General features: G+C 41.1%; 1 protein-coding gene across 1 annotated transcript; it reads left to right on the top strand.

The window, feature by feature from the left end:
* Window positions 1–3,482: 3,482 nt before the first annotated feature.
* LOC308142303 (CD109 antigen-like) lies at window positions 3,483–37,114 on the top strand. Its single transcript, XM_080512651.1, has 37 exons — window positions 3,483–3,742; window positions 4,228–4,362; window positions 5,808–6,401; window positions 7,935–7,987; window positions 13,932–14,446; window positions 15,442–15,535; window positions 15,656–15,722; window positions 16,059–16,119; window positions 16,356–16,452; window positions 17,443–17,559; window positions 17,643–17,702; window positions 17,788–17,873; window positions 20,698–20,824; window positions 21,698–21,931; window positions 23,392–23,448; window positions 23,530–23,721; window positions 24,009–24,110; window positions 24,755–24,817; window positions 25,355–25,525; window positions 25,607–25,762; window positions 27,307–27,376; window positions 27,511–27,604; window positions 27,685–27,802; window positions 27,924–28,037; window positions 29,491–29,709; window positions 29,798–29,939; window positions 31,273–31,449; window positions 32,332–32,413; window positions 32,942–33,173; window positions 33,282–33,477; window positions 33,811–34,001; window positions 34,478–34,633; window positions 34,719–34,784; window positions 35,369–35,502; window positions 35,605–35,761; window positions 36,551–36,653; window positions 36,789–37,114. Exons 2-37 carry the CDS (start codon window positions 4,323–4,325, stop codon window positions 36,986–36,988), a joined length of 5,337 nt encoding a protein of 1,778 aa, XP_080368777.1. The 5' UTR covers window positions 3,483–3,742; window positions 4,228–4,322; the 3' UTR covers window positions 36,989–37,114.
* The last annotated feature ends 23,834 nt before the right edge of the window (window positions 37,115–60,948 follow it).

The raw sequence follows: 60,948 nt of genomic DNA, 5'->3' as shown, positions 1-60,948 counted from the left end.
TTCCTGAACAGTTTCGGGACCAGGAGATGCTTCAACAACTGTCACCCTTCTGTCAGAGCAGGTCGGGGCCTCCGCAGTGTGTTGCTGCCGTCGAATCGGACAGAACTGAGCAAGCAACTACAGAAGCAGAACCGGTGGTGGTGGTGGTGGCGGCACAGGGTGCAGACGAGGAGGGCAAGGATGTGAGAGAGGGTGGAATGCCTCATTCAACTGCATAAGAAAGACTTTCTCTTGGAAACTACAGCAATCTTCATATGTGCTTTTATTCACTAAGTTTGTAATGTTTGTTTTTTATGCACAAATAAACGTTAAACACACTGACTTTTTGCTCCTAATTGTCTAAGTTTTCAGAAAAGGCACTGCTTAAGGTCTTAAGAATATCCAAAAATGGTCACTGATCTAACCTTTTATAAATATAACATACATCAGTGAATGCCATTTTAGTCTTTATGCCAACTTCAGTATTATCCAGAAGCAAGTGTTTCTTGAATTACTTTTATAATTGACCCTATTATTATCACTTGGTAAAGCATCGGAGGTGAAATTTATGCAGCTGAACACACTAGACTCTGATTATCACCATGCACAATCAAATTTGAAATGAAATTAACTTTTGCGTTTGCACTGATCCTATGGTATTTAATAACAACAGTGACTGTGTGACCTTGTTATTTTCTATAGCAGGCTTCCCCAATTCTGGGCCTCAAGGTCTGGTGTCTTGCAGGTTTTCGCTCAGTCCCAGCTTCAGAACACCTCAATCTGATGTTGACCTCATTGTCAAGCTTGTAAACAAGCCAAGTAACGAGGTCTATATTGCATTCAGGTGTGTTGCAACTGGGAGAAACCTAAAACATGCAGGACACCGGACCTCAAGGCCCGCAATTGGGGAAGCCTGTTCTATACCATCACGTCACATTGTTGAAGAGCTGACGCTAGTGGTTTTAGACGAAAATGGCTGAATCTTTAAACTCTTGTAAATATGCAACATTTTTCTAAGTATTAAAAAACTTATTTTAAGCATTCAGTGCCACAAAATTCAGAAGAATGTCCATTTTAATGTTGTTACAGTGCTAAAAAGTTTAAATCAAAAAAGTCATATTCCCATGTCCATGTTGAGCGAGTGTTAAATGAACACATTTATATGAGGTATAGCAAAGTGTCATTAGTGAGAAAAGGCAACTATTAGGCTGTTCTGTAGATGCTGGGTCAGACTGGATTCGGAGGGCCTGCACAAGCATTACTCTGTAGAAATGTTTCATTGAAGGTCAAACGATACCCCTTATTTGTCCACAATAATTTCTCTACTTGTTAAATCTCCCTGCTTCACTCTCCTGGATATAGCTTTGTGCTAACTTCCTTTACATTGCTAATTCACTGGGAACCAAAACATGTGTTTTCATCACATGCAATCCTGCACTACTTATTTATAAAATACACAGTTTTAACTGCATATTTTACATCTATTCCAGCAAACTTTGGTGTGGACTGCCCCCCAGCTGCTCTTTGAAATATGACAGCTTCATGCTCACTTAAATGCACAAACTCAAACATCTCAAGCTCAATCTAAGTAAGTTTTCTTTTTCTGCATTTGATCTCAGGAGAGATTTTTGTTCTGATAGGAAATTACAGATAAAAGATGCTGTGTGAAGCTTTTTGTGAGATTTTTTTTCAACAACTAACAAATAGAGAAATAAATAAACATTTACACAGTATGGCAGCTTCTACAACCTATTATTTAGTCTAATGATGAGTATGTGTTAGTACAGTTTGATCCATGCAGCTGATCAGTTCAGTGTTTACAGAGCAAATAGGAAAAGGCTAATTGAACAGCAAAGCAGATAGGAATAAATTTGTTGGCAACGTGCAGTGTATATGATAGAAGAGCAACCGGGTTAACTGACTGATTTTAAATGTCTTAACATCCTCAAGCATCACTGAAGCCCTTGGTAGAGTTTCCCTTTGGTTTGCTGACGAATAATGTGCCAGATGAGTGGAATAAATTTGGTGTTTGTCCCAATTTAATCTTCAGTTTAGTTGAACTCCATATAAAAATGAAAAGTGGGTGAAATCTTCAGACTTTACAAGATTAACTGACTAAGAAGAATAAAATGTAGAAACAGAGGAGACATGGAGAAAAAAAGAACACCTTTAATAATGCAAAATATTCTACATAACCACATGCAAAATGTTCAAATGTTGTACAAGAGAAGAAAATCTACAGAATTTGAGAGCAAAATCCTCCTGCAGCTTCTCTGTTTGTGTGACTGACAGTCTCATGGGTGTGTTGTAGAGAGCTTGGTCTTCTTGTCTTCCTGCATGGGAAGAATGTCTGTGATCCAGTATTGGAAGAGAGAAACGACTGCAGCAGTTTCCTCTAAAACACAAAGAGACCAAATGAAACAGTTCAGTTCCAGCTGGAGACACAACAGCACAGGAACGCTGGCTGTTTCCACCAGAAGAGACGCACACACTGTTGTATTTTTGGTACAATGCATCAAATCTACTCCTCGTTCATCCAAACACAAACTTTCTCTCACTTGTTCCTGAAAAGCTTGAATTCAATTTAACGGGTGCTGGAGGTAAAAGACGCAGCAAAAAGAAGAGCGGTGAAACTATTGATATTTGTGAGAGGAAATACAAATATGCTGAAAGAAAACTTTGCTCCAGACCTGCGTCTGCAGTCAACTGATTGCTGCTGCAACGGCAGATGAATTGAGAGAAGCTTTACTGGGTTTATTAGAAAAGCTTTGAAAGCATGCATGCATATGGATTAGCTCCGGCACAGCACTAAATTACTGTTATGTCAAGGTACAAACAATGGAGGTTAATTAAAACCCTCAATGATTTAAAAAATTCTCACATTGTGCTGATTCATGACTGTTAAAACCTTGGTCTTATTGATATTGTGACGTACAAAAATGATCCAATACAATGAAGGAAATAGAAAAAGGAATATTGATACTACCACTCTTCAATAATTTCCTTTGAAAAAAGAAACATATGACAACACATATTACACGTATAACAGTGTCAGTTGATAATTTCACCATGTACACTTTAGAAACTTCTCTGATTGGGGCTTCATTTATCTTAAGACTTCTGGATACGTGTAAAAGTAGAAGTGGAATAACCTCAATCTGATAGTTTTTTTTTTATATATATATTTTTCATGTTTGTTCTCAATTCAAGGGGAAACGTTTCAGTCAGGTGCAGTGATGCAATATCTTAAGATACACTCACAATGTATTGCACACATATTTAACCATGTATTCTCTAATTGTCTTTAATTTGACATGCTTAGTTTGGAAAATAAGGAATACCATTCGAAGTAAAGAGTTACAAAGGAAAGAAAGGTCCACCCAGAGGCGGTGTGGGACAGTAGATCAGTGGGTCAGAGGGGCGCGTGGCAACAGGTTGTCCATGACGCGGCCTCACTGTGCGCTGCGCCCCCCAGTGGACACATCCGGGCCGGACATCGGTACCATCGGTCAGAGTTGGTCTCTGTTTGCTATTGTCCTGCAGATTCAAGCCAAAAATCTTCCTCTCATGGAGAACGAAACAATCGCCAGGACGGAGCGGTGATCGATGCGGGAGCTGCGTGTGCGTTTGTGCGCGCGCGATCCGCACCGAGTGAAGGAGGACGCGCTGAGGAAAGCAACGCGTGGAGACGGAGAGCTCACTCAACCTGAAGATCGGGGACTTTATTCACCGACTTCACACGGTTTGGGTGAACTTGTTTCCGGTAAATACATGCGCAGGCTCGTAGGGGACGTTAAGTCAGTGGGCGACAGTTTGTTTTTACGCAATTTTGGACTTTACTCGTGCGTGAAAGTTTTATTGGGCGTCCAAGGCGCGGTTTTTAAGTATTAAGATTAATGATCTGGCACTTGACTAACACTCTACTTCTTCCAGGTTCAGCTTGGCTTGGATTTCTCTCACTACATGTTGATCCGAGTTCATTTCGGTGCTTGTATTTTTACGCGCACGGTGGACTTGTCACCAGCTTTGGTTGCCTCATAGTTTCAGAAGTTTGTCCTGCTGCTGCTCTTTGCCTCAACGTGCGCAGGCATTGATTTCCCTACCATTCAAATGAGCAGCATGGCTCCCTTCAGGCAATCTGCCATCGCTTTCAGTTGAACTCACTGGATTGCTTTTCAGATTGGTAAGAAGTGCAGGGTTTTTAGCCATCATCTCATTGGATGCCTTGTTTCCTCTGTATCTGTGTAGGTTATCTGCACAGTGTCTCTGATCTGGGCTGACAGTAAGCCCAGCAAGCACCTGTAGGGCCACTACCTCTCTGGTCTTAACCCTGGGACTGCAGTATGGGTAACTTTTCCAGCAAGGATGGCCATGGACCCACAGGTAGGTCAAAAAACTGACACACCTTTAAGCCTACAGGTTCTTATTTTAACAAGCTAATCACTCACATTTCAAATGTTTCCTCCCCTCTCCTCTGTTCTCTAATCAAATGTTTGGCATTGTGTGCAGAAGGCTGGCTCCGTCTGTTGGCCTCCTGCTCTGTTTTATTATTTTTTATTTTTTATTTTGGAGGATAATGCCAGCCTACCCTAAAGATTAGATTCATGTAGTAAAAAAATAAGAGGAGAGCTCGAGGAAGAGTGCGCAAACTGATGAGGGATTGGATGAGGCATAATCAGGACATTGGGACACAGAAAAGGGAGAAGCAAGTAGAAAGGGTGTGTGTGTGGCAGCAGGGATCTTGGCAGCCGTCCTGTGTGTTGTTCAGCGAGTGGTCATTCTCCTCGCGTCCCCGTGTGATTCGTTTTGGCCCCGCCGGGCCAGCTGTGATGAATCGGCAGAATTCCCCAGCTCAGCACAAGGGCAACGGATTAATCATACACCGCCTAATGCTGCCACACACACACACACACACACACACACACACACACACACACACACACACACACACACACACACACACACACACACACACACACACACACACACACACACACACACACACACACACACACACACACACACACACACACACACACACACACACACACACACACACACACACACACACACACACACACACACACACACTCATTTAGTCAAGCTGCCACCGATGCACATGGTTGAAGGAGCACACTAAGGTTTGGAATGAAGAAATAAAAAGCACCGGTGGTATGAGAGCGTTATTAGACAATCCTGTCATTCTTTCTGGGTGATCCGGCCTCGAAGCAGGTGGTACATGCATAACATTGCAAACTGTTCACCAACCCCTTTTAAGTTAAGCAACCCTTTCATCCAAAAACGCACTGTTTTTGGATGAAGTGACTCTTTTGTCCAAACAAGGCAAAGGAGCAATGAAAAGGAGGAGACGCTGGTTCCCATAGCTCTTGAAGTCAGTCTGGGTGGCATGCTGTGAGGAGCAGAGCCCACAAGTGGAAATCACTCATGCTTTTGTGTCAGGTCTAAAAGTTTATTGGTGGCCTCCTGCTACAAATATGTCTCTGCATGGGAAGTGTTCTGTGTGTGTGTGTGTTGCTGAATTGGAGAATGGGTGTCGTTGAGGATGAGCAGGCCAAGAGGAATGTCTCCATTAAAGCTTCGGTCTACAGGGACATGGCCTGGATGTTTTGCTGGTCAGTGAGGGTGGTGTTGTTTCAGCCACATCATTGAATGGTGCTGTCAGTCTCCACATGCCAGACGGGTGACTACTGAGCCGAAGTCTGTCTCCATTACATCTGTTCCTTCTGTTCTGTCGTTGCAGGGATAAAATAGTTTAAAAGGCAGCCAGTTTTCTTTGTTGAAAGTTTTTTGTTACATTCCTCTTCTAGGGGTTCATGCAGAGAGTTTCCACACCCCTCCGACGAGCCCCCAGAGTATTGAGGATGGGTTTGTGCCCATTGTTCCCCAGTTTCACTCGTCCCCCGGAGCTCCGATTTCATCCCCACCTCCGGTGCCAGCATCCACATCCAGTGGGAGGAAGTCACACCACGGCACCCCAACCACTCTCACCCCGCCTCCCAACTGGAGGCCTCCTCCACCTGTCGGCTCAAACACCCCTGTGGTCGGTCCCGGACTGAGTCCGGTGCACAACAAGCCTGGAAGTACATTGGCAGCCAGAGGGCATCCGTCTTCAGGGAGGAATGGAGGGCCTCCTACCTCCACCCCAAGGACTCCAACCTCCCAGGAGAAAAGTGTGGCTGTCAGCCCTTTGAAGACTCCCTCGTGTCCGTGCAGCGCCTCACCTGTGACGGGGAGCTCTCTGAAGCATAACTGGAGAGAGAGGGACAGTGGTCTGTCTCAGTCTCTGCCACCGGGGCAGGAAAGTAAAGACGGCCACAGTGAGGAGCTGGAGAAGCTGGTGGAGGAGTGGAGGACGGCGCTGGACATCACTGCCTGTGAAGACGGCAACATAAACACAACAGGCAAGTCTGACATGCATATATCATACTGGTACTGTTGCAGTTTTCTCTACATTCACTCGTGCAACTAGTGAAGGAATCATACCTTTTTCCTGTGAAGTCAGACAAACAAATAATAGAAGAATGTAAGAAGTGGTGGTTCTAACTACAAATGTATGAAAATATACATTTTTAGAACTGAATGTTTCCAGATTTCTGAATTAAAATGACAATATGAGTTACAGTGAATTCATTATATGCTGTATGGACATAAGTATCTATTCACCTCTGTTATTTACTGAATTTGGTTGTTTCAAGCCCCATTTATACGTTTCAAGAGAAAATACATTTAGAAAATGTTTTGTTTCAGAAACATTTTGTGTTTACATTGCAATGTTTTGAAAATAATGTCTGTAATGTCTGTCACACAAACGGCAGAAACGATGTAGTTGGCATGCTAGGCCACAAGGCACGCACCCCTGCAGGGAACGATAAGCTACAAACATTTTACAAGTTCCAGGAGAATATGGACTGGTAATCATGACACTCTTTATGGCGCCATTGTTGTTATTGTCCATCGACTCACACATGTGCAGAAGAACTATTTACCATGGCTGTAGTGCACATGTGCAGTAGCAGCTTCAATAAAAGTCACATCTTTGCCCGGTTTCCCTGGAAATGAAGTTGGAAAAGTTTTCGAAATGTTGCCTTTTTATTGACTCTGAGCACCGTTGGTAGTGTCAATGGATCTCCAAACCACAATTGAAGTTTTTTGTTTTCACTTGAAAACACTGTCGTGCAAACAGAGCCTCAATCAGACCTCTTGCCACCGGTGTAGAAATCCAAGCACATGACTAGTCATGTTGAACAATGCCATCCTTCAAATGTCGTAGAAAGTTTTTGGAAGGCCCTTTTCTCGTCCAACATATCTTCTCCTCCATTAGTGCCAGACATCATAAATGCTCTGTTGAGTCCAAATGTCAACATATTGCGACAGAAAAAACTCTTGTATCTTGTATAAAACTTCACAAGAGTGAATGCTGGAGTGTAACTCAATAAAATCAATTTATTTGAATACAATTTAAAAACATTCCCTGTTGCTATAATGACCAGGCTTCTGGATTCTTTTTTTCTATATCATGTCAAAGCCTTTAAATAGCTCACCTCTGATGACTTTCATTGTCTTTAACAAAGTCATTAGGAAATCCTATATTTGCTGAATTTTCTATTTTAAGACTGTACAATTTTAGAATCCTGTGAGTTGGCAATCTAATTTTATGTGGAATCTCTAAATTCATTTGGCTTTTCTTGTCTGTTGTGCTGGGAGAATAGATTGAAGCACCGTGAAGGAGATACGTCGAACATTCCAGCCAATTGAACCTTGTATTTACCCCACTATACAACTGTTTGCAGAGTTTTTATTCCAAAAAGTTTCCATTTCATTGGGGGCCTCACATTTCCCTCTTTTTAAGAAGGGCAAGTCTGTTTCCCTGACATTTTTTTTGTGTGTTTGATATGCATGTGCTATCTGCTGACATTTCTGTATCCTTCCCTCAGAGATACTGAAGCATCTACTCACTGAAGTGAAAAGTTTGAAGAGTACTTTGGAGGTGAGACATTCTTTTCTCAATCGCTACTCGGATTGTTTCTAAATTTCAATTTCAAGTTCTGTTCTGCATTAAATTTTTACTGCAGTACACACTTGTTTCTTTCCTCGCTAAAACAGCGGAAAGAGGATTCATATGTAAACAGGAAGTCATGTAGAGGTCAATGTCGTATGTCTGACCCTCCAGTCAGGAGATAACACCGTAACTCCCCCTCCGGATCACAATAGGCCCCAGTATGCCCCCCCCCCCCACCCCTGCTCGGCCCCCTGGGAGCTGCAGCTACGTTAATGAAGGTTTTCCTGTCCTCTGCCTCTCCTCAGAGGCCCGAAAGAGGAATATTATTAAGAACATCTTCCGTCTAACAAGATAAAGGTGATGCAAATGGTCTCTTTTTAAAAGTGCACTGTGTGCGAGATGCAAACGTCAACATGAGAAATGTCATCGCGATATATAGAAAAAAGGTTGCACTTTAAACGGGTGAAGTCAATTTTCTTTTTGGACATAAGGGAAAAGATGCTTTTCCTCAAGATCGTTTCTGCCATTTCAAGCTGAGCTATTCTTCACTCCCAAAATGAATTCAAACAAACCGAGGCAAGATGAGAATAAAATACAATTCTCCGAGAATTCTCCACTCCAATTGCTCCGGCTCTCTTGGCTCTTTTGGGAATGGTGATATTCTGCGGTAATTTCCTGTCAGACGTTCGTTCCAATTCCTGACACTCCCTTATGAGGATTGTAGCTAGGAGCTCCCAGTTTCCTCCAGATCTGTCACAGATTACAGCTGCTGGAGTATAATGTATATTGTCACTTCTTCTTCTCCATGTTTTGGATCTTTTTTACTCTTTTGCCACTTATCGTGCACTAATTATATACACAAGTTTTAATCTAATGCTTCAGAATATTGTAAATTCAAATGGCATCTTAATTTCAGCACTCCCCTTGCCTTTATTTCCTTCAACTTTCCCACAACCCTATTGGGGGACCAAGAAACACAAGCCTTTATGTGGACCGGCTAAGCCTCACAGAATCTGTGGTGTAGCATTGAGAAGGAGCCGTGTTATGGAAATGGTGGCAATCCAACACTGTGTTTACAAGGGCCCTCTGTAGGGAGATCTACGCTAGCGAGGCTCGACTTTATGAACCCGCTCGTTCTGCTCTCGCAGTCCTGGGATCTTTTTCTGGTGGAGAGTCGGAGCAGAGGAGCGCTGTGCGGAGGAGGGGGTTCACATTCGGCTGTTCGGGAGACAAGAACTTGTTTTGTTTCGGCCGTGCGGTGAGGTAGCGGGGGCTGAGGCTGGCCTTGACTGACTGGCCATGTGTTTTAGTGTGCGAGCGGCACGTGAGACTGAAGACTCAGAAACGCGGAGAGAAGAATTGAAAGTCTTGGCTTGGGAGAGTGGCCTCCACCCTCCCTCCTGTCAATTCTCCCCTCTTTCCCTCGCTGTGCCTCTTTGCTTCTTCTTTCTTCATCAGTGAGCAGACCACTCCTCCCTGAGCACAAGCTCTCAAACAATCACACAAAAAACTTTTGCTGCAGTGGTACTTCAACTCAGTAGTTCTCAACCTGGGGTCCGGGACACTCTTGAGGGGACGCCAGGAGTCTCAGTGGGGGTCCAAAGCTTTACATGCTCAGGTTATCTCAATTAGATAATTTTGTTGGAAGAAAACCCCAATAAGACACATTTTAGGTCTCGTTTATGTTTCAAGTAAAAATTCAGTCTTTTCATTTTTTAATCAAACATTTTTAAGCGATTTTTAATCCCCCCCCCCCCCCCCCAACAATCACAGACTACAAGCTCCAGTCGAGCTGCATAAGCTACATGACTCTCACAGCAGGAAAAGTGCGGCCAAAGATCCATAGAACTGGAATTATATAGAGGTTTATGAGCAGGAATCTACTTCTAAATTTCTATGTGCTTTTTCTATTTCTAATTTCTTCTTCTGCGTTTTAGATGTTTGGTAAGTCAAAGCGCCTCTAAAGGCCTGGCATGTGTACTACATGTCCTGAAGCCTCGTGTTGAGCCGTGTTCATAGTGACGTGTGGATGGAATTTCTTTTGGAGAAGGCTGGGGAGAAAAAGGATCTGTTTTTTTTTTGTTTTTTTTTCCGTTGTGTGGATATACCCTTAAAAAACTGATGATAATAATGTGGACATCTTTGAATTTAAAGCCAACTGGCTGTATTGCATCCATCATGTATGCATATTTTCATTTGACTTATCATTGATTTACCTTCTTAAAGCTAAACAGGTACGACCAAAGGGACTACCTGTTAGACCCATATGTTGTTGTGACATGAGAAACTGCTTTTACCTTCCTTATTTGAAGACTTCTTCATTTGTATGTTTGAGACTGGGTGTGTCGAGCAGATTCTGGATTTGTTGTAATAGTTTGGCAAAGCATTGATCCCTTTGAGGGTCTGCACTTTCTTAGTCTGCTGTTTTGGAAAGCGTGCTCTGACTTATCCTCTTTTTCCTGTCTTTCTCTGTCCTCCCACTTCTATTCATCTGTCCCTGTGACCAAATGTGATTCCACCTGTTGATTGACCTTTATCCATTTAATCAAAGCCGCCATAATTCTTCCAGTCACATTCGGACAGAAAACCCTTTCCTGTATGTTCTCTTCATCTGTCTTCATTACAACTTTCCCGGCTTTCTCTGTCCTTCAAGCATGCTCATTTCCAATGAACTGCAGTCAAAGACGCATGAATGCCCAATGTGCACTGAAACACTTCGGGTGTGATCCATTGTACCATCTGTTTGTGCTTATGTGCACCACCAGTCTTCAGTTAACCAAGAAAAAGGAAAACGTTACATTCATGAATGGATAGTGGTTGTATGTGGGTGACTAGTTTGATTTTTGTTCTCTCCTCGGGAGATTTGGTTGTTGAATCTCCGGTTTGGAATCAGTTCCAGGTGAGGGCTGCCGGAGATTTCCGGTAATGATCTTTCGGTTCTCCCTGTTCTTTTTGTCCACGCTAGGCTGCTCCAACAAACCAGGGCCTGCTTCTGGAGGCCATGGTGAGCGGTCGCATGTAGAATGAAGATTTAATGCATTCGCGAGGATTGGGGGGGCGGTAGTGCAGCGCGAGGGCTACTGTGTGTTGAATTTGTAGTGCACAGGAAATGTGTTACTTGGAAACCTTTTCTTTGGTCATTGTAGACAGTTTGGCTCGTCTTAGTTATTTCCCTGTGTGTCATTTGCCAGGAATTGCTTTCACTCTGCGCCGTATGTGTAAAGAGTCTTTCACTACACTGCTTTCCAACCTCAAAAGCCTTTCTTAGATGCAATCTAGAAGGAAACATGTTGGCCACCAACGTTCTGAAACAACTGAATATCTGCCGCAGGCTTTGGAACGCTGAAGAAAGGAACCATTACAGAATTGACATGATTCCATAAGTATCAGCTAGAAAAGACCGGGTGTGGAGGTGAAGTAAGGACAGATGGGTTACACACACACACACACACACACACACACACACACACACACACACACACACACACACACACACACACACACACACACACACACACACACACACACACACACACACACACACACACACACACACACACACACACACACACACACACACACACACACACACACACACACACACACACACACACACACACATGACTCATGAGCGACTCAGATGTGCATCAAAAGAATAGACAACAGTGTGCAAGGTTGTCAAGACTGAATACCACATCTGGTCTTGCACTGTGGGGCACTGGGTCAGGTCTTGAGGGAGAGAGTCTGTGTGTGTGTGTGCAAAGACCGACAATACACACCCTTATCTCAGTGTGAGTTAAGAAGCGCTCCTTCCCGTTTCCTGAAACAGACATGCTCCAGTTGGTGTGTCCACATTCAGATAACTCTATGACAATCATGTCAGGGTGGAAGCATAGGCTTCAGCTCGCAGAGCGCATATAGATGCACGTGAGAAAACTGAACAGTGTAGAAGTGAAAGAACAGGGAGGTGTGTGTGTGAGGGAGAAGGGAATATGATGTGTGTGTGTGTGTGTGTGTGTGTGTGTGTGTGTGTGTGTGTGTGTGTGTGTGTGTGTGTGTGTGTGTGTGTGTGTGTGTGTGTGTGTGTGTGTGTGTGTGTGTGTGTGTGTGTGTGTGTGTGTGTGTGTGTGTGTGTGTGTGTGTGTGTGTGTGTGTGTGTGTGTGTGTGTGTGCATCCAGTGTAATCTGGTCCAGCTGTGGTCTTAAGTCACTGGTCAGATGAGGGAGAGACTTGGCTCAGACACTGCCGCTGCCTCCTCCTCCTCCTCCACATCTCCATCCATTCTTCATCTTATTATCAACCTCCTCGCCCCCTCCCCTTTCTCTGCACTCTATCTCACTTTACTACTTTGCATTTTTACCACAGTCCCCACACGGCCTTGCATTTGTTCAACCACTTTCTGTTGTCCTGTCGGTCTTCTGTTTCATCCCCCCCCTTATTTTCTTCAGTTTTAATGGTAATGTTCAGCATTTGTAAATCGTCTGGTATTGTTTAACCCTTGGCTCCTACAGTTTGGAGCTCCTTCTTTCATGATTAGGGTGGGGCTTGTTGTATGTATGAGACTGGAAAACTGAAAACTTATTCTGTGTCAGATATTTTCAAGGCAGATGTTGTTCTGTTTGTTGAGGTTTTGAACAGTCTTTATCTCTATCCAGGGGGCAGCATGAGGAATGGTTGAGACCGAGGGTGGGAGGGCTACTTTTAGGCCCCGTTAAACAAAGTTACATTGTTTTTGTGTTTTCATTTAAGAAAGGTTTTGCATTTACACAGCAACGTTTTAAAAACAATGTCTGTTTGCACAGAAATGGCAGAAACTCTTAAAGTGATATAGTTAACATGCCAGGCCATAAGTGAGTGCTATTTGTTAGCGTAATGAAAACACACGTGTACACAGAGAACGATACGCTATCAACATTAACAATGGCGAGCACAAGAAGATTCGTATGGACAGTCAAAGTTGTATTACTATTTTTTATATATATATATATATATATATATATATATATATATATATATATATAAAAATAAAATAAAGAATTCAGCCTGTGGCAAGCAGATACATTTCAGGTTTAAATACACAGATTTTATTGGCTCAGATAGTAGAATGTGTCGTCTTCAATCTCAAGGTTCTTCGCCAGTGCCCTTGAGCAAGACACTAAACTATAAAATCTCAAGGAGTTGCAAATTTAATTATTCAGTCATTTGGAGCTACAAAGGTAGCTTATCAATTACTCCACTCATCCAATTGCCTTCGAAGCTCACCTTTTCCAGGTTGGAGTCACAGGGCCTGGAGCCGATCCCATCAGACATGGATGGAAATGCATTGTGCAGCATAAGACGGGCCACCAGTCCATCACAGAGACTGCGACACACACACACACACACACACACACTCCCCCAAACTTTTAAGACCTCAATAATGTGTTCTGAGCGCTCAAACAGGACAAAATGCAAACTCCACTCACAGAGATCAACACTTTAAAGTGGACCTGGGACTCCTTGCAATTATAAAAACAAAGACTTTAAACGATTAATGAGTTGTATGTGCTTTTACAACACCTTGCCTTGGCTGTTGGCATACAGCAGAACAAAGGTGGGAAAGCATAGGTTGACTTTTATTTCCCATTTTTAAGCCCCAACTACTTGAGTTTCACGTCTCCTTTTTTAGTTATCTAACTGAAACAACACAATTCTCTAGAATTATGTGCATAGTGTCAACAGCTCCTGACTCAGTCTTGCAGATAAAAATATCAAGAAATTGAAAGATTGATGCATTTTGTGCTTTTTTTTAGTGCATGGCTTCTCTTAGTTGACCTACTTGCTGTAAAACTGACAGATTTACTTGAAAATCGCAGGAAGTCTTTCACAGTCAGTTTAGATTGGTTGCAATAATTGGTGTGTAATTTAAAATACCTGTGGTTTGTTTTTAAGACGGAGCGTGGCGAATGGCTGCAGTTCCAGGCTGACCTCCAGGTAGCGGTGTCGGTGGCAGACCGCCTCAGAGCCGAGGCTGAAGAGGAGCTGACGGCTCTCCGGACGGCCCACAGAGACACTGAGAGGGAGCTGGCGGCGGCACAGCAGAGACAGAAGGACGCCGACGTGCAGCTGGTCACCTTAAGAGGGGAGCTGAACGAGAGCAGGCAGAGACTGGCGGCCCTCAGCCAGGCGCAGGACAAAAATGAAAGCCAGCGTCCTCGTCAGGAACCCCTCAACTCGGACGGCGGCGAAGGAAACCAGAGGGGCAGAGTGGTGTACAGACTTGGACGGGAAGTGGTGGAAAGTCGAAGTCCGAACGATCTGATGAAGAACGTTGTCGGCCAGGAGGAGAGGACAGACTGTAAAGGCGTGACTAAGCGCTACCTGAGAAATGTGACCAATGAGGAGAGGAGTGGAGAGGGGGGGCGACTCGGCGAGACGCGAAGGATGATAACCACAGAGAGGTCAAGGTGAGAGTAACCGCTTGACCTTGTATCTTCCTAGATATGAAATAATCAGTGACATGTATGGTACTGTATGACGTATATCCACAACACCGTCGGCTCCTGTCAGGAAGAGATGATTTGTTTTTTTTACTTTGCTCCTTTGCAATGATTGTCTCCGATTTATTCCTTTTTTTGAAGCACAACTTTCTGAAAATGCCCGGGCTCCGTCTCTTGTGTAGACCGCGGAAACACTGCCAGCACGCATGCGCTCCACGGTTGGAGTAAATGGTTCTTCTGCACCAGTCCATGTTCTCCTGAGAATTATCTGTAATAACAATCCAACTTCGTCTGTCCATACGAATTTCTGTTTACTCGCCATTGTTAATGTTTACAGCGTGTTGTTCTTTGCACGTGTGTGCGTTTGGTTTCATTACAAAAACAAACGGCACCCACTCGGGGCCCTACTTGAGAATACATCCTATTCAGCATTTCTGCCATGTGCAAATTTCTCTTCTGAAATGAAAAATGCAAATTGAACATTGTCATGTAAGCAGGGTCTAAATGTGTTCCTTTTTTCCCAATGGAACATACCCTATTTCACTATAGTCAACTCTCAAATACTCAAAATCACTTAAGCATTGAAGAAAAATGACCCAAAATGACAGTCAGCAACCACAGTGACTCAACCAAGCCACAATACGACCACTGTGTGCCGAGCCTGGTGTGTTGGTGATCAGACAATGTGAGTAAATTGGTGCAACTAACAACTTTACATATTTCACATTGCAACAAATTTCTTCATTCTGCCACAGCACAAAAAAAAAAAAAAATTTACAAACTCGACCAAATATGGTTTTGAATGTGGTTGTGGTTTCTTTTCACGAGCGGCCTCCCAAGGCCACTTGAGGACATTTTGAAAGGTTTTAATTCATTGCAGAGTGAAACGGCTGTCCTCCGCAGAATGCCATGTAAAACATTTGGTTTAGCTTATTGAGTCTTTTCTTTTTAATATGCTGCAGAAGCCTTTCCAGATTACCTGCTTCCTCAGACTCCATCACCCTGCAGAATGGACAGGGGTCCCACACGGCTGCAACGGCTGGGCCGACAAACAAGGTGAGCGATCGTCTACAGGACGAGTTCCCAGGACGACAACGTGGTCGATTCAGGAAGTTTGCATATTGGTGGGATTGCTGTTTCATACAATTCATGTCAAATTTCTGTTTGTGTTTCTAGAATGCGGGGCAAACACGAGTGCAGAGAACTCTGGACTGGCAAGATAGTCGGGTAAACAATGAGATTGGTGAGTTTTTATGGATTTGGTTATTTTTTTAATGCACAAGTTTTAAATCAGTTTTTACGTCAAAATTTCTAATTTAGTTTTAAAGATGAACAAGCAAGAGAGTTTTATCTGAAGTTTCTGATTGGAATGTTTCAATAAATTGAAACGCACAGCAAAAGTGTTTGTGGAAGACTCATGACACCATCTTGTGGTGAAGTGTGGGATTGCACTCAGTGGAGAAGTTGTTCATACTCAAACAGCAATACATGTTTGAATCCCTCCCCCCCCCCCAAAAAAAAATACAACTGGCATTTTGAACGTTTAGCTGTAGGTAATGCATTTTGCTCGTCTTTGCAGAAAAACGGGAGGAGTCTCTAAACAAGTACAACTCTGCTCTCACTGAGCTGCTGCCAACCAAGTGAGTCCACACAGAACCACACACTGACATCAAGTCCAGTTTATTTGCAGCATATTTTAAAATCTAATTACTTGTTTTAACATAAGTTCACTTCTCTGGCAAAATCATGAAGGTCAGAGGCTGAAAAACCTTTTGTAATTATATGAATCAACTCTGGTAACTTTCTCTGCCCTCTCTTCTTCAGATTTCTGCTTCTAATAACGGCTCATGCTATATTTGTGTCCACCCGTCGTCAGGTCTCAGGACGGATTCAACCTGTTGCTGCGTCGCCACGGGGGATCGAAGAGAAACTCGCTGCTGCGCTGGTGTCAGAACCGAACGCAAGGCTACAAGGTGATTGGACTCTTTATGGACCAAGAAAATGAGGCTGCAGTCTTATTAAAAAAAAAAAAAACCCTAAAAGAAAAAAAACTGGAGTGTTTCATTAACAATGTTTTTTCCCCACTCAAATTCCTAATTCCAAAAAGAAATTGCAATAAAAAGGATTTTTAGGATTTTTTTTTCCTTTTTCCTTGAGATTAAGTAAGACGTGCCAAATTGGCGACTATAATTTGCACCTGAGAAAAGTTGCATTTGTCAACAACTATGTCATGAAGAGTAAGAAACATTTTGCAACTGATGTGTAATGCATATGTTTTTTAATGCAGAGATGTCAAATTATTGATAATTCTCCAACAACTGTTGGAGAACTATTATTCAGATAAATATTTATTTGATCACATTCTTAGTGGATGTAAAAAGTGTCACTTATTAGATTAGATAAACATTTATTTATCCCACAAGTGAGAAATTATAACATTTCATAGTCTGGAAAATACAGCACTGCATTAAAACAAACATGTCAGTATTATTTACAATGAAATAGTTAAATTAAAGTCTAATTCTTACAACACTTGCAGGCTTGTATAGAAGATTTGCACGAATTCCACTTAAAAATCCTTCAACAAGCAACATCCTGCCCAAGTCAGTCGCTTTATTTGTCCGTGAAGAGCAATTAAAAGCACATTGAGCTGAAAAAGAAAAATATAACTAACCAGCATGTAATAAAGTGTATGTGAATATTTTCATACACTAATAAAATGACTTACTCTAACATGTGTATAAATGTGGAAGATAAAGCAAGAGAAGAAATCTCTTGTCCAGTACATTTTAGTTCAGGGGCCACATACAGCCCAACATCTGGAGTGGGCTGGATCAGCAAAGTCTCTCCTATCACAGCCACCAGCAGACCACAAAATATATACAACTATGTGCAGGAAGCTGGACTACAAGCTGTGATGCACGAGCAAGATAAAAGCACCTTCTGCTTCTCTCTCCCTGCAGAATATTGACATTACCAACTTCAGCAGCAGCTGGGTGGATGGCCTCGCCTTCTGTGCCGTCTACCACACCTACCTTCCCTCGCACATCCCCTACAGCACGCTCGGCCCAGACAACAAGGTCGGAGTCCTGCACAGTGTCCGTCTGTCTGACGGAGAGCATCAGGCCATTTAGAAATAACGGCTTTGTTCTTTTCTCTGTAGAAGGAGAATCTCGGTCTGGCGTTCAAAACAGGAGAGGATGTTGGGATCACACCGGCTCTGGTAAGGCGAGTCTCGGTGGCTTTAACAAAGAGAAGAAATCGACTCGGTTTGCTTACGACTTTGCCTTGTGATCTTTGTGTAACAGACGGTGGAGGAGATGCTGAGAGTCGGAGGTCCCGACTGGCAACGGGTGCTGAGCTACGTGGAGAGCATGTACCGTCACTTTGAGATGTGAGCGCTGGAGGTACAGACAAACGGTCCCACACAGGACGCCCAAGGACTCTTTCAAAGCATTCAACACTGCATTCAAAATCTCTGGCTTCACATTAAAAGAGTAAGAACATTTTAAATGCCCACATAACCAAGTAGTACAACACAATGTGATCAGTCCCATTAATATCTTTTCTTTCAAGGGTTTTAAAATGGAATTTTACATTCTTACAATTACAATAAGACCCCTTCATTGAATAGATTTCCTACACACCCCATCAGCCTACAGTATATACATAAAAACAGATCTAAAAAAACAAACGTAACAAGCCGATTCATCTTAATTGACCATAACCCTAAAACACATTTGGAATTTTTGTCCCCGACCTGCACGTGAACTGACGAGTTTGTTTTTTGTTTAATTCTTGATAACTTTGACATGCAAGTCATTAAAATTGTTGTATCTCAAATGATTAGAATATTTCATCCAATTAGATGTTATGCTGTTTTACTTTTATATGTTTACTGTCTAAAAACACATGAACTTTACCATGATATTAAAATTTTCTGAGATGCACCTGTGTCTTAAAAAAAAAAAAAAAAAAAAGTTATTGACCACTGTGAGTTTGTCGTAAAAGTATCCAGGAGAATGTATGTTACTGTAAGTGTCTCCACACTGGTACTTCACATGCAGAACGTACTGTATTGCACGCGTGTATTGAAATATGGAAGCTTTTAAGTGTGATTTTTTTTGTTTTTTGTCCCTCCTTTTCTTTTTGTAAGAATTCTGCACGTCTGTGATCTTTCTCAGCACTCTGTAAATATGCACTCCCCTACCCCCCAGCACTTTTTTGGATGTCTGAATGTGATTGTGTACAGTTGCATCATTTTTGTCATCTTGAAAAGCCTTGGAAGTCGCACAGCGACAGAAATGTCTTGATCGTTTGTCCAAGATCAAGTTTCTGTTTTGGAATAACACTTTTTGTGCTTTCCCGTGGGTGAACGTGGCGACTGTGTGGCTCGATCCGAATCTCAAACCGCCTCTCCCGTGTTTTCACAAGTGTTGCAGTGCTGTTCTGGTGCTCAAGGATGTGCGTGACGAGAGTTTATAAAAAGAAAGCAAATACAAAGCCTCCACAAGGCTGCACATCCATGTTATCACATCTGCATCATTGAAAACACAGCTGGTATAAAATAAATAAATAAATAACAAATGTGTTGCCAAAGTTGTAAATGCCAAATGTACGATATGTGTATATGTAACTAATGTGGAAAATTGAATTATGCCAAAGCAATAAACAGTTAATGTGAAATATGTAGTGTTGTGTAATCACTTTAAATTCTTTCTCAAAAAAATGTACTGAACAGCTGCAGCAGAGACAATAATGAACATCTATGTTGGCTCAGAGCCAAATCTTCATACCCTATATTGGCTGGGCAAAGTTTAATCAAGGTTACACTGCCACCTGCTGGTAACTAGGAGGTAATGCAAACTGCCATGAAATATAGAGATACGACTGCATTTTTATATTTTTTCTGACTTGAGCAAAGACACTATTTGACATTTTTTTTAAATGTTAGACACTAAATACAGATTCCCAATGTTGCCATCTGAGTACATTGTACTGGTTCCAACACACTTGAGTACGATGGTGAGTTTCAGGAAGCATGCAAGTATAGGTTTGGTGTGAAGAACATACTATTTCTTTTTTTTCATACACAGAAAAGTTTTTATTGTTTCAGTAGACTGTCCCACTAAAATTAACCTGAATTGTATGTGACCCCTGAACTAAAGCTTTGATTTAAAATCACAAGTCACTACTGGTATATGAGTAACAGGAAACTGGGAAACTATCTGTAAATTTGGGAACAATATACTCAACATTATTCCACACAATGGCATATTTACATCTACATTGAAATTGTTATTAGTAATAAACAAGCATTGTTCCAGTTTCTTTGAATAAAGTCTGAATATTCTTTTTGAGAGTATGTTTTTTTCGACATTGATAATGTTGCCATTACAAGCATTATTTTAACTGTTTTGACTCATGTTATTTATCTAGCATATTTAAATGTGAATTCTGTTCCCCAACTGGGAAGTTTGTAATGTCAAATCTGCATGCAAGCTTTTTGGTTTACATTTTTGTGGAAAATAAGTTTATTCTGGAAAATCCTGCTTTATATTCATGAATGTTTACACAGTGTGATTATTATAGGTTTTATTGTTATTAGTTGAACGCCTGCCCTAATCTCACTCCAAACTACAGTCTGTAGTTTATCATGTAGATAAAACAATACGATATCAAACAGCAGCCTTTAGTTTGTGAGCTTCTCGTAGATTTTGTGTCACATAACACGTGTATTTGTCTCAGCATGCACATGATGACACCGGACTGTCTTTCCCTGGGTTTGGGACACAACTGGGAGTAGTCTGATCCTGAATAGACAGATGAGACATCTTCCCCAGGGCATGGGCATTAAGAGTGCTTGAACACCCGACTCCTCTTTATTCACTGTGTGCGACAAACGATCTACGTGCTGTAATCTGTTCAGGTGTGTGTTTGAACATGTGAGCTTTGTGGTGTCGGGGACAAGAGGTGGACTCGTATGAAGCAGCGTCGCTCAGTTTGAGCTCTGCAACTAAAAGTCGCGTGTGACTGAGCCGAGGGAAACATGAACAGCTTCTGGACTCTGGTGGCATCTTTGGAGGTTGTGTGTTTTGTTGTGCTTGGATCCACAGAAGGTTCATCCATGTAAGAGTTGCAGTTTGTTTTTTTTTGTTTTCCATAATTTTACAGATTCTTTTGGACTGATCATTCACATCACCGTTCTCTGCTTCCAGTCCCACCTTGTTTCTGATCTCGGCTCCAGAGGTGCTGCATGCTGGCACACCCACTTCACTGGCTGTCACCGTTTTCACCGACTTCCCAGGGAAAGTGACAGCTGAAGTGGACCATCAGAGCTCCAGAGTATCCCAAACACAGGACTTCCAAGGAGGTGAAACCACAGTTATTCGGATATTTCAGGATATTTGAGTGTGAGCGAATGAGCGTCCTCCAACTCTCATGACACGCATGTTTTGTCCCATTCTTTGTTCGCAAGACTCCTTTGTGTTTCTCATAGAATTTCTCAATATGGATTTGTTCACAGCTGTAAGTCTTCTTGTCAGGTTGATGCTGCTAATTGGAGGAATATTTCTATACAGTCTGCAACATTAAACAAAAAATCTATTACTAATTCAATTTAGAAATATCAAAAGACAGCTGGTTTTACATGAACGAAATGGAGTCAGAATAAGAATAGACTAATTAATCTTACCCCCTTTGCATCTTTGTCAATCACTTATTTCATTAAAGTTAGTTTCTGAACTGAATGTCTCTTACATAATGCAGAAATCAGATCATGCACCAGAGTGTTTTCATGACATCGCATTCATACAACCAAACATCACGTTTATAGATCAGAACCCTCATCATCATCATTTAAGATTTTTAGTTTTGCACTAAAGCTTTTTGTTTTTGTTTTTTTGTATTTTTCAATTCTATTGGTCTCCAATACATCTGCAACAAATCTATTTAGAAAAAGGTCTCATCGTTTAAACCTTCTTCTCGAAAACTGAGTGAAAAACATCCTGGTTGAAAACGGCGTCCCCCTGCACCCTTAGGGTAGGCCAGTCTCACACTTTGAAAACTCATACAAGGTTTTAATTTGACATCAACATGATTATGTCTTCCAGGTTTGACCAGTGTTCTTACACTTTCTCCTGTGAGTATGTCAACCATCTGGAACTTTGATAATCAATGAGATGGAGAACTGATTGTGTTTGTATAATCTCTCTCCAGCTTCCGGGCTTCGTACCACAGAATTCCCCCCTCACTCTGACGGTGAGGGGCTACAGAGGAGAGGCTCTCATTTTCAACAACACCACCACCCTCCGCTTCTACCTGAGGAACGTCTCGTGCTTCATCCAAACCGACCGGACGCACTATGACCCGGGCGACACCGTCTTAGTCAGAATCATGTCCGTTCGGCTGGACAATCATCCATACGAAGGCAGAGTGGACATCTCAGCACAGGTAGATTTCTGCTTTCTGCGAAGCAACAAAGGAGAATCATGTGTTGGTATTAAAGCCTTGTGTGGTTGGAAGGTTGACTTCCTTTTTCTACACGTAGGATCCCAGTGGGAATGTGGCTGAAAGGTGGGAGGCCACAGCAAGTCGGGGGGTTGTGCAGCGGAGACTCCGTTTATCTGAAGTGGCTCCTCTTGGACGGTGGACCATCACAACCACAGTGAACGTAGGGTTGCAAAGAGAGCACCATTTATTGTTCAGTTTAGACTTGTGCTTGACGTCAATAACATCTTCTCATCCTTTTCTTATAGGGTGTGAGTGATGAGGAAGCCTTCACTGTGGGACATTGTGGTAACACATTCTGATTTATTTCAACATTGTGTGAATTCACGTTAGCTCAATATATGGCTCTTCGGGAGGCGTTATAGCTTTAAATCGACACACACACACACACACACCATGACACACGTTACTGTCTTTACATAAGTTCGCTGTTCGTTGTGTATATACGTTTCCTACAAACATCCATCAATCGTCCCACTTTTAGTGTTTATATAGCTTTCATTCCATTGCACTGAATGTGCTTAAAACTGGTACCAAGAAAGTGACTTTCTCTATAGGAAACATATTAACCCTATTTAGATCTATGACAAAATTCTCTGCACACATCCTGCTGAAAGAAAATCTGCAGTAACCTTAATCATTCCCTGTCTTTTCTTTGAGATTTTATTTGTATTATACTTTGTTTTTGGTCACATTTTAAATAATAGCTTCATCAGTAGTGACTTTGTGTTTCCGAACGTAACATTGTAGTCAGATTAAAATGAATGTGGTCGTATTATCTTCCTGTACATCGCTGTGGCAGAGCATCCTCAGTTTGAAGTCCTGATCAAGACCGCCTCACAGATCCTCATCGGAGACGGGATTATTGGATCAGTGAGAGCAGTGTGAGTGAAAAGAATCTATTCACAATCTTTCACATGTTGAGTAAAGACACAGCAGCACTATGTTCGTTTTCTCCAGTCATCCGAGTGGGAGGCCTGTGCACGGGACGTTAGTTGTGTCTGTGACTTCAGACCCTCCCGTGACCTCTAAAGTGTCTCCGTTCCCGCTGACACAAACCAAAGAGGTTTGTTTCATTGTCTCTGTAGCTCACCTATTGCAGGTATAAATAAAGGACGAGGAATACAAAGAACTATTTAACCTCGTCTTTCAGATTTATGGTTCAGTGCAGTTTTCTTTCGGCGAGGAAGAACTTGGGAGCATACCCCGCCGTGAGACTGTGCACATCACGGCCCGTGTTACCGACAGCTCCACAGGTTTGTTTTCCTTTATCTCCTCCAACCGAATTGTTCATGAATTACATTTCATCTGCAGCATCAACTTCAAGAAAAGTTTTTGTTGTCGCTTCAGGAGTGAAATTGAACAAAACGGTTGAAGTCCAGCGTGTGCCGAACACATTTCAGCTCAAGTTCCACAATTATCCCTCCACGCTGAAGCCCTCTTTACACTTCTCTGCAAATGTAAGTGAATTATCACTATTTTAATTGTCCATTTTGTTTGAGAGAGTGACTTTCCTGGCCTGCTGTGTTTGTTTTCCTCAGCTCAGTGTCTCTCGATATGACCGAAGGCCTCTCACCTCCACGGACCTGATGCACACGGTTGCAATTGAAATCAGCCAAACTACATCTGTGATCACAGATGAGCCTGAAACGCTGACATTTCCAGTACCCAAGGATGGGGTTGTCCAAATTAAGTTTCGATTACAAGATCAAGTCGTGGCTCTTTATATTCGGGTGAGTATTTCTGAGTCAAGGTGTCCGAGAGGATGTTCCTCCGGGGAAACAAGTATGCAGCGGTTTCATTGGGTGTAAGATGAGTAGTTTCAGTTGCAGTCAGACTCCACACCTCTACCATTAAGAAAAATAACCCCGGGATGTATTGAATTCTTTGAATTCTCACAGAAAAACACCCCACAGAAATTGAGGCCATCTTTTACAAAGCCTTAGAAGGTATTTTAGATATTATTTTACACCTTTAAGACAACATTATTATACTGACCTTATCTTGTGTTTATATTCAGGCCAGATTCCAGTCCAGTGAGGAGACGCTGACCGTCTACACCAACGACTCTCCAAGTGGCTCGTATATTCAAATTTCACCAGTCAACAATTTACCTGCACTGGTAATACTATGTGTTAAAACAATATAAACATAGATGAGGGATGTCAAACTCATTATACTTCAGGGGCCACATGCAGCATAATCTGATCTTAAGTGTGCTTGACCTGTAAATAATAGTGTTATAAAATAACTCAAACTCTAAATCTGTCTTTGTTTTACTGCAACAAAGCATTAATATATCATAAAGAAGTTCACATCTGTCCTTTAACAACACACGACAAGCCAGAAATGTGAATAAAAAAACCTGAAGTTGCTTTACACTATACAAATCACAATGGAGTTTTATGACATTATTTACATCTTCAACGGCATAAAAGGTAGCTGGAATATGATGATGACAATAAAATGGTTGTCCAATTTGAGAAATCATTTAATGTAGACACATTTCGGTATCTGTGTAGTAATGCTGATCACCTGAACTGATTCACAACATTTTACAAAAACTAAAAGGAAAGAAAATACACACTCCTGGTGATCCAATAAATATATTGCAGTTAATGTCATAACATCTCATATCTGGAACATGGTATTTTACGGACCCGATTGCAATCTCTGCGGGTCGAATGTTTGACACCCCTGACATAGCTCCAACCATCTAAGTTATAAAGGCTAATCCATCATTTAATCCTTCTTTTTGCTTTTCAGATTGGTTTCCCTTTTCCTGTAGTTGTGGAAAGCACCTTTGAAATAACAAAGCTGCACTTTGTTGTAAGTATATCCAGCATTTGTGAAATGCGAATAGAGATGAATGTGCTATTTGTAGCCAAGGTTAAAACAAGTTGCAAATCCTCACATCACTAGTTAAGTAGTGTCGTGAATCTTTATTATTTCAGGTCCATCATTTCATTAATAAAAATTCAAAAAGCACAACTCACACAAAGTGATCTGCTTTACTTTAAGTATAAGCCATCATTGCTGAATACACACAGTATAAAATAACAATAAAACTTTTGTGGCCAATATGTTTATTCTTTTAGCTGAACACAAAAAAAATCGACTTTTATTTACAGTGAAATAGCAAGTGTCGTTTTAATTTGCTTCACTATTTGCAAAAGAAATCTGCTTTGAATATAGATGTTTTATGTAATAAGTTGCCTGCTGTTGGCAATGTAATAAAATCTGGTTAGAAAGCATCACTCGAGAGCTTCAGGGAAAAATCTGTTATTGTATCAGAAGTTGTGCACTTTTTGAGCTTTTTAACCAAACTTCCTGTTTCATGTCTAATAATCAGTGCTTCTCTTGTAGGTGAGCTCCAAAGGTGGAGTTGTTACTGCCGGGACCAGAAACTCTTCCTCTTTCTCTCTGACACCTGCTCTGTCCTGGTCCCCTGAAGCTTGTGTCACGGTCTACTGCGTCCTCCCAGATGGAGAAGTTACCAGTGACACAGTGCAAATACCCATCAATCAACACAGCTCCGTACGATCTTTTTATAACAATACACTTCTTGAATGATTACTATCATCATTCTCTGATTCCTTTTGCGTTTGTTTTCCTCAGTTATCTCTAAGCTGGAGCAGTGACAGGGCACAACCAGGCCGACAGGTCTCCCTCACCCTGACTGCCCTTGAATCCAGCTCCTGGGTGGGAGTCGTCGTGATGGGCTCACATGACGACTCGTCTCCGCAGTCGGATCTGGACTTCAAAATGAAGGCGGTATGACAATGCGTTACATCTGTCAAAGCTTAAAGGTCAACTAGTTTCTGCAGTTCAAAGCCACAGTGATTGTCATTAATATTGTATCTGGGTTCCCAGAAGCTACACTCTTCTGTAACGTCCTGAATAATTGATGTTTATGTCCACGGACAAAAGAGCAAAATTTAATCTGTGAAATTTAAACGTCTGTGAACCTCTCGCAGAACCTAACCTTTTGGACCGCCGTCAGATTTGCTTCATTTCTCCTTTGTACATTTCACAGTTTGATTACAAAGACGCCTTGGCAGTCAATGACACACTCTTCCCAATTAGATAATGTGTGGTCACTGAACCGGCTGGTCTGGATGTAACGTATCTGTGTGCTTTGTTACAAACGCACTCCTGTTTCTGAGAGCTGGTAACTCTAGTGGGTTCGGAGCAGGACCTCGGGGTCGCTGAAGACTGGAAGATGGAGGAAACAAAGCTTCATCACTTTTGTACAACTGGCAGTTTTCATTGTTTGTGGTAGAAAGGATTAGGAGTGAGAAAATCACTGGTGACTTTCAAGCTGCTTCACATCACCTGGAGCAGACCTGATCTCCATTTCCTGTGCTGTGACCAAACTCACATTCTCCAACAAAGTACATGTAAAAGTGCAGAACAGGCGAACCTGGGTTCTGAGAGTAGCGGGTGCAAATCCCCCAGTGGATTGGCCATCATTGGCTCAGAGAGCATGACCTTTGACCCCCATCTGCTCACTGGCTGTTGTACTGTGGCAACCCAATGTTCTAAGAAATAGGATGTGTTAAATTAATAGAAATAGTCCAAATAATTTCCCAAGAGGGATCTATAAAGTATATAAAACCCAAATACAGAAGCTACCGAATGCAAAGGTAATACATTTTAGGAAAAAATAAGCTGAAACATAAAGGCAAGGCAGCTTGATCTGAATAACACCTTTCAGCAAATATACAATTCAAAGTGCTTTAACTTAACAAACATGTCCAGTTGACAATGAAAAATGTGGATAAGAATGAGAAAAAATGGATCAGAAAAAGATTCAGGTACAAAAAAAAACATGGGAAAATACAGATAAGAACAAGAAAAAGACAGATAACAACCATAAAAATGAGTTGAAAAAAGCTCTACATTCAAAACTACATGTTCAAAGTAAAGGCCTTCTATTGCGCCCAATTTTAAGTCGGCTATAAATACCCCCATTGGGTTTAAATCAATATCTAAGAGATCCATTCATGTTGCTTGTGGTGTTTTTTTCCAACTGTATCACAAATTACATTTCGTCCACTTGATATCTTCTTACAACTGTTTAGGTTTTTTCCCTGTGGTTATGTGTCTTTCATCATATCATCATTAAAAGTAAAGTAAGAAAAAGTAATGAGTCAGTTTGACAAATGTAAGGGTGGAAAGTACACATTTGAAAAGAATGAACATGAGAAATGGTACAGGAAAGAAGTACAGGAAAGAAATACTTGTACGTCCCAGCTCTGCGTGACTCAATATATGGTGATACTGTATTATCTTTTCAATGTTTTGTCACAATGCAGGGATGTGATATGAAGCTGCTGACAAATACAAGACTGAGTCAAAATAAGCAGCCTGATGGACCAGAGAATGGTAAACAATCTGAGTAGCCCTCTTGTGGCCATTTTAGCATTTTTTTTTTTTTTTGCATAATCTTTTAGATCAAAAAAATAATCAACAGCCTGACCCTATTTTTCTTTTTCTTTTTCTTTTCTTTTTTTCTCCAGAGATTTCGGAAGAAAATGTCTTGACGGTGCAGAAGTACTGGAGCTCCTGGATGAATGCTGCTGGGCCATTTCTGTGGTTAGACACTGACACGAGGTGAGGCCTGAGAGGCGAGGGTGATGGAAATCCGTGGAGGAATTCTGCAATCGCTCACAGTTTCTTTTTCCATCTCATAGTGGTGAGACGTGGACAAGCGAGGATATAAAAGTGCCCGATGGGGTCACTTCTCTGAGGGCTTTAGCTCTGGAGATGTCAGAAAACCTGGGTCTGCTTTTCACACCCGTTCCACAAAAGGTTACCAAACGTGCTCCCCGACATTCCTCTGACCTTTGTTTCGCCCCTCACACTTTTGTCAATTTGATAATCAGAAGCAGACGCTCTGAACTTTTAATACACATATTTATCTCAATGACAGCTGGACATATCCAAGGATTTCTCCTTGTCCCTGGACGTCCCACCATACCTCATTAGAGGAGAGGAGATTGTGCTGGAAGTGAACGTCATCAACCATTTGGAGCAGGACATTGATGTATGTTCAAGTCCTGTTACGTATTCAATCCTGGTGTTTATCAGTGTTGGCAGTAGATGTCTTTAAAGGGATTCAGGGGAGGCCCAGAGATTTAAAATGAAAAAAACAAAACGTATAAAGAATCGTTTATGTAAATATTTCTTTTTAAAGATTTACAGCATTTTCTCTCCTCTGTTGGTGAGAATCTCAGACTGTGAGTCAGGACTGACCTTTTGATGCTCTTCATGCAGTCTGAAGCTGTGTAAACAAGCAACATTAGCTTATGTTAGATCAAGTGTTTAGTCTGTGGGAAGAAAATAACACCAGGGTCATTTCATGTGAAGTCAGGAGAGGCTTCCTATTGCACCATCTTTAGATTTACAATCTGTATAAATAATGCTTATGTACCATTTGCACTTTGGCCCTGCATTCATTTTATAAATTCTTCAGCGAATCCGAATTGGTTGAATGTGCAGTTATGGTTCAGTTTAAAAAACCTTGTATGTTAGAAACCTGAAAATGTTCCTGTATCCAGACTAAGAATATAATTACAAAGTTTTGCGGAACTTTGCAAGGAGGATGTTTCATGTAACCCAACAATAAGCGACTTCCTTCACCCAATTGGTCTCATCTACTTTTTTCTTGATCACTGTCTCTCATCAGCAAAACCTACTGTCATCAAGTACCAGTCAATCAGAGATAGCCAATGACTTCCCTGATCTAAGTTATCAATTAATAATACCTTATCAATAAGCAAAATTCTGTCCTATCTGACCAGTAAAAAGAGTGAAGGCACAATATGTTGGTGACATTCGGAGTAGAAAGAACAATTCTGTCGGTAACAATGCCCAACGTTCAGTAGAAACAGAGAGTAGGGCATGTTCCTTAGTCAGTTCAATAAAAACCTTTTCTCATACTATTTTACACAATTTAAAGACGTGTGTATGGTAATGTATCCAACTTAGGGTTGTGTGGTTCGAGAGTGCAAGAGTTTAATGTTGTTTGTTTGAACAAAATCTATACATGGAACAGATTGATGTCCACATAGAACTTGTCAGGCCTGAAGGCCGCCGAGAGGCTCCAATCTGGGCAAACCACCAAGCAAATTGAAAACATATCAAAGGAAACTTTTTTTTTTTAATGAGATGATATGTACGTGGCCCCTGAACGAAAATGTGTTTGACTTTTCAATATGCATCAATATGACTGCAAACTCAAGTAGAGGTCTTGACAAATTACACTCTTTTTGTTGGGTAGTTTTACATGATTCGTATGAAATATCAGTCAAATCTCATAATATAAAAGATACAATTCTTGTTAAAATGTGAAATAGACAAGTAAAATATGTTTGTTGTTGCAGAATTCTTGAGACAATCAGATCCAAGAGATTCACCAACAGTATATGTATTTATAGGGTTAAGACTAAACTTCTATCACTTTGTTGTTCTCACCATGCTGTTTTTGATTCCCACAGATCATTGTGCTGATAGCACAAAGTGAGACTTTCGAGTTTGTTTTGTCAAGCAGAAGCAGCGTGTCTGTTATCAACGCCCAGCAGCTCACGTTAGGGAGTCACACGTCTGCCTCAGCCCTGTTCCCAATAAGGACTTTGACTCTTGGCGAGATGGAAATAGCAGTGGATGGCGTCTCTGCAGAGGCATCAGAAAGCCTTGTTCGGAGTTTGACGGTGAAGGTATGATGCCAGAGAAGTTACGAGGTGACGTCTGCGTACAAGATGTGCATTTATACTGATAGCTGTCGTTTGCTCCCTGTTTCTGAAGCCTGAGGGGGTTGAACAGTTCTCCTCACAAACTCTGTTTCTGGAGCTGGTGCCGGGGAAGAACTTCAGCCCCGTGTCAGTCTCCTTCTCCTTCCCACCAGATGTGGTGCCGGGAAGCCAGAAGGCCCATGTGGCATTAGTTGGTACGTCTACCATTTCTTCTTCCTGCTGTGCTGGTGGCCGCTCCATCCCAGCATCGTTTGTGTTTACTTTCAGTGAACGAGGCATGCGTGTATGGCGTTCTCCATTTCCTTTCTGTTTAGATGATGAGTCCAGAGATACGTGCTGAAAATATTTCTCGTGGTAAATGTAAAAAAAATAAAAAGAGAGAGAGAGAGAATGGAAAAGATGGACATCAAACAGGAATGTTTATGGTAGACAGATTCTGAACAGCTGTCAAGCTGTTTGGCTTGGCTCCATTCAGGTTCAGGGATGTTGGGCATTTGTCATGCAAGAGAGGAAAGCTTTAGGATTTTCCTAAGTTAGAGCCAAACTGGACATTTTTTAGCTTGTTGTGACAGTGAGCTTTGTTGAACGGTAAGCAGGACAAAGGGTTTTAAGTATATAGATCGGAAGCGTTGCACTTTGTGAGAATGAGCTACATAGGATTTTGTCCTCTTCTCCACCTGACATTTGAATTTGCCATGCAACGAAATGTTTCTTTCTTTTCCTGCAATATGATGACGAATGATGTAAAATGTAACTATAATCTGACTGCAGCTCATTTTAAACCTATTTTTGTTCAGGTTCCACAAACAGCCATAATATGTTCCTAATTACAGCAGGCCAGTGAAATTATACTATAATAACCAATAAATTCAGACAAAAAATATGCGAGTACATCCGAAAAATCTGTCTGAAACAGCCTGCATGTGTTCACAAACTGACTCCTCATGGTATATCGCTTTGATTCTCATGCCATTAGAACAACAATAAGGCTGTTAGCTCTGATTGCTGCATGGGCCATCTCTCGACTGTGAGCGCTCTCATGCAAGCCGCACTTGTACAAACACACTTGTTCCTAAATGGTTTGTTCACGTTTAGAGGAAATTGCTGCATTACATTTCTTTTTGAGTCCTTAATGTTTACTCAGGCACAGGGAAAATTAAGTAGTCAAGCTCTGATTTCGTAAATCCGTACGCTGTTATCTACACCAGTGTTTCATAAAGAAGCGGTTTTTTTTTGTTTTGTTTTTTACTTTAAACTAATTTTGACTTTTAAAATATAATCCAAATGATTTAATTCAACATTTTGAATTATAATTTTTTTTTTTAGGAAAAATTGTTGAAGGTTTCAGATTCCATATGTTATCAGAGTTGGTTTTTAACTGGGGTTGTAGCATGAGCTTAGTAACTATAACACATGATTCACTTTCTGCTTATTATCTGGGTCAGTCCATTCAGCTCCGAGCTGTTCCTTTAAACATTGTGCAACAGTTAACTCTTTCATCCTTCCCTCATGTATCACTTTACACAGGTGATGTCTTGGCTTTGTCCATCAACAACGTGGACTCACTAGTTCAGATGCCCATCGGATGCGGAGAGCAGAATATGATCCATTTTGCTCCGAGTGTTTATTTTCTCCACTACCTCAACAAGTCCACCCACGATGACAAAGGGATCAGGAGCACAGCTCTGAGCTACCTGAAAGAAAGTAAGCACGTTTTATATCACTGCCAGGATGGATTCTTTAGAATTCAACTTTGCTACATATGGAGATGCAGTGGATTGCAAACATATTCCTTGAACACTCCTTGAACTTACTCCTACTTACATTAAAACCATAACTGCTTTTTATTGGTATTTTATGTAATGGAGGAACACAACATGCTGCATAATCTTGAAGTGGAAAGAAGATCAGACATTGAAAAGTGTGTTGTGTAGATATATTCATCCTCTATGAGTCAATACATTAAAGAGTTGCCGTCTGTCAGTACCAGCTTTGCACATCTAGACACTGATATTCTTGTCCGTTCTTTCTGAAATCGCTCCAGCTCAGTCAGATTGGATGGAGAGCATCTGTGAACAACAATGATCAAGTAATGCCAGAGAGTTTATATTGAATAAAGGGGTGGACTTTGACTTTGACGAACACAATAATGTGATTGAAACCGTTCCATTGTAGTACCGGCTCTATGTTTGGGGTTGTTCCTCCGACCCAGTTTCAAGTCTTTTCCTTCAAGATCGTCCTGTATTTGGCTCCAATCTATCTCCCACCATATGTCACAGTGCAGTGCTTGTTTTCTACACATAGCATTTTACATGTCGTACAAAAGGTTCAAAATGGGGTTGAACACTTTTGCATGCTACAACATCCATTTTTCTTATTTGTAAAAACATGTAGAGCATGTATAATTTTCCTTTCACTTCATGATTATGCAGCACATTGTGTTGATCTGTCATATAAAATCCCAATAAAATACATTTATGGTTGTAATATGAGAAAATTTGGACAATTTTAAAGGGTTTCGATACTATTGCCAACTGCTGTAGTCTTATTGTATTTCTTGATGAACGCATTTAATTTTTTCACAAGGCTATCACAAACAACTGGCCTACCAACTGGTTGATGGTTCCTTCTCTGCTTTTGGCAGCAGAGACACTTCTGGGAGCACATGGTGAGTAACCAATGAGGCCTATATGTTTATCTATCCATCCATCCATCCATGAACTCATACTTAAAGAATATATTTCAATGTTGACTCGCTTTCACGGCAGCATTACTGAAATCTGCTGTTTCCAGTGTTGCACGAGAAATACCGGTTACTTTTATCCAATACTCTTTGTTAGGAGTTAAGTATATAATCTATTTAAATTGAAAACAAACAAAAAAATTCAATAAAAACACCTGACGCCTTTAAAGAGGATCATTTATGATGCAGTGATATTCACTAGGTTAACGTCTTGCTCACCTTATGCATTGCAATACCATTTTAAACCATAAGGTGGTGTAACAAGTGACTCATGAGGCAACAACAAAGGAGACACTGTCAACAGTTTTATAGAAATCTTAAAAAAAAAAAAACAAAAAAAAGAATGATAAATGAAGCTGTTACCATTAACTTAAAAAGTATTAGTATTAGTATTGATCGGTGTTTTATCCTGCTGATGTTCTTCTTTTCTACTCATTCTCTCTGTGGTGACAGGCTGACGGCCTTTGTGCTGCGATGCTTCCTCCAGGCTAAACCCTTTATGTCCATAAACCAGAATGTCCTGGACAGGGCTTGGACTTGGCTTGTTAAACAACAGGGACCCGGCGGGGAGTTCAGTGAGGCCGGCAGGGTGATCCACACAGCGATGCAGGAGGGCATCGATAATGATTCAGTAGCCCTCACTGCTTTCGTCCTGGTGGCTCTTCTGGAGGATGGAGCTTTTGCTGTGAGTCAGAGAAACATTGACATACATCAACAATTTGTGGTTGTCTCTTGAAAACGAGCCTTCCACAGAGCAGAATTTAAGTGTGGTCATGTCAAATCAATATTTTAGTGTTCAGGAAAATCAGCTCAAGAAGCCGAGCAACCAGCCCCGGTGACTCTGGCCCAGAAGTACCTGGAGAACAAGGTGTCTGCTGGAGGAGTCAGTAACTACAGCCTGAGTCTGGCTGCGTATGCGTTGGCTCTGGCTGGCAGTCCTGTCACTGACGACGTTATCGCTGAACTCAACAGGAGAGCCGACTACATAGGTGATTAGACCTATTTTTATGGAAGTCTTCAGATCTTGTATACAGACATGTATTACAGCTCTTAAAGCTGCAAGTTTGGTTAATTATTATTATTATTATTATAAGAACTGGAATTTTTTTGTTAGGAGACTAATCAAGAGCCTGAAAGAAAAAAACAAACACAATTTACACAACAGTTAAAATTGATCATAATACAAGACGACATTAAAAGCAACTATGAGCTTATTTTTCAATTTCCCGTACATCCCATATGCTGTTAATAACAATATTTGTTAGCACAAAAAAACATGACAAAATCTGGCATCCAACCATAAAGCCCCCTTTTGTTTTTAGATGGTGTCAAGATGTGGAGCACATCTCCCGGTTCAATTTCTCATGACCAGCAGTCACATTCAGCTCAGATCGAGATGGTCTCTTACGTCCTGCTGGCTCTGCTCAGTCGTGGTGGTTTTGTTGAGGGCATCACTCTCATGAAGTGGTTAACCATGCAGCTGAGCCCTTTTGGGGGCTTCGGGACGACACAGGTGAGAGTAAAACCTTTTATCCTTCGCTTGAAAGCCTGATGGCTGATCATCCATCCAGTTGTGGTTTTCCAGTTGGGGTCAAGAGGAGCTTGACAGGGGCTTCAATCCTATTTGACAATAGGCAAAGGGATGGTACACCGTGTACAAGTTGAACACTCCCATCTAATGAAATACTGTTTATAGAGATCCACCACCAGCGCCTCCTCATGGTATCCATGAATTTGGTTCCGCACCTTTTGAACAGGTCTTTGTTTGAAATGTTTTTTGGCCAAAAGAATTAAATAGAGGCTCTTAGTGTGAAATCGCCAACATGGAATATGGCTGTGGTGGAGTTTGACCTTGGTTTGATTGCTATGAGTGGTGGAATGCCTTATGAGTGATAATAATTTGGTATTAGCCCCTTATTGTTTATAAACTTGTGATTCAGGTTATATAATCCAGATGTGAGTGTATATTGGCCGTATTTTCTTCTCCAGGACACGGTGGTTGCTCTCCAGGCTCTGGTCTGCTACGCCGTGTATAGCGGCGCGGACACCATTGAACTCAACTTAAACATTTCTGCTCCGACATCTTCATTTAAGTCCCTGTTTCATATCGACTCCTCCAACTATCGAATGCTTCAAAGCCAAGAGGTGCGTTTTTGAGCTGTTGGAGATCATTTGCATCAAGTACAGTCAAACTGTCTTTAATCTCTAATTTTGACTTCATCTTCCCAAGATGACTGCTGAAAGTGATCTACATCTAAACATTTACATGGAGGGAAAAGGGTTTGCCATATTTCAGGTAAACTGTGTAACCATTTCATCCGTATCCATTACGTTGCATAGATGAATTGCAGGCGGCAGATTTAATGAGTGTTTGCAACTGACCTTCACACAAGCAGGAATGCTTCTATATCTATAACATGTCCGGATCAACAAACAGCTCCACCAGCGGAGTGTGCCTGGAATAAATTGATCACAGCAGCTGCACATTACAGCTTCACCCAGCGCAGCGTCCTGCATTACAAATGTTAAATCGAAACAGTGAAACGCAAATACGACACGATGATGGCCTCCTAAAGGAAATAACATCTGGGGCACAGACTGCATTGATTCACTCCTGGTGTATCTTTGTAGAGGACTATGGTGAAAGATAATCATCTCACCATGTTCTATATTTCTTAGAGATCCCACCTGTCCCAAAATGTAATTGGTTTTGAACTGCTTTGTAATGTTTGATGCTGAAACAAGTGAGTGAATACAGAATTAAACCTAAAAATTGAAAATCTAAAGACGGAACAGTAAAAACTATATATTTCAACTTCCTTTAACTAGACTCCCCATCTGTTGAGTTTTAATCGTTTTTGTATTTTAAAATTCATGCAGCTGAATGCATTTTACAACCTGGAGACTCAAGCAATTTCACGGCACTTTCAACAAGTTAAAGAAGCTTTCTCACTCGATGTTCATCTCACTGATGACGGTGACCATAATCACATGATGCTCTCTATCTGCACAAGGTGAGTCAAACGCATGATACAATTTTGACTATATAAGTTCATATTATTGACGATGTTTAGGTATAGGACACGTCACATGACCTCTGTGTTTGCTACTTTCAGATTAAAGGACAGTGAGGCGATTCACAGCACGGGTATGGTCATAATGGATGTAGGCATGCTCAGCGGTTTTGCTCTGTCTCCTGGAGCTGCTGTTACAGCAGATCTTATCAGGAAGGTTGAGAAAACGGCTGATAAAATCAGCTTATATCTGGATTCAGTAAGTGTTTTATTAATACAACCTCAAAGTAATATAAATAGGAAGTAGGTCTCGACCTGATATATGCTAGATTTAACTTCAGACATCCTTTCTGTATATTTTACAAGCTAAAACAACAATCAGATACTGTTGTTCCTGTTTGGAGTCTGTTGAAGAGTTTGAAGCAGATGTTAAAGGAAACAATGTAATAAAAAGAACATTTCAACTTAATACTTACATTGACAGTGGAAAATGAAGAAGTCGAGCATTAGGAGAATCAACTTGACCAACAAATGCAAGAGAAATATATTATTATTTGACCTTTATTTAACCAGTTAAATCATTAAGAACAGACTACAATGGCAACTTAAGGTTAGAATTATCAACAGATAATACCCACATTATAATTATTACAATTATAACAGTGCTTTCAGACAATATAATAATCAAGATATGAAAGAGAAAGATTAGTGACATACTTTATTTTTTTGGCACTCGTCCCCCTGTCCTTCATTGGCATTGATTAAGATAAGATGAGATAAGCCTTTATTGATCTCACAGTGGAAACATTTACTTGTAACATTGTGCTCTTAAGGACACTCATGAGGAAAGGAAAGACAAGGAATGTGCAAACAGTTAGGAAAGAATAGAGGTATCTTATATACAATGACTATCAAATAGGACTAAAAAATAAGATAAAAATCACAAACTATAATAAAGTATAATACGTTCTGATTATACCTCATATCTATATCTCTATACCATGGCAGTAATCTATAATTCATCACTCTTTTCCATATCATCTTGCAGCTTAACAAGTCACTGGTTTGCATCCAACTTCCACTTGTCAGGAAGTACAAAGTGGCTCAAACACAGGATGCCGTGGTGATGGTTTATGACTACTATGAACCGAGTGAGTACACTTGGTGTCTTTGAGTCATCGAAATCCAACATACATTATGTGCCACCATGTCATTTGATGTACTAAGCCATACGGTGTTAAGATGATATTGAGGATCTGATTTCTCCTTGTTTGTTTGATTTTCAGCGAGGAGGGCAACAGCCCCGTACAACTCCCCCGAGCTCCACACCACCGATTCCTGCTTCTTCTGTGGTGCAAACTGCGACGACTGTTTACCAGGAATCACCATCATAGTCTCCTCCTTGCAGTCTCACTCCACCGGTGGTGCAGCCTCCAAAATTAACTGCCTTTTCCTTTTCGTCACGGTTTCATACACTGTACTTTGATAAGAAAAACGTTGAAGCAATGCACATGTATTTATAGATGATTTTAGTAAAATGACATGGACTGGTTGGTTTCTCTCAGCAAACATTTTTGGACAAATGGATGTAATATTTAGGGGACTGTCTGCATACTGCTGTTTCTCTAAGTGCCCTCTACTGTTTTTGCGTTTCATTGTTAAAGGCAAGAATGTGAACACAATCCTTGGCAGCTTTGTTAGAAATTCCATACATGTATCCAGCATATTTTTGAATTTAGTACACTATAAAACAAATAAATATTTCCACATTCCTCTTCAGGGCTGCTCTTATATGAGTCCATGTACAGTTGGCAACAGAGCAAACAAAGTGGATTTATTTCTCACTCCCATATGTGTCCTGTTTTGTCTTGTATCCAGCACTTTGGCAGAAAACACAGACATGTTGAGCTGCCTGAATCCATATAAAGACTAAAAAAAGATCCTTCTTCAGGTCTGATGCACCCTCCCCTCAGTAAACGGCTGACTTTGGACTTTAATGTGTTTTTACCCCTGTTGATATGAAACAGTCCAGCTGGCGGGATTCAGACCCGGGTCAGTGTGTAAATACGGGAACCAAAAGGGGGAATGTGACCCCTGAGATCTTCTGGCGTGAGATGAAGCCCTCTGCACTCCTCTGCACCAGCACCTGACTGTGAGCTGGAGGAATGTACACTGACCTGCACAAGTATGCAAAGGAACACACACATGCAAGTCATCCCAGAGTTTGACGTCACAGATGTGATCATAGCATACCATTGTTTAAGGAATCCAGCAAGATTTTAGTTTAAATTTGTAGATTCATAGTTTCAGTCCCCCCCCCCTTAGATCTTAAATATTTCTCTAGATGGTACTATTAAAAAAAAACAGAAGTTATATTTTGATGGTTATTATGGTGACGACCATTATTTTTCATCTCAAAATAAGAAAAAGTTATACTGTGATCTCAGAAATCAAAAAAGCCTTTTCAAAATGCACAGAAATAGTTCAGTTGCAAGATTAGTTGGCACTTAAAATATGAAATATGAAAGTCCACCAATCAGGAACCATTACACCCATTGAAGGATGAAGTCAGTATCAATATTCTCTTGCTTGCATGTTCTGTCTGTGTTGTATGTGCTCTCATCGTCCAAAAAGACATATTTGAGGTTACTCAGTGACTCTTTAGGTGTGAATGTGAGTGTTGACCTCTGTGTGTGTATGTGTGCTCTTTGATGGACTGGTGGCCTATGTGGGTTGTAAAGTTGTTGCAAGTTAGACAAAGCTGGAGAGAAGATGGATGGATGGATGTTTTTGATTGGGCTATATATTAGTCAGCAGGGGAAGACTGTTGCCTCAACGTTCAAAGCAGAATACTGGGTGAGATTGTCTCAAAACTGCAGCTCTGGGGTGATCCCAGTCTACAGTGGTCAGTATCTTTACTGGCAAGCCTTCAGACACTAAAAGTATTGCACAGGCATTATGGCTGATCAGTTCAGACCGTGATGACCTGTCCAGACTGTATCCTGTCTGTATCCGGAGTCAGCCCCTGATATGGATAAAGCAGAATAGAAGATAGATGGAGGAAAATTAGAAAGAACTCATCCAAGTTTTTGTAAATAAACACAAGGTTTCTTCAAGTAAAAAGTATCGACTATAAAACAACCACTGTGGGTGTTATTTTCCTCCACCTCTACATTTGTTGTGGTGTCAGATTTGAACTCTCTCCAGAGCTGAGCTTGAATATTTTAACTTTATATTTGGCGTACATTTTACGCTCTATAGATTGGGACCATATGTTCACTGACGGTTAAAATCTGGAAGTGCTGCAGATTTTTTTGTTTACTGTGGTCACCTCAGGGTTTGTTTGAATGTTTTGCACAATGTCAACACGTGGCTCCATGTTGACAGTTTTTACCAAAAAAATTTCTGACCAATAATCTCACACTTACTGCATATATGTATAAATCCTTGTGAATGTCCCCAAAGTTATTCATCCAGTATTGTGTTGAATCCCCACAAGTGGCTCGGGGTCTGTACTGCAGCTGATGCCTCTAACGTTTGAGCTCAGCCTAATGTCATGTTTCTTCTTTTGTTGCTTTGTTTGTTTTTAACTTTCACTGACTTGATCTTTGGTGTGTTAATGGATTTGCATGTCTGGTTTTTATGTGTGGACGTTGTAAAAGACTCAGGCACAGCAGTTTCCCTGCAGGGACAATAAAGCCTTTCATTCATAAGCACAAACAGACTTGGGATGGAAAATATGGGATGTTATGCAGAGAGAAAATACATACTGCACACAAACACACATGTTTGGATTTTTAACCTGGCTTCTGTCAGGAATTTAAAGGGTGTCCCAGGATGACTCTCCTCAATCTATTCTCCACCGTTGAAAACCAGAGTTGACGTTAATGAAGGAATTTTTATGGTCATGTACAAAGTGTGCTGAATGGGCTTTCAAATTCTGTAGATCCAGTGAAGTTATTGTCAATATATTGGCATTTTGTACATTGTAACGGTATATGACTACTACTGTTGGGTTGAATGCCACTGTAACGTTGCTTTTGGCCGTACCTTGTTAGAAAATTATTACAGATAGAAGTTTCACCAGGGGTGTCAAACATGAGGCCCGGGGGGCAAAACTGGTGAGCTGGAGGCTTCAATCCAGCTGACCTAACCTCCAAGCAAATTGTATTTAACTGACTGAGCACACCGTGCAGAGATCGTCACAGTCACCTCACAAAGCCTTAGAGCTGCACTTCTACACACATGGACACTAGATGGCAAGCTTGGTACCAGAATCAAGATGGTTTTTAAACTCCCAGAAGATCTAGGGTCCAGAAAAGCTCATAGTATCTCATAAAGAAAACACTTTTAGCATGTTCATGCTTTTTATTTATTTATTTATTTATTTATTTAACAGTACTGTGATTCTGCTGCTTATAAATTGTAAAAACAGGAGGTGGTTATCATATTTGGATGATGTGGTCTCACAGGTGATTTCAAAAAAGTTGCAGGCTCCTTTTTGAACACAGCATACAGAATAATAAAATATGTTCACCATCCTGTTTGCCAGTCCTTACACCAGTCTGATGTATTATTCCTAAAGATCTTTAACTGCATTGTGGCTCCGCTTATGTATTCATGTGGAATAAATCTACACCCATAGAGGCCAGAGCACATGACCCCTGCCAGCCTGCACCTTGTTGTGGGTCAGGCTGCAAAAACAGACATCAATCAGGGGCGTACACTAGTCATGAGCTCATGCATTCAGCATGTCAGAGGGCTGACGACTGTCTCCTGCAGTGGCATTAACTGACAGACAGCTCACTCTAAGTGCAGTGAAAGTATCGAGAGTTTAAGGTGAGTCCAGGGATGTTTTTCTTTGCAGAAATGTAGATAGGTGGAGGGGAACAAGATTAATGGCCTCACAGAGCATCTATCTTTCACCACTTTGTTGTTTAGTGGTCCAGTGCAAGAGGAGATTAGAAAGGAGAGGAAAACTCCCAAAGTGAAGCCAGATTTATCGATAGTCATTGTTTTCTTTGACTCGTAATGGCTGCGTTTCCCAGGTGAACTCTGACACCTTTGAGAGAGGACACTCGCTCTGTTTTTCTTGATTGGGGTTATTAAGGCCAAAACCGGCCTGCCGGAATATCAAATCTGGTTCACAGGATGATACTTTAACCAAACTCTAACAATGACTTTAATTACTCAAGATAATTTCTTAATAACTCACAACATATTAATCATACTGAGAATAAAATTCACAATTATGTTGTGATGACAATAAAACGATAAATAAGCAATCAAGATATGATAAAAGTAAACGAAGCAGCACAGGTAGCTAAAAGTTGCACATAAAGACGTCACCGGTTGTTATGCTGTCTGATGACCTGGAGGACAAAGGAACTCCTGAACCTCTCAGTTCAACAGCGCTTTTAAGTTTTTTTCACACCAAGATACTGTGCAGAGGATCATCAGGCTGACTGGGTGGCTTTGTTCCACCACCATTTCCTTGGTCTTGGTGGGATTCAGTAGGAGCTCGTTCTTGCAGCTCCAGTTAGTGAAAACCTCCACAAGCTCCCTCCACTCCTCCTGTCCACACCGCACACAAGCCACAATAGCAGTATCATTACTTCTGAATGTGGCAGGAGTCCAGGTTGTATTTAAAATCTGTTGTTGCTGTTCCATGAGGAACCCCCTTGTAGTCTGGTAGTCCATAATCCAGACAGTTAAGCAGGGAGTCAGCCCTCTCTGCGGGGAGGGCAGAATGGTGTTGAATATACTTGAAAAGTTGAAAAGTATGATCTTCACACAGGAACTGTGTGAGGATCATACTTCATCCAGATAGACGTGGACCCAGTGCAGCATGTAGAGCAGGCGTCCCCAATTCCGGACCTCGAGGTCTGGTGTCCTGCATGTTTTAGGTTTCTCCCAGTCGCAACACACCTGAATGCAATAAGGGCCTCGTTATTTGGCTTGTTTACAAGCTTGACGATGACGTCAACCTCAGATTGAGGCGTGCTGAAGCTGGGAGAGAGTGAAAACCTGCAGGACACTGGACCTCAATGCCCGGGATTGAGGAACCCTGATGTAGAGGACTGTATCTTCCACTCCAATGGGATCCTGGCAGGTGAACTGAAGAGGATCTTGCTCCTGAGTGACCCGTGATCTTATGTGACGGAGGAGCAGCCGTTCCAAAGTCTTCATGGTGTGTGATGTTAGAGCCACAGGTCTGTTGTCATTGATCTGATTTGAACATCGGAACAAGACAAGATGTTTTCCACAGCTCTGGGATCTTTTCCATCTGAAGACTCAAGTGGAAGATTCAGCCAATTAGGCTGCACAGTGCTGCAGTAGAGGTGCAGACACGAGCACAGAAACTGCTTGAGAAAGCTTTCTCACTGTGTAAAACTGAAAAACTTTATAGCTTTTAAAAGTGATTTAAAACTTTGCAAATTCAATCATTTTTAACCCACTGAATTACAATTTTATCATTATGACCTATTTTACCAGTTGCCTTGTTTTAACTAATCATCCTGATTTACCAAATTATTTTTTTTTATCAAATGTTCTATGTTTTAACAGCAACTATGAGATTCAATATGAAAAGTGCATGAAAAATAGAATGTATTATCATTGTGATTATTGTTTGGAGTAGTATTACGACATTGACTCAATGCACCATCTTGTGGGGAAAACATGTATTTTAAGACTAAATGGACCGAGGCAAGTTGGAGAAATTGTTCAGTTTGGACAGCGGTGGCCTCCAGTTTGGAGAAGTGAGTTTGTGTTTGGATGTTGGCAGGTTTGAATCCCTCTCCTGGCATGTTGCAGTTGTGAGTTGTGAGCTCTTGACCCCCAGTTGCTGCACAGTGGCTTCCCACTGCAGAAACCACTCATTCACTCTTCATGTATTTGAGCAGCTCATCAGAACAGCATTTTGGAGATGACATTGAGGCTTTGGTTTTTTTCTAGTTCAACTCAATATTTGATGTGATACTGATTTACGTTAAGCTACAATTATAATAGGTTGTTATGCTGTCATTACCGGTCTGGATCACTTGATTTAAAATTGGTCTTATGTGGAACCTGAATTAATAGTTTAATAACCCTGTTTTTGGTATTAAAAACATTTGAACTCTTGTAATTTCATCTCACACCAAGTATTTGTCTATCAATGGGTTTGACATTTTGCAGAAATCACTCCTCTATTTTTGCTGAGGTTTCTGGGAGCTTATGGCCAGGTCATATCATTCCCATGAAAACCAAAGGACTCAACAGTCCACAGAGTCTGATGGCATTTAATAATATTCACTGTTGTTAATGTTGCTGTGCAAGAATAACGTTGGCCACATGCCTGTCACCAAGGAGATGCAAATGGGATAAACAAAGCGAAGGGCATGTTTATTTATGAGACGCATCTCCTGATGCCAGCTATTACAGAGACAAATATTGTTGTTGGACTCTCTGTGACAGAAGGCAAGATGAAGGGAGCGTTTTGATCAAATAGGCAATTCACATTGACAGCCGCTTGTGCATATGAATCTGCAGACGGCATGACTGAGAGAAAAGTGTCAGATGTTAAACAGATTGGATCAAACGCACTCCTCAGATGGGGAGGGTTCGCTGACACATCCGATGTATCCTCAGCCGTGAGTGCATTAAGATGTACTGACGTGCTGCAGAGATAAATTGCGCCATATCGAGTGGTTTCGTGATTCAGTTTTAGGATGATGCGGTACGGATGTGCTTCTGGCAAATTTGAGGCTTCATTCAGTGAAACTTTTATATCAAAAACAGAGATAGAAAACGACTCCCCGTGGCCTCTCTCTCGATGACATCAGTAGGAAAAAAAAACCAAAAATCACCATCACAACAAAACAAACTCATCATATGGAAACCCACTGCTGTTGGTGTCCTGACAGAAATCGGGGGCGGCAGCAGCAACAAAGATGAAACCGAGAGGGGAAACTGTCCAGGTCCCCAGTGATGCTACCTAAACGACTCCCTCTGTCTGCGATCGGGGAGGAGGATGATGCGTTTGTTTGGCAAGCAACGCTCCATTCAACGGGGCGAGTCATGGAAAATCCCTTTGAGCTTCCATCCCACCCAGAGCGAGTGAGTATTTATGCAACCCCTGGGCGACCCTGAGCAGACCGACCCAGACAGACAAATCCATGCTCAGCAGCAGGGGACTCCACAGCAGCGGAGCAGCCCACTCAGCCGGCCTGCTTCTGGTAAAGCAACCCCTGCTCTAATCCTTATGGTATGATCCTCTCAGGTAGCAGACTGGAGGAATATGGCTCATGCTGTGTCACCACACATCTCCATGCTTGGCTGACTGGTGTGTGTTTGTGCATCTAAAGAAAAATGCTTATGTGAGTCACTGCCTTTCGGCCTGTCAGCGACTTTTCAGCAACAAATGCCTGCGTCTGCAGTGCTGCCGTTTGTACTGTACGAGCTGCTGCAGGCCCGGTGACTTAAACCTACATACAGCTGCTCAGGCTCAGAAATACATGTTTGTGCTTATCTATCCCCGGGATCCTCATGGAAATTATCTAAACTAGTTGGTTAGTCAAAGCCACCTTTCAAAGGATGGCATCAGACCGGTGTGAATGAAGGAAAAAAAAACAGGTCAGTTCTGGCAGAGCAATATATCATCTATCTGTCCATTCATCTTTTTTACGGCTTTATTCGACTTGAGTTTGCAGGGGGCTGGAGACAGTACGAGCTGGGATCGACTCTGGTGGTGGGAGGGGTCACGGTACACCCTGGTCAGGTCACCAATCGCTCACAGTGCAAACCGAAATTGACAATCACGCATACAGGCAATTTAGTGTCGCCAAAGAACCTCAAACGAATGAAGCAATGTATCAATACAATGATTCTCCATCTTTTTAGACATTTTTATTTTGCTTTGACCTGCACCAAGGACAACCTCTTAGGTCCTGTTTACACGACGTTTCAAGTGAAAAACACGTCGTTTTTGGCCCTCCACAAGTCGTAAAGCTCTCTCTTGACCACAGATGTACAAAGACACAACAAACAGTCTTGATGTATGTTTGTATGTTTCATCCAGTCACACTGTATAAACTGAATTCTGCAAGTTATCCAGCTGACCCCAGATTCTAGTCATAACACCACTTTGCATCACAAGAGTCATTCTAGTGTAGCATTATACTACAAACGATTGTTTACTTCTTAGTTTCAATCTTGTACAAAAGTGGAAATCCCATGGATGTTTTGAGGGTAAGAGAAACGGGAGATTGTCTCTCTCGAGAAATCTTTGAGGAGCCCTAAAATTTTAGATTGAATGAGGGTCCAGACACTTCTATGTTCTATGAGTAAATACACTGACATGTCTTTGGTCCATCTTTATTTAAAAAAAATTTTTCCTTGTGTGCGTTTTGCTTCTTCTTCTTTATTATTGTACACAACAACATGCAACAGGAAATCAGTTTAAACTCCAACATATATGTCCTGCAATATAACAAAAATTGCAAGATTTGTCCAATGTCACCGTCTCTTTTTTCAAACCACAAAGATTTAGTGGGTTATTTGCTCACACTTCACCTGCTGTATTTAAAGAAACTTGAATACTAAAAGAAATCCCAAAACAAAAAGTAGTTTTTACACAAACACAGTAATAAAAGAGAACAGCTTCCTTAATGAAAGTCTGGTCAAATCACTTTGGAATTAATAATGTTTTATTCTTATGATGTGGAAGTTGTGATCACATAAGAATCTCCTAATCAAGCTGATTAAACTTGATTACAATTGTTCCTTTATAAATCACAGTTTCAACACTATTGCACTGACGACTGCACAGCACCATAGATAATCTTTAATGTGCAGCATGTACTTTCCTCATTAAAAGCACATTAAAACATTGAAATCCACAGAAATGAGCACATTTTTGATACATTTTCCAAATACACTCCTTCATTTTATAAACTGCATGTTCATGATAACAAATGTGTGGTTTTCATCTCAAAGTTAATTTTTGTTAATGTGCAAGATTTTACTTGTATGTGATTTGATTTCAGTAATAGTTGCATTTGGTGACATTTGCATCTGTGTACTTCCTGTTATGTAAGTCGATGACCACTTTAGCCACTTCCCAACCACACACTGACATTTAGAAAAACAGAATGAAGCCGTTTTCATCCTGGTGAAAGGACATCACTGAAGGAGGCCTCAACGAGCCCGGCGCCTGGAGTGTGAGTGATTACTAGCTGGCTCGGGACGGCTTCTTGACTCATCGCCTATGTGCTCCATTTATCCGGCCTTGTAATCCTGAGCATCACGCTGTGGGTCAGTCTGGCTCTTCAGCTAAGTGAGCAAGGGAAAGAGGAATTGCCGGTGAAAGACAGACTAAACTGCACCGGTATATCGCTGGCATAACTTCTCCCGCCCGCTCGCTTTAGTTTTCCACTCATTTTTCACCGGGGGTCAGTTTCCCTGCTCCAGATTCAGCTGTCACACGTTTCCTCGGCCTCAGTGCCAATTAGAGTAATCAGAAACAGGTGGAAAGGGGTTTACACCACTGCTCCTGTGTGTGGAGGGAAGGCAGAGCTGCACGGACAAAGAAAAGGGAGACAATCAAAGCAAGGTTGTTTATGTGTGAAAGCCTCGTGAAGCAGCGCGCGTGTGTTTGCACAGACATATCTGAGTGACGTGGGATTATTATGTGTCCAAACCGCAGAGAGAGCGAGGCAGTTCCTGTGCTCTGATTAGCACCCAAAAGCTTTTTGAGTTGTGTGGATTTGTGCGATGGAGCGCTCTGATTAGTCCGTGGGCCGTTCATCCCATGTGACAAGAGGGGTTCACGCGGTAGCGGGAATCACAGGATTGATGAATCGAGGGAGTTGGGAAAATAAACCCTTGTGCCGTGTTATTCCGCTGACGTATGGCTGGATGATAATGAGTGCATGAGACGACCAGACCTGAATGGAAATAGTAGAAGAGTTGGCAGCACTTCATTCATCACATTTTATCTAAAGATGCAACTCTCCATTATGTTATCAAGTTTTGATTTAAGTCGGGCTCACTAAAATAGTAAGAGCCTGATATTTAACTGACTGGTACTTGTGGTGGAAATACATGGTTTTAGCATCTTTATACAGCTTCAGTTGCTTGATATAAAAAGCCACAATAAGGATTTTTTTTTTCTTTTCTGGGCGATTTAGGGAGAGCTAAAAAGCAAAAACAATGCAGATGACTTTCAGTCCAATAAACACTTTTTTTTGTTTGTTTGTTTTTAGCTCTGCCACCAGAATCACTGTAGCTTTAAAATGAATCACTGTTTTCTTTGACTAACCTCTGCTGAAACCAGTGAGCCACAAACATTTTGCTTTGAGAACAGTGAGAGTGATCGAACCCAGTGAAGTTGTCTTAGTTACAGTCAAACTGTATGGATTCACATATATTCAAGTGAGTTAAACTGCAGCCTCATTAAAATGAAAGACTGCTACTTACATTAGTCAGGGCAAATATATTTTTCATTTGTTGAGTTATTTTATTTGTTTATTCATTCCATCTCACGTTTGTTGACTATAAGTCACTTCTTTCTTTTCTTGCATAGGGTGAATCTGACTTACATTTTTGTAGAGCCACCAAATGCAACTTTTCTGAAACGCTGCTCCTTCACATACACACCATGGCTGTAGTGTTTTCTGTGATCTGGATGTTCAACAACTTTGAAGTCATTTCAGGATTTTCTGGATGAGGTTTCATTAACATCTATGTTTAAGATCCTTTCAAAACTCATACAGGTTCATATTAGTCTGAACATAGCGAAGCGTGGTTTTTAACAGTCCCTTCTGTTTCTCCTCTTTGGTTTTCACTCTGTCTAGAGCTCCGGCTGGTCCCATCTGTCCTGTGATTTCAACAGACCTGATCTTGTTGTCTAAATAGTTCCTGTCACAGCTAGTTTAAGGAGTTTTGCAGATGGGCAAACGGTATAAAACTCAGTAGTGAAACACAGAGGGTTCACTATAATACACTGAGTGACAGGCTTATAGGGATGCACCCTGGGTAGACGCACGGAAGACAAGCAAAGCTAACTCCTCCAGGTATAAAACGTTGCCGTCCATTACCTTTAATGGCCACGGATGTACTTGTGTGAACACATTATGAGGACGGCACCCAGGAGTGGCGTTCAGAGGTGTGATGCTTTTTCAACAGATCATAAATTCAGATAATAAGGACCAAACATTGTAGACATAATTGTTTAGGTTATATCCGAGAGTGCGACTGTCCAAAATAAATATAGTTCCTGAGTTCTTTTCAAGCTGCAATTCAACTTAATCTTATTCCCTGTCACAAGCCCATAAACTTTACAGCCTGCACTTTGGCCTGAGAGTCCCTCAGTGTGGTCATTCTGCAGTTTTTCTCATGGAGAAATCCAGGAAAAATGGGGCAACACTTGTAGAAAACAGATAATGTAACTCTATCCAGCTGAAGCATTTACCAACAGCACTTCTTTTTTTAAACCCATCTCTTCTCCTATGTTTTATAATTTATTGGTGACAAAACGCTAAATTCTGGCTGATTGTGCACCTAATTATCCTGCTTCATTTTTCCCACAGCTACTGTGAGGATAATATGCTTCCCATTATTTGACCGGTGAGGTAATATGAGACAATGTTTGGGAGTTTTTTGCAGGATAATTACAATAGTTTTCTCTTTCTTTTTTTGGTGGTTACAGTGTGGTGTCCAACCACAGATGTACAAAGAGGGAGTGGGGGGGGCAGAGGGAAGCTCTGGTGGAAGCCCGTAGCGTTCCACATTGGTCATCTGACCTGATTATAGGGGCATAAAGGCGGATTCATACTCCATAAGAACAAGGATCAAGTTCGGCACTGCGGGGTATGTCCTGCCGAACAAAATTATATAATTTTCTTTGGTCAGCTCCCTCTGGCTGAAGAAACTGGATTTTACCTCAAATAACTTACTTCCACAAATTAAGTGAATGAAACATTATATCCTTGCCAATAGACGATCAGTACATTTCCCAACACTTCCAGTAATGACTGGTGGTTTCAAGTGAAAATGGAAACCTTTTGTAGCATTTTGGTCATCCATTTAAACGACAGCAGACCTTATTGGAGCCTCTGAAAAGGCATCTTTGAGAAAACTCCTCCCAAAATTGGAACTTTCTGAAAATGCTCAATGTCCATGTCTGCAGAAATGGAGGAAAATGTAACTTTTAGATAGTTCTCCTGCACACGCATGAGTAACTTGACAATAACAACGATGGCGGCCTCCAGACTGTCATGACTCCCAGTCCATATTCTCCTGGTACTTGATAGTTTTATTGTTGAGAGTCATCTGTAATAACAATCCAACTCCGCCGTCTCTCCATATGAATGATTGTGTACTCGCCGTTGTTAATATTTATAACACATTATTCTCTGTATACGTGTGTTGTTTCATTACAAAAATAACCCACAGCACTGACTTGTGACATGGTATGCTAACTACACTTTTGTCATAATTTCTGCAGTTTCAATGTAAACGGACATCATTTTCAAAACGTTGCCGTGCAAATTCCAGCCTTTTCTGAAACGAAAATGCTTAAACAATACATTTTCAATTCATGTCAATGGAGCCACAGTAGCCATGGAGAATTCACAAGTAGCCACGCTACATTTTGCTTCAGCCAAAGTAGTGATGTTTATATGAATACCTTAATATAGCTTGGTTTATAGATACAACACATTATTTTAAGTTGTTTTTGTAATAGTTGTTGTAACTTTCTAAGCTTTTACGTTGAATTTGATTGAGTTTGCAAGTGTCTTCTAAAAAAATTTGCAACATTTTGTTTTGATTGTAAACAGTATTGATAATTTCACTTCCTCTGAGTTAGTGTCATAGAATTGTTTTCACTTTTGACATTTATGTGTGGTTCATAAAGTTTCACTCGCGATACAATTCACAACAATCAGCAATGAAAAAAACCCCAACATTATTCAATGCCAGCATTGCAATGTTTTATCCTTTCTTGTTCGCATTAAAGTTTGGGTGGAGTTGGAACATATTCAAATCCGATAATTACATTATGATGACTAAATCGCATCAAGAAAACACAAGATGTTTGAAACTACAGGGGGGAAAGAAAAACACTGAGTTTTTGTGGTATAGTTTATAAAAGACAAAAACAACACAAACCCTCCAAAACCCAGTGTGGTACTTTGACGCTCTCCTGCGGTTTCTCATTCTCAAACATCTCTCCGATTATGGTGAACATAAATGTACGGTTTTTAAAAAGGTTGAGTTGGATTTCATCAATCAGTTCCATCAATCAAAGCTTGGACTTGGTGCCACCGCTCACTGCATGCATGCTTGTTAACGGTACCCTGCTGCGCTTGGCCTCTCAATCTAAACCCGTGTGGTGTCTAGAGAGAGACCTTGTACTTAAATTAAGTCTATCAATCTCTTTTTCTTTTCACTGCATGGTCGGTCCCAAGTTCACAGTCGGGCTCTGACCCCTCTTTGGCCCATATCCTCCATGTCTGAAGCCACCTGGCTGCTGACGTCTTCACTCGATCGACATATCCTAATGACTCCTTCTGATCTACTGATACCACCATGCACCATCAAGCCGCTGCGGTTTCTGCTGCTGTTGCGTTATTGTTTGTACTCGAAGGAATTTTTCTTTTCTAACAACTTCAAACATCAGAGGTCCATGAGAGGCCAGCCGGTCATCTGCTGCTTTGGATCATCTCCACCAGCTGCTGGAAATGATGCTTCAATGTACCTGGAAAAACATCCAGTCCAGCAGAGCCATGCTTACACGAGTGATTCATGATTACTGTATATAAACACACACACTAAAAGTGAGATGGAAATCATTGCAGTGTAATGAATGGGAACGCGGCATCCATGACAGTATTCTGGTATTGTGTCAAATCACAGTCAGTGATACATTTTTATGAGATTTGTTATAAACTTGGCTGTGAAGGTGCATAATGTGTCAGAGAAAAACTGGATGTGCACTGTGTTTCATTCCAAATCTGATTTTCTTCTTAGTCGTAAAGTACCAAGAGTGGTTGCATTTGGAGGAAAAGTTTGACCACTTTGGAAAAGACTTTGCTTTCTTTTGTTTTCTTCATGTGATCACGAGAAAAGACAAATAGTATTTCTTTTTGTAGCCTCGAGTATATGGGCTTTGCCAATAGACTGAAAACAAGAGGGCCTGAACTTTTATACCTGCACAAAAACTGTTTTCCCCTTAAATTCCAAGCATAAATATTAAGTAAAGAAAACAGCAAAAATGCATCTTGCAGCATTATGATTTTTTTGTACTTGACAATATTTCACGATTACATCGTCTCATTGACATTTTTGTGAGCAAGTCAGAATCAGAATCAGAATTGTCTTTATTGTCAAGTACAATGAAATTGCATGTAAGGCTTTGGGGGAAAAGAGAGACAACAAGAGGTGAGGAGAGGAGAAAAAAAAAGCAGATTTCAGATTGTGCTCTGAGAGAGCACAGTTTGTAATTAGAAGGAAAAAAAACACCTCAAGCATATTTAAAGCATAAACACAGGTTGCAACATATCTTCAGGACAAACAACATATCTTCAAGACAAGTGCAATATTTACAACATGTATTATCTTCTGAAAGGTTTATGTTTATGATCACAAATTCATCAAACATCTAACTTGACTTTATCATGACAATATTATCTAACTTAATGTAAAGGCACAAAGCAGTCTTGACCTCTGGATCCTTGGACACATCTGATACCTCTTCCCTGAAGGTGTGCTGTGGTTTCTGGAAAGTATGTTAGCAGCAGAACTTTTAAAGTTCTTGAAGTTGCGATGTGGGACCACGTGCGTCAATGAGCCCTGACATGACCATGACCCTTCCACTGGTTCAACACTTTTCCTTCCTTCAACCACTTTTGATAGATACTGACCACTGTGGACCAGGAACACCCTACGAGAGCTGCAGTCTTTGAGATGCTCTGACCCGTTTATCTATCCATCAAAATCTGACCCATGTCAAAGGCAGTCAAAACTTGACGTGTTACTCCTTTCACCTTCAGGGCTCATTACATTATTGGTTTTTTGGATATTTAGGGTTTGTGGGTTTATGCCAAGATACAAAAATCAGCTATTGCTTTACTTCATTCTATGCACACAAAAGGGGAATATCATCATTCTTTACTGAGGCACGCGTCCCAAAATATCAAACTATTCCCATAATGTTTCTTAACCCATCAATCAATGTTGAAGCTTAACTTTAGAGAGGAACTTCACCTGGTTTTCAGTTTGCTCAGTGGCGACAGGCAGACAGCGTGGATGTAAGCAGACAAATGTTGGGAAGGTGTTTGGGGAAAAAGAGCACACTTGCTGAGCTAACCTTCCTAAAATACCTCAGAAATGTTCCATTGTCTTTTCTGCGTTGTATCGTTGTGTTCCTTGTTTCCTCTCAACTATGTTCCATCCATAAGGCAGAAACATCTAGTGCATGGCGACAAATGGAGTCAAAGCACCCTGAACCCCCTAAATTGCTGAGACAGGGAACAAGAGTTGAAACGTAATAGCTTTGACCCAAATAGATTTTACAGCCGCTGCTTCTGAGCTCGGGGAGCCAACATGTGCAAAATGCATCAAGTGGAGGTGAGCTGCGGCAGGCATTATCATTCTCCTTCCTTCGCACGGTCTGGCATGAAATATAGTTGGGTTAAGCTCAATGCCATGCAGGCTGCAGCCTGTGGAGAGCCGATGGGAACTGTAAAAGCCAGGCATGCCAAGCCTTACATAACCTTGCCTAGAATAGCTAGAATCCAGCTTTCCTGAACCTATATAGCACCACCTTAACCAGGTAACCTCCGCAGGTTCTTAGACAGTTGAATGTTAGACAGACAGTAGATTTATTGTGTTGATAGAAAGCATAAAGGCTTGAGGGAAAGAGAGGGAAGAGCAAGGCGTACAGGTGGGGATGTACACAGGATGTATGGGACAGAAACGTTAGAGCGGGGGACATAAAAGATAAAGATTGACCGAGCACCGCTTTTTCTCAGCGTACCAGGAGTCTTGGTCTTGTCTGGATTTCTTCTGATGTATGACGAGAAGCCTGGTCGGTCTAATCCTGGGGGAGAAAGGGATGCACATCCATCTGTATCAGACACTGTCATCTTCCTGTCTCAGGCCTTTTTCCAGGAGACTCTACGGAGCCTCAGTCGTGAACACCAGGAGCCGCTGACATTAGGTCATGGAAAATCTGGGCCTCAAAGCTTGTAATTGCTTAATTGGACAGCCTCACTCCCTCAACTATTTCTCTATTCTTTCTTTCACTCTCTCGCGACAAGCATTGAGAGGAACATAAACCAGAAAAGCTGTGTCTGAGGCGAGCGATGCGTATGCGTGCCTGCACGTGCATCTCAGTTGCCTGCTTGAGCTGAATTGTAGCCCACCGGTTCGTTGTGGTGGGCTGACTTGGAGCCATTTTTCCACTTCAAACCCAGGGGTTCACATGTGGCTTAACTGGTCATGGAGGAGAGGAGTGTGTGTGTTTGTATGCGTGTGTCTGTGTGTAAGGATGATGATTTGTGTTGGCCTCTCCACCCACTGATGACAGAGAGCACACAATCCGACCAGAATAGTTACACTTCACTTTGTCCTAAGTAACAGTGACTTTATCAGTTTCAGGGGCAATAAATTCTATAAAAAGCGGTGTAAAACTGACAAATTATCATTCTTCACAACGCTTTGATATAATTATTCCTCATGTGGGCAGGAATGGTGTAAAAAGCGGGCCATGTTTCCTTTAAACATCCTGAATTGGCTTTTATAAACCCACAGAGAGACACTTGGCTCAATATAAGCCCACTATATACTTTGCACTACAGAACATGGGCGATTCACAGCTCTCTGGGGCCGCGCTCTCGACACACTTACGGTAATCCTAACATCAGTTCTTGCTTTTCTGGTGGAACACCCTGGTCAGCGTTCTTCCTGTCCAAGCCATTCTGCCACTTGAGATTTGGAGTGATGTGAAAGGCAGCAGACCGTGCAGCTGAAATATAGGCCACCCGGAACCCGCAGAACTCAAAAGAAAGTATTTGGATTTGCTGTCGTCTGAGATCTTGTAGTATAACTTGACTTCTTTATCCAAAGAGAAGGATTTTAATATCCATCTAAATGTCTTTATATATAGACAACGGCAATATACAAGAAGCTTTTTAATTGCTTATTTATCTACAATTCCCACTCTTTAAACAGATACTAATCCTCTTTTCGTGACCTTTTTGCCCAGTCGAACTATGATAAGTCACATGACACGAGCACAAACATTTGACCACTGAGTTGAGCTATTGAACAGATGCATACCACGTCAAAGGATTTCCTCTTGTCCTAAGTTTCCATCCCTGTCAGTGCGTAGGAAAGTTATGACACACGTCGGCACTGGTGTCATAATTGCAGAGACATTTCAACAACAGATTGAAATACCTGCTGCAGACTGAGAGCATGCTTCACCCCAGCATGTATGACTTAATTTTGGAGAAAAATATTTTGATTCACCTTCCCTGTGGTCTTGGCCTGCCTGCGGCTCACCTCAGTATTTTTGTTAGCGTTCGTACACGTTTTCACATTGTACACTGGGTAATTACATTCAGTCCTCGTTTTCGCTGAAGCATCAGGGCTGTGAACCTTTCAAGTGAACCATGGCTAATTGTGTGAAGGAGAAACTCACAATGACATCTCGATTAGATTCAAAAATGAGCATCTGGGCCATAATAATCTCTGGCGTGAATATTGGCTATAGAAAACAAAATGCCCATTATGAAATCAACAACATCCAAAGATAAATTGAAGGTTTAAGTCCTGTCTTCTATCACTATAGGTTGTGATTCACTGACCAGGAACAACTCAGTGTTTTCCGAGGCAAAACAGGACTGTATGTGTGTGGTCTTTTATTTCTCAGTTTGTGGGAGCACCGTAGTTTCAGGCAGCCAGCCATCATTTGGATGATCAATCGTCGGAAAAGACGGCCTACAATATGTCTAAATTTATCGTTTTCCAAAATATAGCAAATTATTGGCTCAAGTACACAGCTTGAAACTGACTTCTGGTTTAGTGTCATGCCCAGTAACGAGCAACATGATTGGTCAAATGATACCATATGGGAGATACATTTTTGAAAGGCGGCTTCTGATTGGTTCATAATTCTCTGACTCATCCTGATGCCTTCAAATGCTGGGACAGACGGGAGGAATTTGGATACATTTTCTTTCCAAGCTGCTGAGGAATTATATCTGCAGAATCCACACAGGTGGGACTAATTCTATAGGCCTATGATCGATCAAATCTTTCATTCCTAAAATGTTGACACATGCTTGGATAACTGTACATTATATATACTTTTCATTGAAGAATAAAATATTCTTTGCTGTGAAAACACTAATTGTGATTATAAGTATTGACAATCATGCTTGTTCTATCACCAATTTATGTGTGACTCTGACATAATAAAATCTTGGGATGGCGCTACAGGTGGCTTGCAGAAAACAAAGCATCAAATACTCAATTAAATACTAACAAGAGGATAATCGAAACTATTTCAGAGTTAGGACTCTACAGGTGCACAGTTTAGGGCTGCAGACAGAAGCAATGTGCCGACGACAGAGGACATAAACAAGTACAATCGTGAAAACCATCACCATTGAAAAGAAGCTATTACCTAAAAAATAGACAACTTTTTAACAAAGCTAGAAAAGATATAGGATGCATCAGCCAACATGTCAAGGAGAAAAGGAACTATATTAATGTTAAGAAGCAAAATGTACATCTTGTAAATGGAACCTAAGATTACCCTTGTGTTTGAAAGACCAAGAAAATGACACTAGACTTCAGAAGATGAATGAATGAATGAATGAAACTTTATTTCAAACATACAAATATATTTTTTTAAAAGAAGCAAAAGAGAAACATTAAAATGTAAATTGGTAAAATGAAATAACAAAACAAGAAAACAATGAAACAACACATCCCACTTGATCCACATTTGTATGTCGAAAAGCAGTAGGAAGAAGTAAAAAAACGTATTAATTCCTACCCATCGAAAGATAGAAGCTCCCTGAACACTCCGTCCTCTGTGGGCCAAGTACTTAAAATTCAGCTGACATCACCTGGACCACAAACATTTCCCATTAGGAGAAGAAGGCCCACCAGAAACTACATTTCCTCAGGAAGCTGACACAAACGCCCCTCCCTGATCTCCTGCTGGTTAATGTCATCTCGTCAGACACAAAGAGCACTTCCACTTCTGTAAGGAGAGCAGGAAGGACCTGCAGCAGGTGGTGAAGGCGGCAAAACGCTTCATAAATACACTACTACTGCCCTGTTCCCTCTGCTGTCCTCTGGAACAAGATGCAGACTCTTGGAAACCTCTTGAAATAGAAAGAAAAACCATCTGTACACAAGACTAAATTATGTTTATCCATTCCATCATTTGGTTTGCCAGCAACACGCGGCCAAACAGTTGTTCAGACAGTGAGAACAGATATTTATTTAATTGTCTTCTATTAATTCTAGACACTTAGACAATTCAATTGTTAGGAAAAGGCCAGGAAACAAGGTTTAATCATTCTAGATGAATTCTTTCCATGTTGGCTTTACTTTGCAGAACTGTAAATAGGATGCTGTAGATTTAATACTTGACAACAAACTTTCGTTTTATGACTGTCTTCATTTATCAGTGCAGTCATATGTTCTTAGAGAGGATGGCAGGACAAACACAGACTAAAACAGATCAGTCAAGATGTCTGGTTTGTGTCTCAAAACATGTTGAATATGATATCCCCTGTTTACATCTGTTGCTGATGTTTCTTATATTTTTCCAAAAAGCGGTACATATTGTTTTTATGAAAATCCTGTCAAGTTCCAAACCAACAGCTTTTTGATTTATTGATTTTGATCCCCTTTCAGAGCTCTGGTCAGATAAACACTATGTTCTGCAAAACAGGATATATTCTATTAAATGACAGCAGGTATAAAACAACAGAAAATGTTGCGTGTGCTCCACATCAGTGTGGAATAACAAGATTTTTAATACACTTTCCAGACTTGTGCCATTTCCAAACCTCGAGATCTGGACAGTGTCCATCTATTTTCCACATTTCACTTGCCAGAACAGTTGGGGGAATTCTTTGTGTAGTTTACCATCTGCCCACAATCACAACACTTAGTTTATCATTTGAGTTAGGACAACTTATGAATAAATCTTAAGCATAAAAAACATCCAATATTCTCTTTCCTTTTAGGAGAAGATTTTGGACAATTACTCAAGAAATCTGGAAAAACACTTGAAATGAAAGCTATAAAACCAACAATTTGTGAAATAAGCGAGAAACAATAAAGCCCAGCTTAATGATATTCCATTTTAATATAGCCATAATTCTCACAAAAGCTTTTGATTATTAATTTTATGTGCTTTATTAACATTTACTACATGATAGCTTAAGAGTTGTTTTTATGGAAATTGGTGCTACTAGACTAATATTTTACAGATATTTTATGGAGGTCCTTCAACATTGTGATATTTATCAGACCACAGATTCCTTTTCCTTTTAGAAAGCTAACATAGATTCCAACAATACCTCATCTATACCAGATATTTTGCGGTTTAGTTTCAAATCAGCACGGCTAAATATGAAGTAAATGACCTTCTTTTGAAAATGAGCATATCATTAACAGAATGAGAGACTGGTGACAAACAATGAAAATGTTAAATCCTCATGCCTGACTCAAAGGTTTAACCCAGTGTGTATGGGATTCCTCAATCTGAAAGGATGTTGAGCCTCAATCTCCTTGTTGGGCAGTTATGATGATAAAGTCATTCAAATTATTCAAAAAACATACATTTAGTTGCAGTGGAAACGGATATTAAGATTTATTTACCTCACTTTTCATGGCCTTTGTTAACCAGACTTCCCAGATGTGAATGTTACAGGTGGAAAAACACTGACAACATTGTCCGTTTCCCCTGTGAACTGATGACTTTAGCTGGATACGATGGATGGGTGGATGACTTCATATGCCTCCACCATTTGTGGATTACATCATAGACATGCGAAAGACCCCTGAATAGCCCCCTTCAGACGTCACCGAGATATTTTATAGCTTTATAATTCTTCCTGGTCATTATAGATCTACTTGTTATTGGGTTTCATCTTTGTGTGTTTATGCAATGTGTCTCTTTAAGGAAATTCAGTCATCTGTTCTCGATTTGTGGTCAAAATGTAGTGTATGTTGAGTCTATTCTTGATTGTTTTACATCTCTGTTTTGTGTTTTGATGGAATATTTTACAGTAAAACAAACCCAGAAGCCATCTAAAAAGAATCCGTCCAATGATATATATTCCAGTTTAATGGATTTGTAATTCTTAAAAATTATTTATTCAGTTGTTTTTGATCATGCCTTGTGCTGAACAGTTTAGTTATCATATTAAGGTCAAAATGGCCTCTGGTTTTCATTTGCAGAGTAGTAGTAGTTGGTACTTATCCCTAACTGTGGTGCAATGATGCTAATGTGGTAATGAGATTAACAGTCTGTCATTTTCTTATTTTCTCTTCACTGCAAGGGGTTTGAGGAAAAATGCATGATGTCATGGCATCGGCTCAGCTCGACAGTCTACCCCATTAGCAGTTTTTACTCCTGACACAATCGTCTGCTGAGAGAGTGAGCTCATACTTAATTTAACACATGGGGAACAAACCTAAATGGAAGGTGCTGATAGCAATACTTTCAATGATAAAAATGTCCAAGGAATGTTTTCCAAGGCAAAATAATTAATAATCCTCACTAGATCAAATCATGTTACCAGTTTCTTTCTCTGTACAAGCGCAAAAACTTGACCAAAAAGTAGTAAATTCCCAGATTTAAGCCTCTGCCGACTACAGACAGCACCAGAGTCTGTTCCAGTGCCCGCCGGGCCTCATGATTACTTTTCAAGCCTTTCATGCAAATTCAGCTCCCAGGCTTTATTTTCCACTCATTAAAAGCCGGCCCTCAAACCCCGGTCCAGCATGACAAATCTCTCCGGTCATCACATTTCCCCACTAAAACAATACAACAGTGTGTCGACTCAGCACTTCCTGCACTTCCCACGTTTGGTGCAGTGGTGGGCCTGTTTCGCTGGCTGCCATGTTTTATGGACTGTTAGAGGAAAGGTTTAGCGGCACGTATGCTGCAGGTGGGGATTCGAGCACATAGAAACCCACATTGAAGCCATATTACATCACTGTGAGGTCTGGAAGTTTCTGCCTTGAACCGGTGGCTTCAAGTTACCTGGTGTTGATCAAATCTAGAAGCCCCTTCCCTCTTTCCGCACTCCCCCTTTGTTTTTATGTGCAAGGATACTAGTGATTGCATATATAGACATAATCACCTTCCAGCAGGAAATAGTGTCGCCGGGACAAGTCAGAACATTACTTAAAGGCATGACCTCATTTGGCTCTGGCAAACCAATGTCAAACAGTCTCATTGGAGTCAAGCTCGTAGCACAATTATGACCTCATGGCATATACAAGTTGTAGAGCACTGGATCACCACTGAGGACTACTGTGAGGAAAATATCGAAAATGTGATCCATTACACACTTTACCTACTGCCCTACTTCTTACACCATCCATCTATCCATCCAACTTCTGTTCTGCTTTCGCCAACTTAGGCCCGTTTACATGCCAACATCATGGAGGTGCCTGCTGTGGCCCCTGCAAAGATGGGTGGAGACAAAATCTATCACGTTGGAACTGTTGAAAACACAATCTCAAATTAATCCTGCCTTATTCACAACCACATCCGAGACAGACACCTGGACCCTTATGTCCGTCACCGAAACCTGGCACCGACCTAATTCTTTTGCTGCTCTCAATGAAGCCAGTCCAGATGGTTACACCTACCTTCAGGCAGCCTGCAGCCCTCTTGTGGAGGTGGTCTGTCTGTTATCTACCACAAGGATCTGGGTTTGGTATTTAAAACCAAACCACCCAGTCCAATGACATTCCTCCTCATTTACCGCCAAGTCAATCATCCCCAGATTTGACCCCAGATTTCTCAAACTTTCTATCTACATTTTGTCCCATATCTGCAAACATCATAATACTTGGAGACCTGAACATCCATGTCGACTCCCCCCACCTGCTGTCATGCAGCAGAATTCATTCATTTATTGGACTGCTTCAATCTCAGTCAGCACATTGAGTTTCCTCCACACGACAAAGCATTCTCTGGTGGGGGGACGGTTTATGGTAGAGAAATGAACATTCAATTCACAAGCAACACTTCTGGTGGACATTTCTGCAGTCAGCATGCCAATTGCACTCTCCCGAAAAACTTGCGACACTTGGCATTGTGCTGTGTGATCAAACTGCACATTTCAGAGTGGCCTTTTATTGTAAGGCATGTATCTGGGCATCTGAAAAAAAAAACAACGGTGATATTTCTCTGCGTTTGGGCTGCGCATTTACACATAAACGCAGCTACGACTCACCTCAAATGATGATTCCCGAAAACTCCAGCCACAGTGGAGATCTGGACAAAATCTGTGTATCTGTTTGCATCTAAAGGGGGGGTAGGCTGATATTTACCTCACACTTCGTAACATCCTGTTTTTTGAGAATGTTTTTTATCTTTGAGTTCAACTCGTGAAAAATGGGAGCAAAAACAAAAGTGTTGCGTTTATATTTTAGTTCAGAATAGTTTAACCCTGAGCCTACATTCTTTGTTGTATTTATATCTGACTCGCGGTTTTATGATCTGTAATCTACTGTTACTGGTATCTATATAACCGGTGATCTAGTTGTACTCTGTTGTTGCACTATTTATCCATTTATTTATTTGGGTCTGCTTTGCTTTGCACCTAAATTAGGATGAACTGTCACTTCCAGTGGTTTGTCGACTTACTTACAGCTCTTTGGTTCGTACCGTGTTCACACTTCAATCTAACCACACAAGAGTACACTTGCAAGTGTAAACAGGCCTACTGGATCCAGACCGCTTGTTATTTGTGTAGTTATCAGTATCCAAAAGCGAGAACACTATGGGTACAAGTAATTGTCAGAGGTGTGAATTTTGGCATCGTACCTCGACTTCACACCAACCGCTTGGAACCGATTAGTTTGAATATCTTGTCTCAGCCCGTTTTATTATTTACAAACACAAAAGATGCTTGTTGGGTTTTTTGGTTGGTGCACAAAAAATAAGTCATTCCAGCCAAAGTTTTTGCTTCTTTGAATCGTTTAAAGCTGCTGTGACTTTTCACGTGGAGAGATTACAAACATCACACCACAGTAGACAGTACTGCAGTGGATGTTCAGTGTTGGGTTTCATTCACTCAAATAGTATTTCACAATTTTCTTTCTTCTGGTCTATTTTTGTGTCAGGTGTCTCAACTTCCTGCTCTCTTGTGTGCCTGATTTGTTGATTGAAATTCTCCCCTTGTTGTT

This window comes from Blennius ocellaris (genome assembly GCF_963422515.1).
Source record: "Blennius ocellaris genome assembly, chromosome: 17".
Taxonomy (NCBI): domain Eukaryota; kingdom Metazoa; phylum Chordata; class Actinopteri; order Blenniiformes; family Blenniidae; genus Blennius; species Blennius ocellaris.
This window is presented reverse-complemented; position numbering and strand designations above follow the sequence as displayed.

Coding starts and splice junctions, on each gene's coding strand:
- LOC308142303 (XM_080512651.1), top strand. CDS start 4,323: ATGGGTAACTTTTCCAGCAAGGATGGCCATGGACCCACAG. Junction 15,723..16,058: donor TCGGGTAAACAATGAGATTG/GTGAGTTTTTAT, acceptor TCGTCTTTGCAG/AAAAACGGGAGGAGTCTCTA. Junction 29,710..29,797: donor TTCGGAGTTTGACGGTGAAG/GTATGATGCCAG, acceptor CTGTTTCTGAAG/CCTGAGGGGGTTGAACAGTT.